The sequence below is a fragment of the Eubalaena glacialis genome, chromosome 13 (assembly GCF_028564815.1).
Source record: "Eubalaena glacialis isolate mEubGla1 chromosome 13, mEubGla1.1.hap2.+ XY, whole genome shotgun sequence".
In the NCBI taxonomy this organism is placed as follows: Eukaryota; Metazoa; Chordata; class Mammalia; order Artiodactyla; family Balaenidae; genus Eubalaena; species Eubalaena glacialis.
In genome coordinates, this window is record NC_083728.1 from 85123620 (window position 1) to 85193019 (window position 69400).

Consider the following 69400-nt stretch of genomic DNA (forward strand, 5'->3'; position numbering starts at 1 on the left):
CCGAGTAGCAAGATGCTGGTCAAACAGCTGGTCAGAACAGCTGGTCCAACTCAGGTAGGTGCTCCTCGGCCATTGAAAGGCCTCTGGCTTGGGCCCCGAATGAGACGGGAGCCACAGCAGGATTTTGAGCAGATGTGTGACCTGAGCTGACTTATGTTTTAAAAGGATTGTTTTGGCTGCTCTGTGGAGAGAAGGCTGAAGGGGAGCCAGGGCAGAATCAGGGAGCCGAGTCTGGAAGCTGTGTCAGTCACCCGGGCAAGAACTGCTGGTGGACCAGGGCATGGGGTTGGGAGGGGTGGTTGAACTCTGGTTATCTTCTGAAGGCAGTGACCCAGGATTGGCTGGTGAATCTAGTGTGGGCAGTGGGAGGAGAAGAAGCCTCCAAATCTGCTGGCCTGAACCACTGGAGCTGCTGTTTACTGAGATGGGGAAGGTGGGGAGGAGAGCAGGTTTTGGTGGGGGTGGGCGGACCCATGCTACCCAGGATTATGAGACTTCCAGGTGGAGATGTTAAGAACTGGCCTTGAACGTGCAAGTCCAGAGTTCAGGGGAGAGGTCTGCGCTGGGGGTGTCAGTTTGGGAACTGCCAACGCATATGTGGTATTTAAAGCCATGAATTATGAGAAATCGAAGCAGGGAGGCGCCAGGGCTGAATGCTGGGGCTGGCCAACTTTCAGAGGCTGGAGAGCTGCAGAGGGATGAGCAAGGGATCTTTTGTTTTGTTTTGTGTTTTGATTTATCTTTTCTATTTTCGGGACTTTCTCCCATAGACCTGTATCATCCAATACTGTGGCTATTTACACTTAAAAATTTAAATTAAAAAACAAAATTAAAAATTCAATTCCTCAGTCTCACTAGTCATATTTTTAGAGCTCAAGAGCCCACGGAGCTAGTGGTTATACACTGGACACAGCAGATAGAGGACATTTCCGTCATCACAGAAAGTTCTCTGGACGGTGCTGCTATAGACCAACTCACACTGACATGTAGGAAAGATACGTACACACAAATGTCCAGGACAGCATTGGTCATAATAGCAAAGTGATTAAATAAATACAACAGATATAGTTACTGGTATATTAACTCCATGAGGAAAGGGATTTTTGCCCATTTTGTTTACTACTGTATATTCAACTTCTAAAACAGTACCTAGTGCATGGTAGGTAACTCCATAAGTATTTGTTAAATGAATATACAGCTGATAAGGAATGATCTTTGAAACATAGTTTTGATTAAAATAACACCAAGATGCTGAGTAATGCAACTAATATGTGTATATGTTTGTGCATGATGAATAGATGTCTCTAGAAGGGAGGGTGACCAACTATCCCAATTTGCCTGGGGCTGAGGGGTTTCCCAGGATGAGCAAGGGATCTTTTTGCTGAACAAGTGAACGAATGAATGAATCTGGTTCGCCACTACTCTTGGGCAGGCTGTCTCTCCTCACTGACTGTCACAGCAGCCCTCCACCCCGTGGTCTCCTTTAACCTACCCCCTACCCGCTTCTGATCCATCCTTCGCCTTTCCTCGGCTCTGCTCCCTCCCACCAGGCACTCGGAACCATCACAGGGCTGCCCTTCCTGCTTGAAAGGCCTGACCCTCCCTACTCTCTGCTCTATTCTCTGCCTAGTAGATTGCTTCCTGTGCTCTGCTGTCCTCTGGGAAGCTGTCCCTGAACATCGCCCCACCCCCTTGCTCTTTCCACAGGGTCCTTGTGCGCAGGTGCATGGATACCCATACTGCCGTCTGCACGGCAGACTCCACCCACACTCCCAACAAACAGCTTCCTCGCCATCCTTCTGGCCTCCACGAGTGCCCACTGGCCATGGGGTTCGCTCTCAGGGGGACGGATGCACACATGAGGCCATGTGGGCCCTGGAAGTGGACTTGGTGGTCTGCGGAGGAAATTCCAGAATCTGGTACCCAAGAGTGTGCTCTAGAAGGGAGCTGTGGGCTCCAGGGGGGCACATCCCCATGCTCTGTGGATTTGTAGCCCTGAGGGGAGGGGGACGACCCTGGGGAATTGGTGCATCCAAGGGTAGTACTGAGCCTCCTGTTGCCACCTGCAGGGTGTCATTTGTTATGTTTTGTAAAGAAGTAAAGTGGTGCCCTAGTGGCCATGTGTGACAGTGAGTCTTCCTTAGAGGGGATGTTTAGAGGGAAACATCCATCTGTTTTTCTGAGGTCAGGCCATTTCTTTTTTTTTTTTTCTAATTTAATTTATTTATTTATGGCTGTGTTGGGTCTCAGTTTCTGTGCGAGGGCTTTCTCCAGTTGCGGCAAGCGGGGGCCCCTCTTCATTGCGGTGCGCGGGCCTCTCACTATCGCGGCCTCTCTTGTTGCGGAGCTCAGGCTCCATATGCGCAGGCTCAGTAGTTGTGGCTCACGGGCCTAGTTGCTCCGTGGCATGTGGGATCTTCCCAGACCAGGGCTCGAACCCGTGTCCCCTGCATTGGCAGGCAGATTCTCAACCACTGCGCCACCAGGGAAGCCCCGGGCCATTTCTTTTCTCTCTGCAAGGCTGTTCACCAAGGCCAAGGGTTTGGTCTGGACAGAAGGGTCATTTTTGTTTCCTCCATCTGTACTCTCAGCATCTAGAGGCCAAGGATTTGGACCTAAGGGGTGAGGGCTGGGGAAGGAGTGTCTGGGTGGGTGAACCCACATCCTCAGAGGAATGAGACCCACTGTGGGTGGGCATGTGTAGGGCTGGCTGCTCTGCTTCCCCTACAAAGGGATTATCATTATTAAAGGACACGCTGAACTAGGAGACGGATCAATTCACCAGAAGCCAATGGCAGGTGATTGGCAGCCCCCTAAATACATTTTGAACAGGTTCCCCAAGGCCGAACCCTGTTCCCTACCCGGACCAGGAGCTGAAGGCAGATGAGGGATTACGAAGGAGGCCAAGACGTAGTTTCCTTTAAAAGGTTTTCATTTATTAGTCCTTTCTGAAGCAGTTAATTCTCTTTTCTTATTTAAAAAAAAAAAATGTGTGTCTCACTCAGAGTTATACCAAAGTGATTAAAATGAATCTTCTACTGGGGATGTAGCTCCCAAGATCAGGGGAAAAAAAAAAAAAAAAAAAAGTTTTTTTTCCCCATAAACCACAAAAATAAAACCAAAGGAGAACATCAACAATCAAAAATAATCCCCAAATATCCAGGACAAAAAATAAAATATTTATTGATCTATCACAGCGAGACACAAAGAGATGGGCGGGGCAGGGGGGGAAATGCTCTGAAGTACAGTGGCTCCAGGGGGGGGACCGGGGATACAGTACTGCGTGGGGGGAGACCCAGTTTTGGGGGGAGATTCCTGCTGCCCCAGTCGGCACAGCCCCTCACAACCTGGGCTCAGGTCCCCTACGTAGGGGTGTGTGTGGTGGGGCAGAGGCAGGGCACAGGCTGCCATGACAGGTTAATCGAGTTGATGGTAGGGGCGCCCAGCCAGCTAGCGGTGCCGGGCAGCCAAATGGGGGCCAGGACAGATGGACGGATGGGCAGATGGGCGGATGAATTCCACAAGAGCAAGAGGGCTATTCCCAATGGGGGGAATCTTCCGAACTGAAGGTGCCCCAGACATGGGGAATAGCGACTGGTAGGGGAGAGTGGGCCAAGGGGGCCAAGAGATCGTGTGACCGAATCCAGCTTGAGGGTTTCGATGCTTGGGTACCAACTGGACCGCAGCCAGAGGTGGGTCCTGGTGGGCAGGGGGAGGTGAGACTGCCCAGGAAATGTCTGCACCATCTTCAGAGGAGCCCCAAGGAAGGGGTTCCCTAAGGGGCTGCCCTTCCCTCCTCCCTCCCCGCAGGAAGAATGAGAGCACCAGTACGTAGCACCAAGTTCCCTTGGAGATGGAGTGTGTGGAGGGGGAGCTCCTGGGTGGGAAGGGGGTGGGGGCAGGGGCCAAGCCCACCCACCTCTTGCCTCTGAAGCAGGGGGCTTCCAGGGGCCCACTTGGCCACCACTCTCTTGTTTCCTTGCCCTGTGGATTTCCAAGGCCACCCTGCCTGCCCTGTTCCCTCCTGGGGTGGGAACTTAGGAGGGGGCATGGGATGGGGGGGGTCACAAAGGGTTTACATTCTCCACCAAGCAGTAGCACCAACGTTGATGAGGTCGTGAGTCAGGGGTCCTGGGAAGCTCACTTTCTCTTCCGGCCACAGGCTTTCCCCAGGCAGGCCCCAGCTGGGTGCGGGGAGGCACATGCAAGGGTCAGTCTTGGTTGCTTCTCAAGCCCTTGCCCACTCCCCCCAACTCCAAGCTGTTCTTAGCACCCACATCATCACAGCGGGGAACAGAGGCTCCAAGAAGCCATGGGAAGCCTGGACACGACCCCAGGCCACTCTCTGAACTCTTCCGCTGTACAAACTCCCACTGGGCAGGTGGGTGGTAGCAGGACTCCTGCCCTCTCGTGCGGAGGGTCTGATTGGTTAACCTTATTTCAAATCATCAAGGCATCGAAGTCTGGTAGTAGGGCCTGGGGTAGCGCCTACCCTTGGGGGAGCTAGATGTGGCTCATTACTGCCACCTGGTGGCAGCGAGCACCATCTTTCTCTCTCTCTGTGAAGCTCATCCAGGGTGTTTGTTGGGAAAGAAAGCCAACAAAAAGAAAGCTTGTGTAACAGGGCCACAGGCACCAGCTGGTGCCTGACTGAGAGCTGGGCGTCCTGGACGAGGTCAGGCTGCTCTTGCCTCTGCCTCTCCCTGCCCTGGCCTGGGCTGTCTCATCTGCTCAATGGGAAGCAGGTGGCGGGGGGAAGGGGATCCGCAGCCTGAGCTGGGCACAGGGGCGGAGCTGGGGCTTCTCTGGGTCTCTTTTGGGCATCGTTGGGAGATGCCTGGGGGGGTGGTGATCAGACCCCCCCACACACACTGCCAGAGGCACATCTGCATCTTGGAGCAAGGGTGTGGCTCTGGGCCGCCTCTGCCCACCCTGCCGGGTCCACCCCTCCGATCCCCTGACTCCAGGGCTCCCTTTGTTGTCGCCTCCATTCTCTCTCTCCTTCTCTGCCCCTCCCAGCCCCTCCCTCTTCATCATCCCTTCTCTTTCTCTCGGCTCCTCCCTGCAGGGGCGGGTGTGGGTACCAGGGAGGGAGGGGCTGCCAGGCCTGGCCTGGATGAGCCTGGAGGGTCCTGGGCCCACTCTCAGCTCTGCGTGTCTATGTCGCAGGTAGAAGAACGGGTGGGTAAGGTGTCCAGCTCTGCCCCAGCCTCCCCACTCCCTGCCAGGCCTCGTCTGACGTGCTGCCCTCTCTCCCAGGCTGACGGGTCCCATCACTCCGCCTCTGCCCGACACCCACCCTCCCACCCCATGCCCACTTCCAGGGGGTGAGTCTCTACTCACCTTGGTATCCCAGGGCTCCCAGAGCCCCTCCGTAGAGCTTGGGAGGTTTGCCTGTGGAGGGAAGGCCGGGATTGGGGAGGAGTCCAGGCCTTCCCGCCTCTCCCAGACACCCCGCCCCCCCCACCCCTCCACACGCCTCCATCTTGTAGCAGCGGGTTCCAAAGGCCTCTCTGACCCCGGCCCTACCCTCCTGTCCAACCTCGCTCCTTGCAGATGGCCTGCTGCCTGTGGAGGACTGAGCAGCTCGGCGGCGCCTTCTCCCACCACAGTCAGACCCTGGCCACGTTTCCCAGGGGCAGCCTTACCCACCACTGACAGGCTCCAGGCTCAGCCTCCCTTACCACCTGCTTGAACAGGCCTTGTTCTTCCCCTACAGTTTCTTTCCTTTTCTATGGGACCTTGTCAACCTCTCTGGTTAGACCCTAAGACCCGGGCTGACCCAGGTCCCTGCCTCACTCCTGGTGCCCAGTCGAGTGCCCGGCTGGGAGCCCCAGGAATCGGGGTCCCCATATCCTCACATCCCAGGGCTGACTTTAGCTTGTGTGATTCCCCGTGGGGCTCCCTCGGGTCCCCACGCCAGAGGGCCAGCCCAGGGCCGTGGCTGCACTAGCTGCTCCCTCAGCAGGATCGACCCCCGCCCTGCGAAGGAGCTCAGGGCCCTGCTTGAACTGGGGCCCCTTGTTCTTATGATAGACTCACCACCAACTCCCAGGCCCCCGGCTCCGACACCTACAAGGCAAGGAGAGGGGTCGTGAGTGTGCCCACCTCTGGGGTGCCCGCCAAGCCCTCCCGGGCAGCCTGGGCCTCGTCTGAGAGGGGCCAAGTTCTGGGCTTGGGTGTTGGAAGCCCTTGGCTTTGCCTCTATCAGTGACTGTGTGACCTTGAGCATGTCCCTGGCACTCTCTGAACCTCAGTTTGCCTCATATGAACGTGGTGTGTTGGAAAAGCTGATGCTCCCTGGCCTGGCACGGGAGGGAGAGGAGACGGGGAAACCCAACTCTGTGCCATCTGAGGGCGTGGGGTACCCTTCGGGTCCTGGCTCAGCCCTTCTGAGCAGGAGATGAACCAGGGAAGGAGGAAGGATGGGGCCCAGGGCGGGGGAGCCTGGTCATACCTGGGAAAATAGGAGACAGTCCGAAGCCAGGCCTTGCTGCGACACCTGCAGGAGGGGTTTGGGGTTGGTGGGGGGCAGGGCCCACCCCAGCCTTGCCACCTATTGCCTCTCCGACTAGGACCACCTCCTCCCACTGCCCCCTCCCCACTGCCAAAGCAGCTTTCTTAACAAAGCTGGTCCCCTCCTGGCATCCTGGGATGCGGCTCCATAGCCTCAGCTCGTTGGCCTGGTGTCTGAGGCACATGTGTCCACCTGACCCTGAGGCCTGCCCCTCTGCCCAGGATGCCTCCTTTCCTGGACTGTCCCCTCCACCCTCTCTCTGTGTCCCTGTGCCAGATGCAGCTTCAGAGTCCCAGCTGCTAGGCAGCCAGGCCTCCTCCAGGGCCGGGCCGAGCTGAGGATTTCACAGCAGAGGTGGTCCCTACCTCCAAGTGGGAATGGCCTGGCGGCGCCTAGGAAACCTCCAAGGCCAGCGGCACCTGAGAAGAGGGCAGATGGGGGTCAGGACGAGCCACAGTTTACGGGACCCTGAGCATCCCCTCTGGGGTCTGGGGTCAGGGATCTCCCAGATGTGCCTTCAGGGGTATTGTGAGCAGGACTGAGGCCTGCGCCGGGGCGGGGACAGGGCAGTGGGAGTGGGGCATAAGCAGCCTGCAGGCCTGGGCAGAGGGAGGCATCGGGAGCAACTCACCATATTTGGCTGCTTTAGCGGCTGCAGCTGGGGACACACCTGGGGAGATGGGGAGCATGAGGGCTCAGGAATATCTCCTCCCTCCCCAAGTCATGTCCCCCTCCTGACCTGCTCACCGATCTGCCATCTGCCTACTGACTCATCCTTCCACCATCCCTCCACCCCGCCTTCATCCGTCCATCTTTCCAGAAGTCTTTATTAAGCTCCTACTGTGTGGCCAGCCTTGTGGAGTACACGGGGTAAGAGACTTCAGGCCAGGTCAGGTAGGGAGACACAATGATGACCCAAGAGAGAGAGAAATGTTAACATAAGGTCCACCATGATGGCAGAGACTTTGGGAAAGTAATTTCCCTCCAAGCTTTGCTTTTCTTCTCTGGAAAATGGGCATAACCATCTCTATCCTAATGAACTCCCACTTGAGGTGGTTGGGTGAATTGAAAGAGAGGGAGAGGACTGGGACACCCAGCTGCAAGGGGCAGCCCTCGCTAAGCCTGCTCAGGCCCCTCCAAATGCTGCAGGAGCCCAGAGAAGGGGGTGGTCATGCACTCACTGATTCCAGAGTACCCCTTACCTCCAAGGCCCACAGCCCCTGGGACAACTCCAAGCCCTCCAACTCCCAGTCCTCCAACTCCGAGCCCACCGACTCCGAGCCCGGGTGCCCCCAGCCCTGAGGAGAGAGCTGTGCATTAATCCCCGCACGTGAGAGCAGCTGGTCTGTCCGCGGTGGGGTGCGGGAGGAGGTGGGGGGTGGGGAGATCATCCCAGGACCCAGGTGGAGCCTGAGCCCCCAGGGCCTTGGAGGGCTAGTGGGGCCAGGAGGTGGGCTGGGCCCCTGGGAGACGATGCCCCTGAGGGCCTCAGGAACAGGTCAGGGAATGTGTGCTCCTTGGTGCGTGGTCAGAACCCCTCCCCTCCTGTCAAACCCTAGAAGCCTGGCGGAAGCCCCCGCCTCAAGCCTGTGCTCACCAAATTGGGCGGCTTTGGCAGCAGCTTTGGCGGCAGCAGCCACAGCATCAGGTACGGCTCCTGGGGACACAGAGGGGGCTCAGGGAGGGACTCTCCATGGGTCAGTCTCCCTCAATGCCCAGCCTGTTCTGGGGTTTCAACTCACCTACCACACCACCTGGGACACCGACTCCGCCAAGACCTCCAACGTCTCCAAGGGCCCCAGGCACTCCTGCTCCTGTGGAGAGAGGACAAAAAGTCAATCCTCCCCTTTCTGAAGGACGGGGTCTCCCAGCCCCAGGGCTACTAGGCAAGTAGACAGGTGGCTGAGGCCATGTGACCTAGTGGAAGGAGCATTGGACAGAAGTCCATAACCAGACACCCGGGTCTGAGGTCCAGCTCTGCCCTGACCCATCGGGCAAGGGCACACCCCCTTGAGCCTCAGCCTGCCCGTCTCCTCTCCTTCCTCCCGGGCTGGTGCTGGGACCTGCAGGTGGTCACAGTGGTGGCTGTGGCCACAGGCTGCCAAGGGTGGAGGACTAGTCTCAGGTCCTGACAGCCCTGGGTTTGAATCTGGTTTCTCCACTCATCATAGCTGTCACCTCTCTGAGCCGCAGAGTTGCATCTCTATAAAGGAGATGATGATCCTTACGCCTGCTCACCTATAGGTGTTTGAAGAGTGAAAGGACCTCTGAGTGTGAACCACTGTCCAGTACAGAGCTGCCAGGAGTGGCAGCAGCTGGAGTTACAGCTAGCGCTTTAGGGGGACACTCATGGTCCGTGTGTCACACTTATCAGACTGCTCCGGGCAGCAGGAAAGGTAGGTACTATTAGCCCCATTTCGCAGATGAGAAAATTGAGGCACAGCAGTGGTTAAGCAATGTGTTCAAGGTTTCATGGGCAGGAAATGACTTCGGAGCCAGAGCCCTTAACTGCTCTGTTTCCCTGGCAATGGCTGCCGAACTCAGGCCAGCAGAGCCGCCAGCGAGGAACAGGAGAGGGGCCTGTGGGTCATCAGGCCCGCCGTGGGCGGGGGCTGAGGAAGCTGGGATTTTCCGAGGTGGAAACTGGCCCCACGTGGACCGGCCAGGCCTGGTTGGCAGTTCCCTGGCGGAGGCCCCAGCCCAGATCCCAGGAGGCCGGGAATGCAGGGGGACATAGACAGTGTGGATCTGGCCAGGCGGGGCTGCCCGAGTGCCAAGTGTGGGGGGAGGGCAGGTCTGCCACGTCCTCGTGGCTCGTGGCGGGTGCAGTCATGCTGACAGGGAGGCAGGGGCCCAGATGAGGAGTCCTGGCTTTGCTGGGAGAGCAGCCCTGGCCCCTCCCTGGCCTTGGGCCCCATGAAACTGTCAGGGTCTGAGGTGTCTTAGGGACCATGGTCCTCACCAAAGTGAAACTGCCCCCATGGGGGCTGGAAATGTGAAGAGCGGTTTTGGTTGTCCTGGGGCTGGAGGCACTCTAGGCATTTAGTGGGCAGGAGCCAGCGTCTGCTGAACCATCATTAATGCTTCCTAGAAACTGCCTTTTTCCATCCTGACCATCCCAGCCCTGCGCTGTAGGCTCCAGGCACTGGGCCCTGGCCCAGGGGGAGGGGAGCTGGGTGACCAGGTGCTCTCAGGGATGGTGTGTGGGGTGCACTCACCATACTTGGCCGCTTTAGCTGCAGCCAGGGCTCCAGGTACTGGGGAAAAGGGCAAAAGGAAGAGTGGGGTGGTCAGCAGCTGAGCTCTGTGCCTGGGGATTCTGCTTCCTCCAGGGAGCCCTCCTTGACTTCCTCAGCCTTCTTTGCTTCTCTCAAAGCCCTGAAGCTGTGGCTCTGCAGCCAGGAGCTCACCCAGCCAAGTACAGAGCTTCAGTGTCTAACTGTGCCTCTACCAGTCTGGTCTGGGGGTGCTTGAGGGCTGAACTGTGCCTCCTCCTTCCATCTGTCCCCTCCCGTCTCCTCTAGGCCCAGCGTGGTCTGCCTGAGGCTGGACATAGAGCAGGCTCAGTAACTAGTAGATGAAGAGCTAGAGTTCCTAGTGGCCCCCTTGCCACAGCGCATCGCTGAAGGGGCGCCAGGCTAGCCCACCCACACCACTGACCCCAGGGACCTCCAGCCTCCTTCCTTGGGTGGTGGGCTTCTTCTCAGTTTGGAGCCCTGGCACCCTTCCACTGAGGAGACAGAAACTCTGAAATCCGGCAGAAGAGGACCCTTCGCCTGGCCTGCCCACATCTGTTACCCCAGTTGTCTCTAACTGCTCAGGAGAACCTAATGGGGAATTTATTGCACACCTCTGAGTGGAGGGGACGTGCTGGGAGGAGAGGTCTCCCTCCTCTGAGGTCAGGGGTGTTTCTGTTCAGCCCCTAGAAGGCCCCTCACCTGCACCTGCCCCAAATCCAGGAACACCAACACCAACTCCAAGTCCAGGAACTCCAACACCAGCTCCAAATCCGGGAACGCCGGCAGGAAGCCCAGCGGCAGCCCCTGGGGGAGATGGGGAGTGGGGTGGTGGCAGCAGGCAGGGAACAGGCCTTTTTTGGGGTGTACAGCTCAGGGAGCTGAGTCAGGCCCCAAGGGAAGGGGTCCAGACCCCCTTAATCTGCCCTCTACGCTGCCACCAGAATGGTCTTCCTAAAACTCTCATTGACCACCAAGTCCAGCCCTTCCCCAGGCTGGCATTCAGGGACACACACTCTGGACACCACTGCCCTTTTCAGCCTAACCTCCTGTTCCTCCCTTTTGGATGAATTCATGTGATTCTCCTAACAAGCCTCTGTGACAGATGCCATCGGTACCCACACGAGAGGACAGGAAACTCAGAGGTCACTCAGCTAGTGTGTGGCTCAGGACTCGGACCCAGGTCTCCCTCAGGCCAAATCTGCACTTCCAATCCCTCTGTCTGCCGCCTTGTGGGCCTCATGAGGCTGCAGGGCGGGCCTGAGATATGGCATGTCCTGGGGTCCAGTTTAGGCTTGGGTCACGCTGGGCCAGGCCTGGGCTTGTGGGGTGAGGAGAGAAGGCAGGCAGGGCACTCACGGAACTGGGCTTTGGCGGCCGCCTTAGCAGCGGATTTGGCTGCAGCTGGGGCCCCTATTCCTGGGAGGAGAGAGAGGGGGTTCAAGGATGGCGCCCATGGAGCATTCAGAGGCCCCTCAGGCCCACTTGCTCGCACTGCTTACCTATGACACCACCGGGGCCAATGCCAACACCGGGACCCAGACCGACACCGGGGCCTAACCCTGCAAGACAGAGAAGAGCTCATCCTTAACCAAGTCCTGATCAAGGAGGGCAGAAGCTAATGGAAAGAGCAGCGGGCTGGAGGTCAGGAGCCCTGGGTCCTTAGCCGGGCACAGACTTGCTGTGTGACCTTGGACAAGTTACTTTCCCTTGATGGGCCTCAGCTTCTTCATCCCTAATATGAGGTCTGGGCAGGATCAGGAGTTCTTAAACTTTGGAGTTACAAGGGCCCCTTTGAGACTCCTGAGGGTGATGGAGGCAGACTTATGTAGTAAAGGGAGCTCTGCAAGACAGGCAGGACTGGCTTCCAAGCTCAGCTCGGCCACCATTTAGCTGTGTGACTATGGGCAAGTCTCTTAGGCTCTTGGAGCCTCAGTTTCCACATCTGTGAAATGGGCATAAGAGTACCAATTTCATAAGGCTGGTGTAATGATTACCTCAGCAAATGATAGTTTCACAAAAAAGAGTTGTTTGTCATATGTGAGTTTGGGGGTCAGCAGACCTGAAGTTAAGATTTCTCTGGCTCTAAAGTGAGCTGTTTCGCTATGCCATATTCAGGAAGGTATGGGAACCTGGGGCTGCCAGGGTGGCCCTCAGATGAAGCAGGACATGGAGAACCTTGTCAGGGAGCAAGAACATGGCTGTGCTTTGGGGTAGGTGGGAGCCCAGAGGAGCCCAGCATTTGTTCCAGAAGCAGGGCAAGGACCCAGCTGGACTGGGAGGCAGCAGTGGCTTTGGGAAGGGTAGGGGGTGTGTTCTGGAGGGCTCTCCAGCACCTGTTCTCACTTTGCCTTCCTAATCAGAAACTTCATCCACACCCCTCAAAGTGGTCAGATGGGCCAAAAGCTGTGAGGAAGGCCCACGCCCAGAACATGAGAGCCTAAGGAGGGGGGTCTGCCAGACCCCAAAGCAGGGACACAAGAGAGCAGTGCTCTAGGCTGAGGGTCGAAGACAGGACTGGCAGGGGGCTCACTTACCAAACTGGGCTGCTTTGGCGGCTGCTTTGGCGGCTGCAGCTGCCTGGATCCCTGCCCCTGGAGATGTGAAGAGTGTGGAGTGGTCCTCAGCACCCCTTCCCCCTCTTACCCACCCTCCACAGTGGAAAGGCTTCTCAGAGACCACCTCTAGGGAACTGTCCCCTCACCCAGGAAACCCAGCGTGAGGCAGGCCCGCTCTCAGATGGCCCACCAGCCGCCCTGGGCACGTCCCTTCCCTGAGAAGCAGCTCTGAGACTGTGGCCTTCCAGCTCTGCCCATGGTGGAGGGCAGCCCAAAGCTGTCTCTCCTAAACCTCAGTCTAAAAGATTTCTGGAGCTTTCTGCTGAAGGTGATGTTAGTTTTTAAAAATCCTAATCACGTCTGTATCCAAAACTATTAGAGGAAGCGCCACATTTCTTGGGGGGAAACTCAAAAGGGGAATTTCCTCCCAGAAAGAAGAAGAAATGCAGAAGAGAAATCTTCTGGTGGGAAAAAAACAACCAAGGAAGGCTGTAAATTAATCTCATTGTAATTCTTAATCTCCTCCCCTTGGAGAAAGAGTGCCAGGAAAACAAAGGCTGACACAGGCCCTCCCACCTGATCAGAAACCAGAAAGGCCCCGTGAGGGGTGAATGAGGCTCCCCAACCCTGGTAGAGCAGAGTTCCACTGCCTATTGGGCTGACATCCTGAGCGTCCCCGGGGTAGGTAGGGGACTTGCCAGGTTCACTCAGCAATCTGGAATCCCATGGGGGCTCTTCCCTCCAAACTAAGGGAAATTGCTTTGTCTCTACCCTTGTCTCTGGGCTCAGTCTTGTCATCTGTAAAATGGTACACTTGACATAGGCCACCTCCAGGGCCCCTTCCATGAGATAAGCCAAACCCATGTCTGGGTTGGGGACACAGCTCACCTGGTACCCCTACAGCGCCTGGCACACCTGGTATTTCTCCTCCGGCACCTGGCACCAGCCCTCCCAGGGCTCCTGCAGCACCTGGAGGGGTGAAGAGCATCCAGCTCTGCCCTTGAAGTGCCCCCTTCTTGGGGGAGCAGAGGGTGGAGGTAGGCGTTGCATAATGGCATAATGGTTGTGTATGGACGGGCACCTTTAACTCGCTGGTCTGGGGGTGATAAGCCAGGCACCAATGATCCTAATGGTGCGCAATTGAAAAGCGCAGAAAACTTCACTGTGGCTTTGGAAGATGGGTCCAGGGGCTTCCGACCTTGACCCAGGCCATTTCAGCCCTGGAGGCCCTAGTGTGAGGTTGCTCTGCCCTCGTGTTGGAGAATTGCTCTGAGCTTTGAGCCTGGGCCCTGCAGGAGAGCAGGGCTGCAGTGGGGAGGAGGGGAGGGCATGGCCCTGGGCGTGAGGACAGGCAGGGCTGGGGCACTTACCGATCTTGGCTGCCTTGGCGGCGGCTGCCTGGGCGGCGGCTGCCTGGGCTGCAGCTATGAGGAACCGAGAAAGAAAGAGACTCAGAAACCTTGCTGGATCTCAGCCAGGCTGTGCTGACAGAGCTCCTGCCCCAAAGGCACTGGAGACCCTCCCTGCGCTCTCCCCCAACTCCTCCCTGAGCTCAGCGAAGCCCAGTCTACCCTCCCCCACCCCCACCCCCATCCGCCAAGCCCCCACCCCTTCCCTGTTTCCCCCGCATGGAACTAAGGCTCACGGGAAAGGCCAACTCCAGGAACACCTCCGACTCCGACACCGTAGCCAGGAAAGCCCCCAGCACCAACGCCGAAAGTGGGAATACCTCCAACTCCCACTCCACCTCTGGCCCCTGCAGAGAGAAGAGAACCAAGTGGAAAACGATCTCAATGAGAGAGGCTGGGAAGGGCTCTGGGGGACGCTGGACTGGAGAAGAGGATGCGAGCTTCCCCTAAGTCTGGTCCATGAAGGACAGGAAACCATGGGACACCTGGGCCCCCCACCAACTTCCTCTCTACTGACACCCCCCAGTGTGTCTCCAGCCCCTCTCTTCTCTGAGCGCTTGGGGAAGAGCCTCTTTGTTGAAGATGGAAAGACTGTGCACAGGTCCCCTATCCCCAGCCAGTCTTGGGCTCCTCTGAGAGGGTCCTGGCCAGAGCAGGGAGGGTCAGGGACACTGTCTCCACTGGGAATGCCGTACTGGGACTCTCCTATCACCCAGTCCCTTGGCCTCATGGTGGGAGACAACTGGGGGAGACATAGTCCTGGGGCCCAACAGGGCCAAGTCCCAGCTCTGCCAGTGACTTGCTGTGTGACCCTGGGCAAGTCACTCCCCTTCTCTGGGCTGTACAACGGGGACTAGAAGATGACGGTCCTTTAGTTCTGGCAAGTAAAGGTCAGAATAGGGTGGGGCGGAGCTATCAGCACAGGACTCACCGAATTTGGCTGCTTTGGCTGCTGCTTTAGCAGCTGCAGCTGGTGACACAGCCCCTGTAGGGACCAAGGGAAACACAAATGCTCAGGAGAGAATGGAGCAGAGATGCGCTATATATATCCCTCTGTCCACCCATCTGTCTTTCAGTCCATCTTCTTTCTATCTGTTGAGCCAACACAGAGTTGTCCATCCATTTACCCACACATATATCTCCATCAGCCCATCTGTCCATCTGTCTATCCAGCCACCCGTTCATCCATCTGCTGACCTTCCCGTATGGCTGTCCATTTGTCTATCTTTGGACCTCAATCTACCCACTCAACCACTTATCTCTCTGTCCACCCACACACGCATTTATCCATCCATCTGTCTGTCTATCCATTCATCTAAATATCTAACCAACCAACCATTTTGATTTTCTTTTTCTCATGGCGCCCCGAGGCACGTGGGATCTTTGTTCCCCGACCAGGGATCAAACCCTCACCCCCTGCATTGGGAGCGCAGAGTCTTAACCACTGGACTGCCAGGGAAGTCCCCCATCCATTTTGTATTTGCCTTCTACCCACCCATTCATCTGCTCATCTACCCACGTGCTTATCCATCCATCCATCCATCCATCCATCCATCCATCCATCCATCCATCCATCCTTCTAACCACTTATCTTGTCCCCCACCTGCCTATTCATCTCTCTTTTCATTTACCCATTTATCTCTCCATCCACCATTTTACCTATATCTATCTATCCATCCATGTAACCACCCATCCTTGTATCTGTCCCTTCATCCACCCACCACCCACTCTCTCATCCATCAATTTGCCTACTCATCCACATGGCCATTCACCTACCTCCCTAGCTGTCCCTCTGCCCATCCACCCCCCCATCCATCTATCCACCCATCTACCTACCCACCCATCTATCCACCATTTACTGAGCACATATTCAGCTAAGGGCTGGGGACACAGAGATGAAAAAGACATGGTTCCTGCCCCCAGGAGCACACTGACAGCCAAAAGGTGAATTCAAGATGATGCTGGCCGTAGTTAATTAGGAGGTGGTTATATCCCAAGGGAGAGAAGATGACCAAGGGTGTGGAGAGAAGAGGATAGAGTGGGGAGGTGTCGGGGAGAATACAAAAGTCTTGGCAATAATTTCAACATCTCTCTCTTACACACACACATACATACACACACACACACACACACACACACACACACTCACACAGAGCCAAGCTCACCTGGTCCACCCATGATGCCCGGGCCCCCAATACCTGGGATTCCAACACCTGGGACTCCAACACCTGGGACTCCAACACCAGGGACTCCAACACCTGGGACTCCAACTCCTGGGACCCCAACACCTGGGACTCCAACTCCTGGGACCCCAACACCTGGGACTCCAACACCTGGGACTCCAACACCTGGGACTCCAACTCCTGGGACTCCAACTCCTGGGATGCCGACTACTCCTGGGCCAAAGCCTGGCACACCAGGCACTAAGCCTCCAGCAGCTCCTGTGGAAGGAAAAGATTGTTCCCCTGGCCTGGACCCTGTGGGAACCTCAGAGGGCCTCCAGGGGCATGACTCTGGGGAGCTACAGGAGTGGCAGGTCCTGAGTGCAGGATCCCAGGTGAGCGGGCATCGCATCTGCATGGATCCAGGTCATCCGAGAGAAGGGGAGGGAAATGAGGGAACCCCGACAGAGCTCTAAGGGTTTGCATCTATGGTTGGGAAGAGCACAATCTAGCTCTAAAGCAGAGTCAGAACGCTCCTCTGGGCACCCAGGCAGTTGGTGCAGCAGCTCTGGGTGGCCCTGGGGGAAAGTGGGAGGAGACAGATGCTCCACAGGGTCCCTGCCCTCTGCTGAGTCAGTCAGTGGAGAGCACTGGAGAGAGTCTCCCAGGCAGAGTGGCCAGAATGGGCAGAAGCAAGGAGGCATGACAATGACGCTTGGCGAGGGACGGTGCCCCGGATGGACAAAGGCAAAGTCCATCCAGCCTTATAGGACTAGGGTCTCCAAGGCCCATGCAGAGGCCAGGGCTGGCCGGAGCCCTGGTCCTGCCCCCTGTGGGGACACTCACCATATTTGGCTGCCTTAGCGGCAGCAGCAGCAGCTGCGTCTGGTGCCCCGACCCCTGGAGAGAGAGCCACAGAGGGTGAGGCCCTTCCCCTACAGCGCTCTCAAGGAGACCCTCCACCCCCTGCTGGAGCGGACACGACCTGCGATGCCTCCGATGCCAGGAATCACGCCGGCCCCGCCAGGAATGCCAGCACCTCCAACACCAATGCCAGGGAGAACGCCGGCTCCTCCAGCACCTGTTAGGAGGGGGATAGTGCAAATGTGGCTCCCAGGGGCCCCTCCTGAAGCCAGGCAGGAGGCTACTTGGATGCTGGTGTTTTCACAGTGCAATCTCCTCTGGGAATGAGGCCCAGGCATCTCCAGCTGGGCCTGCTTGGGAAGGCCCCCACCCCACTGTTCCTTGACTCACCCCCAAAGTGTCCATTTCAACACCCTCATTAAGGGACTTGTATGTTTTCAGACAAATCCCATTCTAATCACTGCCACATACTGAGAAACCACAAGCGGCCGCTCCCCGGGCCAGAGGGGCCCCTGCAAGAATGTTCAAGACTTCCTCTCCCTGTGTTCCGAAGACGCGGCCAAGTTTGCAATCCAAGCGCCTGGCTGCCTGGCTCTGGCAGCCCCTTGCCGTCCCACTCTCCTGCTCCCACATTCCAGCCATCCCCTCCAGCCTTGGGGGCTTGGAGGGAGGGCTTGTGGGGCCTCCGTGGGGCAGGCCTCCAGCTCAGTGCTACAGGCTACAGGAAGGGCTCCCCTGGGACTGGGGTAGAGGTGAAGACTTCACCCCCCATGATCTGACTCTGAACTGGGGAGTCACCCGGGACAGGGGGACAGATGCCCACTTTGCTCCCCACGTGGGCATAGAGAAGGCCATGCCACATCTACTAGCCAAGGGATCATGGGCTTGAGGAGCTAGTTAAAAGTTTTATAGTACATATTAAATTGATACTAAACTATTAAATTGTTTAAATGCTCATATAGGTACCACCTAAAATTATCATTCTAACCACGCTTTTACCCATTCCCTCTGCCTGCTCCCTCCTATTTTAACCACATGGCAAACTCCACCTATATTTTAAGGCCTGGATCAAATATTTTCTCTGAGAACGCTTCCTGATTATCCCCAGGTAGAAACAACGTCTCCCTCTTGACTCCCACAGCAGTGCCAACATTCTCCAGCAGAGCTCTTATCTTTCCCTGGTCTCTGAAATGGATGGGTGGAGGGAGGGAGGGACAGAAGGAGGGAGGGATGGATGAATGGATGGATGGGTAGATGGATGGATGGATGGAGAGATAAGTGGGGGATAGATGGATGGAAGGATGGATGGATGGAGGGAGGGATGGATTCATGGATGGATGGATGGAGGGAGGGACAGAAGGAGGGAAGGATGGATGAATGGATGGATGGAGGGATGGGTGGATGGATGGAGAGATGGATGGAGGGATGGAGGAATGGAGGATTGGAGGGTGGAGTGAATGGACGGATGGAAAAAAGAATGAATGAATGGATGGATGGAAGGAGAGAGGAACGGGTGGTGTTGCAAAAGTTGGATAAATGGGGGTGGAGTGGGGAGGGGCCACCTTAGTTAGTTATCTGTGAGGAAGGCTCTCAGTGGTAATAGGGATGGAGAGGTTGGGGGGCTGGCAGCTAGCAGGCAGGGACTCCAGGCGTACTCACCAAGCTTTGCTGCTGCTTTAGCTGCTGCTGCTGCTGCTGCAGCCTGTGTGCCAACCCCTGGGAGAGAGGAAGGAGAGAGACTCTGGAAAGTGTGCCCCTGCATCTCCAGAGCCCACCTATTCCAGTCCCAAGAAAACCAACTGGTTCGGGGCTTCCCTGGTGGCGCAGTGGTTAAGAATCCGCCTGCCAATGCAGGAGACACGGGTTCAAGCCCTGGTCCGGGAGGATCCCACATACCGCAGAGCAGCTAAGCCCGTGCACCACAACTGCTGAGCCTACGTGCCACAACTACTGAAGCCCGCACACCTAGAGCCTGTGCTCCACAACAAGAGAAGCCACCGCAATGAGAAGCCCTTGCACCGCAATGAAGAGTAGCCCCCGCTCGCCGCAATTAGAGAAAGCCGCGCACAGCAACAGAGACCCAATGCAACAAAAATAAATAAATAAATAGATTTATGGAAAAAAAAAGAAAACCAACTGGTTCACATCTGGGTGTGGATGTGGGGTTTCATAGCATGCAGAGGTTGAGGATCCTTCTCCAGGCTCAGACCGGGGTCTGGATGTAGGGTGGGCTGGCCTGCTTTATGGAGCCTCGGTGATTAGTGCCCCCTTTGGCTGGCAGTGGGGTGAGGCTCTCCTTACCTGTCCCCGTTGGGTACCCGGCCTTGCCCGCGGCACCAGCTACTGCTCCAGGCCCATAGCCTGCAAAACGAGAGCCTCTGGGCATCCACGTGGACCTCACCGTGGCTGCCCCCTACCCTGCCCTTCAAGGGCCAGGCCACCCAGAGTCTCCACCTGCCCCCCCCACAGCCAGAGTTAAATACAAATGTGTATGGGATGGTTATTCCCATTTTACAGACAAAGACACTGAGGCTCAGAGAAGAAACTGGTTCTCCCAAGACCTGGTGATAAGTGCGAGGGCCAGGACTGAGAATGAGGCTGTCTGAGTCCAAGTTCCATGTCCCCTCCTTCGGGGACTCCCATTCCGAGACTCCACACCACCCCCCTCCCTCCAGCTGGTGCTCTCTTAGCCCTGAGCTGGGGCCACAGCTCCCTTGCCAGAACCCTGCAGCTGGAGAGAGCCAGAAGCCCGCCAGTCTAAGAGGGCCTTACCAAAAGGCAGTTTCCCAGTGCTGTAGGGCAGTCCGTAGCCACCTGAGGAGACGGAGTGTGGGATCAGGGGCTGCCCCATGGCAGCCCCATACCTCACTGGGCCCCCACTACCTGGGTAGACAGACCTATTCCCATAGGTACTGAAGCCCGAGACCGCGCCGCCCCCACCAGGGCTGTGAGCTCCTTTCAGAGGCTCTCGGGAGAGCAGAGGCCTTGGTGGAGGAGGGAGAGGACACCCCTGCCCCAGGGCATGATGGGACACCCGTTCTTCTACCAACCCAGGCCCTGCCATGGCCCTAGAGTCTGAGTATCTTCCTTACTCTCCTCCCCATCAGGAAACAGCTCATGATGTGAGCTGATTGCTGGGGTGGAGGTGGGTCGACATCAGAGGGGTCTTTCCAGTGAATGGTGTTTCTTACCATCAACGCAAGTGGTTTCCCATCAGGGCTACAGGTCTCTGTGCATGTGTGTGCATGTGTGTGCACACTTGTGCATGTGTGTGCATGGGAGTGAGACCAACACCTGCAGGATGGCTTCCCCCTGCTTTCCTTTGCTGGCGACCAGAAATGGGCTTTAATACCAGGTTTCCTGACTACCCCCATCCACCCCAAGACACAGGTGGCCAAACAAGTCCCCTCTCAAGCTGGCTTCCCAGTAGGGAGGCCCAGCGAGTGGTGTCTCTCGAATCCCCCTTCTGCCTTACTTGGCAGCTTGGGTGCCTTGATGGGGTACCCCAGAGGGACTCCAGGCTGCTGACCTCCAAAGGGTCCAACTCCTGTGGGAACAAGGAGAGCAAAATCAGGTCCCAGCCACTCGGGCCAGCAGCCCCTGCGAAGCCCCCAGCCTCACGCTCCACTTTCTGCTCAGACAGAATGAGCTCCCACGGCATCCGGAATCCGGAAACCATCCTAGTGCCTAGAGGGCCTTCCTGCCTCTTTCTCATCGGCCAGCAGAGCAACCCCCAGTGATGGGCCACTTCCTTCTGGAAGCTGCAGGACACTCTCCCTCCTGGGGCTTGGGCCACACTTAGGGCCTGTAGCCCTTGTGGCATTTGGCACAGACTGCTGGGTTTTCTGGGCTCATCTGGGCTCCCAGACAGAGGGTTGGGACGGGGGAAGCAGGCCTGTGATTGATGCCACCTTGTGCTGAAGCCAGTCTGAGGCCTGGAGCAGTAGGCACGCCCAGCCCCTCCCAGGGGAGGATCTCCTGCCCGGCTGGTCGACCCATTGGCCTGCCCACCCTCACTGGCGTGGGGGACCCAGCCTTGCCTTACCTGGGATTCCAGCAAAAGCTCCGCCTCCACCTGCAGTGACAAGGAGCCATCACTGCAGCCCTGCCACCACGGGCACAGGGCACCCACGCACCAATGGCAGCGCTGAGGGGCGGGCTGACCCGAGCCGTGGCCACTTCTGCCCAGACCTCCCAGCTCATGCTGCCTCGCACACTCTCGGGGATTTCTGACAGATGTGCCGCCCATCTCAGCCAGCTGAGCCCAGGGTCCCCGCCCCTCACCCCGGGACGGAGGGGACTGAGGGCGAACGGAGATTCCCACCACGGGTCACCAGCCCAGCTGGCAACATACCTGGGGCCTTGGCCTTGACTCCTGCTCCAGTGGGAACCCCAGGGAGCACCCCTACACCCGGGAACCGAGCTCCTGAAGGGGCAAAGAGGGGGCTCGCAGTGGGCATGGGAAGGCCGGCCTGGAACGTCCAGCCCGGCACCACACCCCCGTCAGTGACACAGCTGGCCTCCTTCTGCACTGACTGTCAGCTACTGGCATGGCTCACAGGGTCGGGGGAGGGCCTCTTTGGTGGTGACTTTTCTTCCCCATCTGACCCAAGGTCAGAAGTTTTAATCCTATTTCCTAGCCATGTGCTGCTGTGTTTCTGTTGGCCTGTCTCTAAACTGGAGTTAATTTCCCGCCGCCCTGCCCACCCTCATCAGAGAAGGCAGACAGCAGAAGCCTGCCAGAAATGGGAAGAGCCTGCAGGTTGGGGAGGCCTGTGACCTTGGGGGGCTCTCACTGGATGTGATTCACAAGCAAACACAAAGCAGTCATCTGCTCTGGCTGGGTGACACTCCATTTGCCAGTGTCCAGGGCTGCCACCTCTCCTGTCTCCCCTGGGGCTGGGCCACCGTGGCAGGGAGGGGCCGAGGGAGGGACACTCTGCCAGCAAATCCCGCAGAGCAGCCCGAGTCTGGGCTTTTGGGGGAATTCAAGAGGTCACACGTTGGGTGGGGTGGCCGGGCCCTGGTGGGGAAAGGAGGTTGAGAGGGCAGCTCTGAGGGTCTCCTGCAGGGCAGATGCACTGGGTGGGCCCCCTGGTGACTTATGGCTTTTGGGAAAGAGCTGGCCACACTGGGGACTTGGTCTGTCCTTGGGGGCCCACTGCAGGCTGCGATGATGTCTGGGTCTGGGCCTGGGCTCAGGGCTCTGGGGGGCCAGGGGAAGCTTGTTGATCTTCGTAGGGGAAAGACAACCAGAGATCTTATGTCTGTAGCCTGAGCTTTGATGCTTAGGGAGAAAATGCTGGTCAGGACCCAAGGTCTCTGGTGGCCTCGGCTTCGGGGGAGGTGGGGGGCCACTGGGGAGGCTGCCAGGGTCTGCTCTCCTTGCTATAGGGTCCCCTTTCCCTCCTTGCTCTCACCTGTGCCAGGGAGCACTCCGCCTGGGAATACACCTGGGAGCCCCACACCTGTGGCCAAAGAAGGAGCGTGAGCAACAGCCTGGCCTCCAGGGGCCCCTCCTGGCCCGTCCCGCCGTGGCAGCTCCGGGGCTCCCGAGCCAGCCACCTGGGTGCCCGGCGGGAACAGCGAGGGACACACATGCGCTGGCTGCAGCCCTCCTCCCGAAAGTTCCGGAAGTCATCTGCAAACCCTTCTGTGCGTGGATTTGTCCCATCTCCTGGAGCCTGTTTACATGGCCGGCCCAGCCCACCTCTAGGTTAACAGCTTCCAGATGTTCCCTCCCTGCTGTGTGGACTCAGGCAGCCTTTTGTTTAACCTGAAGTCACTTCCTCAAAGGCTTGGTGCAGACGAACAAGCACCGGATGGGGAGTTGGCGCACCTCGGGCTCACCCCAGCTCCGCAGTGGCGGGGCGGGCCCTTCTGCGCTGACTCCCCATCTGTCGCCTGAATGTGGGTGCCACAGAGTCTGTCTCTGAGGTCTGCTCCAAGGTCCTGGAAGAAGGGCCCGGAAGGTAGACCAGGGCCCCTCGCCCCTATCTGGGACACGGTACCGTGCTCTGGGCCTGGCTATGCCCCCTGCCCTGCTGCAGCCAGGCCCTGTCCTTCCTGCCCCGTGGGCCTTAGAAGCTCTCGCTCCTCCCTGACCTCTGCCCTCCACCCCCAGGGACTCCGTCCACACTGACCTGGCACCTTCCCGGGCTTCCCTCCAACTCCAACTCCTGCTCCGAGCTGAGGTACCACCGCACCTGGTAGGGAAGGGGCCACGTCAGAGTGGGCTCCACCCCCGACCCTGCGGCCTTCACCGGGGCCACCCAGGTCTCGCCTCCATACCTGCAGGCACTCCTAAGCCGCCGACCCCACCAAGCCCCGCAGCACCTACAGAGCCAGGAGTGGGAGAGGAGAGAGGTCACACCAGGAACAGTCAAAGGCAGGAGGGCCTGGGGCTGAGGTCTGGCCCTGCCACCACCTCTGAGACTCCGGCACAGCTGGTTGCCTCCCCACACCCCCAGGAGTTGGAGCTGAGGCTCCCGTCTGCCTGCCCCTCAGGAAAGGTTCTTTGCAAAGTGGAGAGCCTGCGGGGGCCAGAGGGCTTATGGCACGTCCCAAAGGGTAACACTCACCGGCCTTGGCAGCGGCTTTATAGGCTGCAGCAGCGCCAACGGGGCCACCGGGCACCAGAGCTCCTGGGTAGGCCCCTGCAGGAAAGGCCCCGAGCCCTGCGGAGAGGAGGACGGGGTGAGGTCCTGCCCGCAGCCCTTCCCCGGCCCGCCCTGCCCACGAGGTACATTTGAGGCTCTTCTGCTCAATGCAAAGCTGTGACGGCTGCTCCCAGGACTGTGTGCGGTGTCGGCGGGCAGTATGGACCAGGCTGCTCCGCTCGGCCTGACAAACTGCAGGGATCTTTCAGGGTCAAACCTCCACACCTCCCTCCTCCAAAAAGCCTTCCTGAAGCCCCGCCGAGGTGGGCGACTCCTTTGGGATCCTGGGGCTGCTTCCCTCCAGCTCTCGTGACTAGGTTATAACAGCACCCAGGACCTAGCTGTGATTCCCTTGTGCCCTGGACAGCTGCTCAGGGCAGGTGGTCTCAGCACCACCCCCTACACCAGTGCCCAGGACAGGCCCGGTCTGCATCCTTGTACCCCCAACTGCCCTCCATACCGGGCAGATGCCCTGGGCTTGGCTCTGGCCCCCAGAGGGGCATCTTGCCTGGGTGTCAACACTAACCTGCCCCAAGACCAGCGCCTACGAGCCCTCCAGCACCTTCAGGGAGAAGACGACAGAGCCAGGTGAGGGGCTGGTGTGGGGCATCGTTCCTGGGCCCAGGGTGGAAAGGGTCTCGTGGAGTAGGGGCAGGAACCTGGCGATGCTGTGGTCGGCGTGTGGCCGCTCAGGGCCCTAAGCTGGACTCAAACCTTTGGTACTCAAGGGACAATCTGATAAAATAGCAGCAGCTGGTTAGCAACCAACTGCTATGTGCCATGTGGACTGACTGTGTTGACTCCCTACAACACGCCCTGACCGGACCTCACTTCCCTTAGAAGGCCCGCCACCTAACGAGGGACCCAGAAGGGCTTTCTGTGAGGGCTGGAGCTGAGCAGGAGCTGCCAGCAAGGCCTCACCGAGGCCAGGCCCTGCTCTGGTCCCACGTTAGCCGCCCCACCCCAGGCTTCTCATTGGCTTCCTTGCAGGGGTCCCCTGCCTCAGGCCACGCCCTCTCCCCTGTATCTGGAGCCCCTTTTGTCCATCCGTCTAGCCTGCCCTGCAGTCCGGGAGCCTCCCTGCCTGCAGACAGATGCTAAAATGTTTATGAAAAGCCAAATGTGTCCCTCTGGCTCTCTCTTTCCCACATCTGGGCTCAATCTCTCCTTTTCCCCCTCCAGGAGACATTCCATGGCTTTGGCCAGGACGGATGGGCAATCAGGTTGGAGTTCACAACCGTGCCGGGTTTGTTTCCAATTATGTGAGAATCTCTCCCACAAGCACCGGTCCTGGCCACCAGGGTTCCAAGCTCAGGGGCGGCCTCTCTGGGGACCGACCTCAAACACGCAGGACTGCTGAGCCCTGGAGAGTCCACCTGGCTTTCACTGGGTGTGGTCCCCCGACCCCATTTCCTACTTTTGTGAGCTGGCCCGTCTGAAACCCCGCCAGCCCCTCTGTAAGATGGGCCTCTGACTCTGGCCAGTCTCCCTTCCGGGCAGGTGTGGTGTGGTCTAGCTGGGCATGGGGCGTGCCTGGGTCCACTTCCCAGGACTGCAGGCCCTGCCCCTCCCCAGCTCTGGCAGGGGTTTCTCTCAAGCCAGGCCTGTATCCTGAGCTCCAACAGGGCAGCGGACACGCTCAGGCCTTTCCTGACCACAGAGGGGCTGGGAGGAGAGGATGGGGACCGAACAGGAAGTGAGAAGAGGCTGGGTGCGTGGGGTGGGGCACGCAGCCCCTGTGCAGCCATCTACTCTCGTCCCGTGCTCCCCCAGAGTTGTCTGGTCCCAGGGGCACCCCGTAGCATGACCAGCTACATGCCCTCCTTCCTGTGGACTCTCCTGGCCCAAATGCCCCAAGGAGTCCAGCCCCTAGAAAGGAGGAGAGAGGGGTGAGGAGGAGAGAGGGGCGAGGACTTGACCACGGTTGGTTGCCCAGGGGCCTGGCTTACCCAACCGTCTCTCTCCCCTGGAGTCAGAGAGCCCTGGATTCAAATCCTGCTGTCCCAAGCTACTCCTTGCATGAAAGAGCAAGTCACTTCACCTCTCTGAGACTCAGTTTCCCCACTTACAAAAGGGCCAGTGTGTTCCTGACCTTCCTGGGACCAGAGGGCTTGTGGGCAGAGGGCACAGAGTGTCTGCAGCCTGCCAGGGTGACCGGTGGGTGGCCCCCCTGCTCCTTCCCGTCCTCTCGCGTGGGTGACTGGCCTCCAGCCGGTGCTGGGGGTGTCGGTGGGGCTGGCTCCCAGCTGCCTGGTCCCCCACTGAGAGCCCAGGCAGGGCCACCCGCCGAGGCCCACGCGGAGCAGCTGCCAGGCCACCCACCCTCTACTCGCCAACGGATTAGTTGTTCCCAAGCATGACATGCATTGTCTGTGCCCAGTTCCATCCCATCTGGGCAGGCCCAGACGTCCCTGCTGCCCGGATGTGGGGAGCTGCCCTTTGTGGGGGGGGCCACTGTGGCCCTGTCCAGGCCTTTGTAGTCCAGAGTCCTAAGGCTGAAAGATGACCTCAGGGAGGTCATGGAGTCCAGCCCCTTTTCATCAGCAGATGCTCTGACTCTCCTCTTGGTCTATGCCTTCACCCCGAGCCAGAAGTTCTTTTGGAAGTCTAAACTAAATCTTTCATTAATAAAAGCTTCACTTTATCAACTGCAGCTGAATGCAGTTTTCGCAGTCTTCTCTTCGGTGTTTCATCACAACCTGCCATGTGTCCCCTGCTGCCAATGGGATCAATCAATCCCCGTTCTAGCTCTGCAGTCACGACTGCTACCATTTGGGTCTTCGCAGCTAAGCACGATCCTAATTCCACACCTTTGTTTATCTAGCCTTTCCCTGTTCTCTCTCTACCGTCAAAGACTCTGTTAAGATCACTCACCCCTCCGAGAAGATAGGAAACAGGTTCAGGTGGGATAAGCAGTGAATCCCGAGGGCTCCAGCCTTGCAGACCCCAACAGACCCCAGCAAACCCCTTGCCCAGGCCTCCTGCCCTCCTGCATCTCTCTCGCCTGGCCCCAGCCCTGTAGTTTCATAACCCAGATGGGCTTGCAGGGAAGGGGAAGCTGGGTCTTGTAGATTCACTTGCACTTGAATCATCGAACATGTGGATTTCATAAGAGCTGTTGGACATGCAAACTGTCCTGCAGTCCCAGGCTTCAGAGCCAGGGAGACACGGATCAGGGTGGGGGGTGCCAGGGCTGCATGTGAAGCATCTCATGCTGTTAGGGCCATAAATCCGGACAGAGACGCCCCTTCCTCCACCTGCTCCTTACCCACCAGGGCCTCCTGGAGGAGGAACCCGCCCTCCCTCTTTCCTGGGGGTGTGTTCTCTGGAGCTGATGGTGGACCCTAGTGGCAGATCCAAGCCCCATGGGCAAGGCCGGGATAGATCTGGCCACATCTTCATACTGGAAGACTCCTTGGTCTGGACACAGCTGGAAGGGGCCTGGGAAGGAAGCTCATCTGGGGCCAGGGTCAGGGTGCAGCCTAGGGTTAGGTTCAGGGCTTGGTCTGGGGTCAAGATTCAGCCTGGGGTCAGGATAAGGGCTCAGATTGTCATTAAGTTCAGGGATATCTAGGATCTTGGCCTGGAGTAAGAGAGGGCTTGGTTTGTGGTCAGGGACCATTCAGGCAGAGTATGGGGCCCACCATCTGTGTCTGAGCCCACAGGCTTGGTGGCCACTGGAACATCAATTCCTACCTTTGACTCCAGCACCAGGGCTGTTTCTGGGACCCTGTGCACAGGGGACAGTCAGGGCAGCTGGGCACATAGGCACTGGCAGGGTAGGTGCCAGACACCCCTCACACATGGAGGACAGCAAGCTGCCCCCAGCCTCCTGACCCTGGATGCCCTGGAGCTTGGCCCTAGCCAGGTCATAGGTGGGGTTGACTAGGGGGCAGAGGGGCTGTTGCCGCCCACCACTTCCCTCCCTCCTCCGTCCATAGGCTGGGTTCACAGCTCTGCGGACCCTTCCCTCCCCTGCCCCGCCGGCACTCACTCAGTGCTCTGAGGCCACGGGTCTTACCTGGCTTGAGTGGTTTGCCTCCAGGGCCCAGTGCTGCAGAGGGAAGAGATGGTGGTAAATGGGGAGTCCCAGCCCACCTGACCTACCACGATCCCCCAGGGCACTGCGGGGTCTCACTGTGGGGTGAGGAATGGTCCTCCCCTCTGCACAGGGAGCTGCTGGGAGCCCAGTGTCCACATGCCTGGGTGGGAAGCCCAGCTCTGGCCCTGATTTGGGGTTACCCTCTCTCACACTGTTTCCCAGCCTCTGAAGGGGATGATGCTTCCCGCACAGTTGGCTTTGCAGGGATATTACTGAGGATCAAAAGAAATATGAAAGAGGGACTTCCCTGGTGGCGCAGCAGTTAAGAATCTGCCTGCCAGTGCAGGGGACACAGGTTAGAGCCCTGGTCCGGGAAGATCCCACATGCTGCAGAGCAACTAAGCCCGTGCGCCACAACTACTGAGCCTGCTCTCTAGAGCCCGCGAGCCACAACTACTGAGTCCGTGTGCCTAGAGTCCATGCTCCACAACAAAAGAAGCCACTGCAATGAGAAGCCCACGCACCACAATGCAGAGTAGCCCCCGCCTGCAGCAACTAGAGAAAAGCCCCCGCACACAGCAACGAAGACCCAACACAGCCAAAAATAAATAAATTAATTAATTTGAAAAAAAAAAGAAAGAAATATGAAAGAAGGCAGGGCCCCCAGGGAAAGAGGCCAGGGGGAGGGGCTTAGGGGGCTCGTGAGTTCTAGTTCTTAGACAAATCCCTCCCCACTGGATGCTCGGTCTGTGAAATGAGGGGTCCCTTAATGTCTGGGCCTTCTGAGGTTCTGAGGTCTGAGCACGTATGTGGACTAGAGTGAGACCCAGACCCCGTCGCTGAGGAACCAAGTTTGGTGTCTGAGCTCACCTCCTACTCCCAGGCCTCCGAGACCAGCCCCTGTGTTGAGGGGAGAGAGAGAGAGAAAGAGAGAGAGAGAGAGAAAGAGAGAGAGAGAGAGAGGACCATCAGGGCCCCTGCCAGGAAGCCATCCATCGACCCTGGTCAAATCCACTGCTGCCTAGCCATGTGACCTCGGGCAAGCCTTGACCTCTGTGAGCCTCCGTTTCCTCATCCGTCTCATCGGGGAAACAGCTGTGTGCCCGTGTGTACCTGGGAGTGTGCTGGTAGCTGCCCTCACTTCCACGTTGGTTCTGAACACTCAGACACTTTGTAAGTATTGAAAATATTAGTTTTGATGTTTCAATCTACTTTAAAACATTATGCTTTTTTCTAAATTAAAAGAAAAATTGTAAAGCAATTATACTCCAATAAAGATGTTAAAAAAAAAGAAAATACGCACCCACCCCCCCCTCCCATGCCATTGAGTTAATATTCTGCCCATTTTCTTTTTTTGGAGGGGGGCCCAATCTCCATCTGCACCTAGTCCTTGCTTTTATATTGTTTTTACTTGAAAATCACTTTACCATGTTACCCGACAGATAGCATGTTCATAATTTTTAGTAGCTGCATCATATAAGTTTACTTAATCACACCCTCCAGTCAGGTGGGTTTCTTGTTTGCATTTTTGCAAGGAACATTCCTATGAACCTTGGGGCAGATGGTTCTTTTTCTCTTCTTTTCAATTATTTCCTTTGAATGGGTTTCCAAGAGTGAGGTGAATGGTTCGAAGACTAAACAGCAGGGATCGGTGAGGCGGCCACTTTCCGACAGTCTCACAAGCATTGCGTTTCATCTTTCAGAAAATTTATGCTCTTAATAGTTGTAAAATAGCATCATATAACTGCCTTTTAAAATAGGAGTAACTTATGGGTCCTCTGGGGTAGGTGTGCCAATGTTCTTCCCTTCTGCAGCGTCACGCATCTCTTGCAAATGTAATCACCATCTGTCTTTCCTGGGAGTGTGACAATTTCATGTACATTACCTGGGTAGAAGACGCCTCCAGGCACTCCACCAGGAACAGCCCCTGGGACCCCTGGAATGAAGTAGGTAGAGTCCCCCATTAGCCAGAATGAATAAAAGCACGCTAACGATAAAGATAATGATGATAATAATACTGCGTGTCTCCAAAGCAATTTAGGTTGACTAAGCAAATAATGTTTACAAAGCATTTTCTCATTCATGCTCCTCAAAATGGCCTGGTGAGGTTGGAAGGGCAGGGATTATTACCTTCATGTTAACAGATGTGAAGTCAGGCTCAGAGAGGTTAAGGGATGTGCGGGGGGTCCCACAGGTGGAAAGAGATGGAGCCTGGATTCAAAGCCAGGCCACTCCTCTGAGCATAACGGTTTGCACTGGGTTACCTGGAGAGAGCCTGGCATGGGGCTGGGTCTGAGCACCTTTTGCTGGGCAGCCAAGCCTCTCCAGCCCTGAGCGGCACGGGCGGGGGCCAGAGTTGTGTGAGGGCAGGCCAGACTGTGACAGTGAGCGGTAAGGAACTGTGGCTGCTGCCGACAGAAGTGCAGCCATTCCCACGCTGAGAGGACCGCGTGAGGTTCGCGTCCTCAGCCACCGGGCAGCAGTGGTTGGGTGGTGCTCTGGCTGTCTGACACAGAGCTGCCTAAGGAGGCGCCGAGGCCCAGAGGAGGACACCATGAATGAGCAAAGTGAATAGTTTCCTAAGGAAAAGCTAATTCACTGGCCAGTCCAGGGGCTGTCTGCCCAGCCCAGATCACGAGTTCAGTCCCCACGGACCAGAGAAGCTCTCACCGGGGAATACTGTGATGCAGGCGCCCCAGACCCAGCCTGCACGTAGTCATGGCAACAGACAATCCTGGTGCAGACCAGGCCCCGACTCCACCGCCACAGAACGGCCCCAGCCTTGACAAGCCGCCTTGCCGTTGCCCCAGCCCGGGCCCCAGCACCACCCTGCTGAATGGGGCGCGGACTGGGTTGGGGGACAGTGTCGGGCAGCTCCGCAGTATGCCCAGCAGACATCTGGCCTGCTGGCCCCAGGGCCTTGTCAGCCTAAGCCACGGCCCAGCAGGGTGGAGGATGCCAAGCTGTCATGGCCACCCCGTGCCAAAGCCCCGGCGCCACCCCCCTACCTCCCCCGCCCAGGCACTGCAATCCAGGCCTGGAGTGTCTAAGCAGTCTGCTCAGAGCCTCGGGGGCTCAGGGCAGTGGCCCCAGGAGGCTGGGCCTGCTGGGAATGAGCGCCTGGGTCCTGTCATCGGCTGCCAAGTGCACACATGGTCCGCCCCAGGCCTTTGATGCCTTCTCTGGCTCCAGCCTCCGGCTCCGAGCTCTGAGCTCTGTCTCTTATGTGCCTTTCCCTGTTGTGCTCCAGGCCTTTCTCTGCCTCGGCCTCTCTCCCTCTTCCCCTTCCTCCCTCTCTAACCCTCTGCTCCAGGGCAGACAGCAGGAACGACATGGTGGGTGGAGGGAGCAAGGGGCTCAGGATAGACCCATCTAGCCTCTAATCTTAGCTGTGCCACTTCTTACCATCTGTGTGAACTCAGGCAAGTCACTTAACCTCTCTGAACCTCAGTTTCCTTTGTAGCAACGTGGGGCTGATAACTGCTGCCTTGCCAGGTTGTTGCGAGTTGTCAAAGAGTTCAAGAGACCTGTCCTACCCTGGGCCTGGCACTTGGTATCGCTTAAAAAAAAAGGTGACACTTTGTTTCTACTTCACTGCACAGTACATGGCCTGAGGCCAGGTATACAGTAGGTGTTCAATAAAGGATGGGTGAGTTAGGTGGAGGGGAGGCTAGGAGGTTGCCTGTGGGTCTGGTCTGACCTGTTCCATCCCCAACCAGCCTAAGGGTCTCCCCACCTTGGGGTCTCCCCACCTCGGGCTGGCCTGGCTGAAGCCCCACTTCCTCTCCTGGGGTTCTGTTCCCCGACCAGGGGCCAGGCTCCTCCTGGGCCTGCCAGCTCCTTCTCTGCTTCTTCTGTCCCCAGCTCTTTCTTCTCCCTACTCTCCACCCCCATGATTCAGATCTCAACAGTGTTTGCCAGACTCCGTGCCTGAACCATGACGGCCTGGGGAGCCAGAGGTTTTGATCCCCATTTTGCACTGAGGAAATAGGGAAGGCTTAGTGGGTGTAAAGGATCCCCGCCCGGCCTCTCTTCAAGTGCAGGAGAGGTGAGAATAGAATAAGACAGTAGTTGATCAAAGGCCTTCGAAGGGCAGCAGCCTCCTCTCCTGCCCCATCATGGGAAGGGGCATCCTCCTTCCCACCTCCCCTCCTTGGCCTGAGCAGTTCCTCCTGCCAGGAATGCCCTCTCCTCTATCCAAGTCCTACCCTTCCACCAAGACTGGGCTCAGCTTCTCCCCCCTGCCGTGTCTGAGCCTGTGGTTCTCACTGCTCATCTGGCCCAAAGCAGTTGGCCTGGAGCATACTTGTCTTGTTTTATGTGGGTTTGGCTTGTTTCACCGGCTAGCCCAGGGTGGAACTTGTCTCTTGCATCTTAGAATCGTGATCCTAGACTCTCAGGGATCATGACTGTCTCCTGGCCTGGGCTGAAATTCCTTCTGCAAACATCCTACTGTGTTCCTGCTTGCACGCCTCCAGTGACAGGCAAATTCCCACCTCCCGATGCTGTCCGCTCTACCTGCAGAGAGATCTTCCTCTTACTGAGATAGAATCTGCCCCTCTGTCTCGCTAGTTCTGCCTCCCAGAGCCCCAAAGACTGAGGCCCACCTCTCATCCACAGAAGCTCCTCGAACATTTACCTTTTTTCAAGGTCTAACTCAAATGTCACTTCTTCCGTGAAGCCTTTCTGGATTTCCTGGGACTCCTCTAGGCCACCCCCTCTCCCAGTCTTGTCAGCTTCCTCCATTACTGCATCTCTGTTTACACACGGGCTGCCTCCCCACTGGACAAAACGTGGCATGAGTAGCAAGAGGGAAAATTAAACCTCATAAACGTGCACGAATTACAAGGGTGGATCAGTCCAAGATAGCAAATTCTGAATAAGAGAATATACAGTTTTTAAAATTTGCATTCCCACAGTCCTCTTACTTGATGCTTTTTTTTTTTTTTTTTTTTTTTTTTTTGCAATGTTACATTGCTGGAGCCTCCCACCGGCCCTAGGCAGTAAGTAGGGCAGGGATGTTTCTCCCCATTTTACAGCCAGGGAAACCAAGAGTCAGAGAAATGAAGTGCCTGGCCCAGGAACCACATCTGACCCCAATCACACGCAGGGCATTCTGCGTTCCAGATTCTTTGATCTAGGTTCAAAGATCTGGGAGATGTCTGTTTGGGAGCGAGCAGCAGGCCAGCAGGCCTTGGCAGGGGGCTTTGCCAGTTCCAAGTCCAGGGGGCCGGCCTGGGGTGCAGATAAGACCACGCGAAGCTGTTTGTCGTTTGCATGGAGAAAGGCCGCCAAGGGTTTTTCGAAAACAATCCTCCAGTGACTGACTCTGTCCCCTCCCTCCCTCCCCCGGACATGTCTGTCCTCCTGCCTTGGCCCCAGCAGACTTGGAGCAGGATCAACCCCTAATCCCAAGGTCCCAGGTCCTGGAGGCTCCTCAGAGTCACCTGGGCAGCTTTTTACAAGACCTACAGGTCTGGGTCCCTCCCCAGACCACCAAATAAAGCAAGAATTCTTGGGTGAGACCCCACATCAGAATTGTTTCAAGTTCCCGGGTAACTCCAATTATGCAGCCAGGGCTGAAAATCCCTGTTGCAAACCGTCTTCAGTTCCGAAATAAGAAAACAAACAAACAAACAAACAAGAAAACACCCAAAACCAAAATGATAAAATTTCTGGGGGTTTGGGGCAGTTGGTCCCAATTATAACTGATTTAATTTCTCTCTCTCTTTTTAAATGGTGTGGGAGTTTGGGGCAGCTGATCTTCAAAGCTACTTTTGACCCATCTTAAATGGGTCTAAACAACTTTTACCATCACAGAGTCTTCCCAGGATGCCCCTTTCTTGTCTCCCCTGGCAACACGGTTCTTTGGAACTGGGGAACGCATGAGGGTAATCTCTTCTTGGGGTGGGGGGATGCTGGGTTCGCTCAGGACAGTCAGGCAGGTGTGTGCGTGTGTGCGCACATGCGTTTGGGTGGGGACCCCTCCCACGTCCCATCTCTCTAGACTTCCTTTGGGAGGCTCTGGGCACAAACCCCAGAAGACCTCATCAATTCACACACCCCTTATTTGGACCCAGCTACTCTACCACCTGGGACGGAGCTGAGATTTATGTTTGCAAAGAAAGAACAGGACCAGCAGAGCATTTAGCCCAGTCATCGAGGATGCATTCTTCTTAGGGCAGGCCCACCCCAGAGTACTTGGCCCCCAGCCTGCCCCTCCCCAAATGTTGCTCAGAACCTGGATCTTTGGCCACCTCATCTTTGGCCCAGGGCAGAGAGCTGGCTGGTACTAATCCCCCTGGGGCTGCCTTAGCCTGTCTGAGCCTCAATCTCCCCATTTGAAAAGCGTAGATAAAAATCCTCTACTCCCAGGGTTCCTGTGGGGACTAACCATCATGCTCTAGGTGGGAGCTCTCTCTGGGAAGGCAGATGTTCGGGGGCCAAACTCCGGGGAGGAGGATCAGGCAGGACCAGAGCTGCTACTCTCGGGCATGGGGGTGGCTGCTCCTCTGGGACTGTCTCGCTGCCGCCCCTGGGCCCCACCTGAGGGTGCACACCATCCCTTGGCCTCGTCCAGACCCAGGAGTTGACCTCTGCAGGAAGTCCCTGCTCCCAGCGGTCCTGCCCAGCTGGTCAATCTCACGGAAAGAGCTGTTGCTCCAGCCCTCCAGCCGGTGCACCTCCCCACGCTGGCCGCCACCAAAGGGCCGGTTCTCATGGCGAGGAAGACTCTCCCGGAAACCAGACCCCACCCAGGCTACCCGACCAAAGGCTCGTGGGGCTGCCTGCGCCTCTCTTTTCCCGTGGCCAGGAGCACTGTCAGGGACCCCTGGTAGGCCACTCCCAGGGTCCCCCAAGGTGCTAGCAGCCCCCAGGGGGGGGCGCCCTCGGGACCCAAGGCAGGGAACATGCCAGGTGGTCCAGGAGTGCCCCGAAGTCCACTCAAGCCCCTGCCACTCACCACTCTCCCTCCGCCAGGAGACGGATACCTTCCCCAGCTTCCTTGTCCTCGCTTGTGTTCCATACCACACATACACACACACACTCACATGCACAGTGACAAACCACACCCAGTGACACACCTGGACACCAGATCTCCCACGTATACATGCCTGTTGGGTGGCAGACTTTTACACATGCTAACAGGCACTTTCACGTACCTACAACACCCCTCCTCACACACACACACACACACACCCCTGTCCAAGGATGAACCTGTGAGCATTCATCCCCTCGCAGAAAACTCCTCCTCTATTTGGTGACATGTCTGGGCATATACACAACATGCACACCTGTGCAATAGCATGTAACACACTCACACACACACACACTCACACACGTACACACATGCTCCCAGCCCTCCTCACCAGGGACAGACCACAGCGGCAGCTTTCCAACTCGCAACCCTATAATCAACTTAACCCTGACTTTGCTCCGAGCGGGTCCTGACTTCCCAGGGGACGAGGAACCTGTGGAGGTCAGAGAGCTCACTGCCGCTGAGCTGGCCCCCAGCCCAGATCCCCTGCCCCCAGGGCACACGTGCACACCCGGCAGGTCCACAGGTGTGCAAACTGCCGGTGCCCACAGACCTGGCGGGACCTCATCGGCCCTTCCCCAGCATGCTGGCGACCCCCATACCGGGAGATCCCCCAGGACAGAGCAGGGCCCATCAGCCCTCTTGGGGCAGCAGAAGCCGGTGTTGGTTTGGGACCACCCTGAGTCGTGGGGCGATCGTGGGACAGGTTTCTGCTCAGCACGGCTGGCTCCTGGGAGGGGCAGTTCCAAGGATCCAGTGGCTGAGGGCCTCCTGCCTGGGACCCCCTGGAGGATGCTGGGGGTGAAGAGCGTCCTCTCGGCCGTCCGTCGGTCCAGCCACCTGAGCGGGAGGCCCGAGGGCTGCGGGCACATCAGGGAACAGGGTGAGGCCTACCTCCGGGCTGCGAGGGGTGGAAGATGCACAGCAGGAGCAGGAGGGCTCCGGGCCGCAGGGCTGCCGCTGTCAGACCCGCCATCTCGGGGAGAAATGCCCCAGCCCGCTCTCTGCGCCTCGTTTTATCCCCAAAGCGTAATTGCTGCCTTGTTGGGCTGCGAGGGAAAGAGGGAGGGAGAGAGGGCGGGCGGGAGGGCGGGAGAAGGGGGAGGCCTCGGGGAGGGGGCCGCGGGGAGGGGGCAATTACGAAAGGCCGGCTCACAAGCCTCCCAGGCTGGGTCTGACTGGACTGGACTGTGGGCTTTTTTTCTTAAAACACACGCGCGTGCACACACACACACACACACACGCACACACACACACACACAGTTTCCCCCATCTCTCTCCTGCTTTCCCTCTGTGGCTGTTCTTTCACTGCTGGCCCCGTTCCCCGCCAGAAAGTGCGAGGGGGGCCCCTGCCAGGACAGCCCTCGGGAGAGGAAGCAGGAGGGAGGGCCCTGCAGGCCGGCCAAAGATCCGGCCCCAGCCAAGGCCTGAGTGGCCAGGCCCCCGCCCCTGCGGCTGGGCCCCGGGCCCAGTGTGGGGAGACAGGCCAGCTGTCCCGTGCCTCTGCCCTCACCCCAGCCTTCCAGACTCCCTCAGAACTCCCAGACCTGGCAAGAGACAACCCTGCCCAAAGCTGGGGACGGGGGTGTTGGTGGATCTGGGGTCCAGGGCCCAGGCCAGTATCCATAGAGGTCGAGGGCCTGTGGGCAGAATGGCTGGGAAGGCGAGATCATGTTGGCGCTGCCCCCGTGGGGCACCTGGGGAAAGCAAGGGGGACCCTGAGCCACTGCAGGGCTCCATTCTTTGTGGGCTAAGGTCACAGCCTCCTGCCTGAAGCTGTGGAGGGTGTGATGGGTCAGTCTGGGATCCATGTCTGCGGAGGCCAAGGGGCTGCGGGCAGAATAGCCTGGGAGTTAAGACTCTGTTGGTGTCATTCCCCGGGATATCTGGGGACATGTGGGAGACTCTGACACATCACAGGGGTTCCATCTGTCATGGATCCAGGTGCAGCCCCATGCAGGCCTGTGGAGGCCACAGTGTGTGGTGAAGGTCAGGCTGGATCCCCAGGTGCCCTGCAGAGAACCAGGGGGCTGGGGAGCCCATCCAGACTGATAGGTGGCCCAGCCCCCCTTTATCACTTGGCCCCCACCTGTCCCAATGCTGAGCATCCCTAGAACCCAGACCAGACTCAGGAGCCCCCAGACTGCCGGTTCTCTCCCTGCCCCAGAGGAACACCCCGGGCTGACATTCCTTTGGTGGCCAGGAGGGGGCGGCCCTGAGCTAAAACAGCAAGGACCAGCATTTCCAGAAGGACTCGGGCTGTTCCCGCCTGACTGTGCGGCATGGGGACCCTGGGGATTTTGGGGATGGGGTGGGGTGGGAAACAAGGGGGTCACGCCGCCTCACCCAAGTGGGGAAGAAATTTGGGAGCCAGAGGATAGGAGAGGGAAACTGGTACCTGCCCTCATCACAGCCTGTGAGGTGGAAAAGTCGAGGCCACGAGTTCTGAGAGCTTTTCCCTACACCCAGATGGAGAATGAGAGGAGGACACAGCCACAAGTCAGAGGAAAGGGGTTAAAGGACCCCTCCTCCAGCCAGGAGCACTGAGGCAGTCTGCAGGGCCTGCAGGGGCAGCCAGGAGTGCAGATGCCAAAGGCCAGGCACTGGACTCGGTAGGACCTAGGACTAAATTCTGGTTCTAGCACTTTCTAGCAGGTTAACCTCTCCAGAGAACTTCAGCTTCCTCATCTGTCAAATGGTGATGAATATTCCCGCCTAGGAGGTTATTGCAAAGATGGATAAGATGTGGTCATATATTTCTGTACTGTGTCTGCAGATCCAAAATGCTCTGTACACTAGTCCTGGTCCTATAGTGCTACTGTAACTACATTAGTTCTGCAAGAACCACTCCTGTGTAAGTATTAGGCTTGGCTCTATGCTGGGTCACCCTGGGACCCTGGGCCATCCCTTCCTCTCCCTAGTCTCAGGCGGCAGCTCCTCCAAGAGTTTGGAAGGGGGTGGGCATGCATGCTAGCAGAACTGTCTGGAAGCTGTGCGTGCACAGCAAGTGTACAGCTCTTACTTCCTATGTGTGTTATTTGGTGGTGATCTGGGGGTAGCTCATGGAGATTATGAGCCCAAGCCAGCCCTTGTTGGTGCGGGGAGCGGTGCTCAGGGTTCGGGTCTGAGGCTCAGGGCCTGACTTGCGCCTGCTGGGGGAAGGGAGGGGAGGCGGAGGGGTGGGGTGCATCTGCGTGCCTGCCCCCTCCCGGGGAGGGGGGAGGAAGGGGGTGCTGGGGAGAAGCTGGGCCCCATTTCTCTCGGAGCAGTGACGTGGGCAGGAACCGGCTTTCAGACTTTCAAACCGCAGTCTGCTCAGAGTCTTTATTAATTCCAGGACTGGGAGAGAGGCTGATGCCAGAGGGAGAGGGCTTGCTGTGGGGATCCAGGAGAGGTGTGGAGGGGCGCTTGCAGGGATAGACTTGAGGCTGCTGGGCCAGGCCGCTCCCTACAGGGCCAGGGCCCCGTGTCCTGTCCCCCAGCTGCGTTCCCCCTTCTCCTTAGCATCCTGTATTACAGGAGCTCCATGAACTCATATCCGACAAGGCTTCTGTACACCTCAAGAGGGGGCCTCAATTCAGAATCAAACCCAGTAGACTGATTATTCAGTGCAATTTAGCCCAATGCATTCAATGCATAATGTAAGGACTGGGGGTTAGAGTTTAGACCAACATTCATTCATTCAAGAAACGCAACCGTCCTCAACTGCTCAGTGCTCACCTTCCTGCATAGCTAGACAGATTAAATAAGGTCATTAATGTCGAACTGCCTGGTGCACCAAGTGCTGGAGGAGCTTGGCTTTACTTGTTGTCACTGACAAGCATTACACACCCACTTGCTCCCGGGCATCCAGGTGAGTCACTGACAGGCCATCCCTGTCCACCAGCATCTCCAGGTGTAGCCGTTTAGAAAAAAAAGAACCCCGGCCTCCACTCGACTCTCAGCATGTCATTGCTTTGCTCAGAAACCCTCAGTTGCCTCTCAGATAAAGTCCAGACTTCTGAGTACGGCCTTCAAGGCCTTGCCTGACCCAACTCCACTGCTCTGCTGCCCTCCTTCCTTCTGGCTGGTGGAGCTGCTCCCCAGCAGCCTGGACTTGTCCTGGAGGGCTGGGTGCTAGACCTTTGTTGCTGAGGTTCCCTGGTCTCAGCTTCCTCCAGGTCTGTGCCCCTCAGCATCCCTGCCCCTGGAACCTCTCTGAGGGTTCTTGGGTTGAACTTGGTGCTTCATCTTATCCCCCACTGACTGGCCTGGCCATCACTGAAGGCAGTTTGAGGACAGACCCATTTCTGTCTCCCTCGCTGTCCAAGAGTATGGGATGACAAACACAGATGTGCACGCCAGGAGATGTGGGCAGAGTTCTGGTGGTATGGACAGAGCTCCAGAATCCCGGGACATGTGGTTTCTGTTTGCTTCCTTGTCTTCACATGGTCCTTTTATCCGTTGAATGCAGGATGCGCTGTCTGCATGGGACCTTGGACCAGAGAGAGTAAGCGTGCACTGCTGGGCTAGGCTGGGAAGAGCTGGGTGTCATCCAGACCTGGGACCCCTACTGGGGTCCCTCCCAGTGAGGGGGCCACTGTTGTCAGTCATTTACACCTCTGTGTGGGTGAGTGTCCCTCCAGGTGGTCCCACAGGAAATAAGGTCCAGGTTATACCAATAGGGGAAACATGAATTTCTCATATGGACCCAAGTGAGATTTGGGAAGGAAATGCATGCTGGTTGGGTAGCGTAGGTTCCAGTGTAGACGCTCCAAGAGAGAATTAGCAGGAAGGCAGAGTGAAGGACCTCTGGCCCATCCCCTCTCATCCATGAGACACAGCCGTGGACATTAAGTCCAAGCTTTCCCCTCCTCTGATTTTAAACTTTCTAGTAGCCACATAAAACGAAAGAAAACATAAGCAAAACTAATGTGAATAATAAGCTATATTTAACCCAATATATCTAAAAGATTATCACTTGAACAGATAACAGAAATAAAAAATTATTCATGATGTATTTTGCATTCTTTTTTCATTAAGTCTTAAAACTGGAGTGTAGGTTACACTCAGAGCACATCTCGATTAGAATTAGTCACATTTCAAGTGCTCAGTAAGCACATGTGGCCAGTGGCTGCAGGGTGGACGGTGCAGGGCGAGACCACAAGGGGTCTGGTGGGGATGAGCCCGACTTGGGACAAGCGAGGAGGGAACATCGAGGGTGGTTCCTGCTACTGAAAGGTTACAGGTGGGATGGGGCATGAGGGTGAGAGACAGAGGGAAGAAGGGAAGTCCTTGAGGGCCCGCAGGGGGAGGCCTGAGGCGCACACACCACAGGGGAGAGGCCATCGTGCTGATGACTGAGCCAGAGGGGGCGGCCTCCTACTGAGGGGTACCAGGCAGCCTCGGCCCAGAGCCAACATTTCAGACAGGAGAGGAGAAAGGCCTTCTGCAGCTCGGCCTCCCCAGAGGCGACTGGGCCCTCCTCAGGGGACCTCACTGGACGTAAAGTGTCTGTAGCTGAAAGAGATAGGACGCTACAGATCTGGGCTACTCATGGCATCTCATTTCATCACACGGGATCAGCCCAAGGGAAGTACAGGCTGTGCTCAGAGCGGGGTTTGGAAGTTGGGGAGGCGGGCTAGAATTTCTGCAACCCCCAGGCTGGGGTGCCGGGAGCAGGCTGGGGGTGCAAAGGGGCCAGTGGTCATCATTGTGACATGGATTAATGCTGATTAGTGTGTGAGCTTGGACGGATCACCTAGTAATTAATACCTGATAATGGTGACATTAATAGTAATTAACCCTCAGCAGCCCTCACTTTCTCTTATGGAGACAGGGGTCTTCACAAGCCTTTAAGATGGATGACTCGTGTCCGTAAGAGTCTGGTATACAGCAAGCGCTCAAAAGTGGGACGGGGTCCGTGACACCATTTCAGGCAACTGAAGCAGATGTTTGAGGCTGGGGGAGCGGGAGGCCCAGGGGGAAGCCCCCTCCCCACAAGCGCCAGCTCCACCGCCGGCCCAGGGTGTCCCAGCTCCCGAGGCACGCATCTCTGATCCAGCCACCTCTGCCCAGGCCTGGGTGTTTGTGTGTCTGAGTCATTCGTCAGTCTGGGTCCTTGGCGCGTGCGAGCTGGGGGGTGGGTGTCCCGGACGGGCCGTTCTGCCCCGTGCTGTTCCCACATTGCCTCACGGGCTGTCTGCTGCGGTCTGGGGAGAAAATTGTGAGCCAGGTGCTTTGCGCACCCCGCCCCGGGGGACCCAGGACAGAGGAGTGCAGAACACGCCTCTCATTGCTTTCACACTTGACAGTTTACAAAGCACATCTCCATTTTCAATCAGAGATATTATTAGCCAAGTTTATAAACACAGGGGTTAGGAGCCCTGTCTACGAACTCGGGCCACCAGAAAGAGCACTCCTATCTCCTTTAGATCTATTTAATTTTAACTCGGAGCCCCTGTCACATGGGCGGGGGCAGTAAATTCCATCCCAGTTACTGGGTCTCTCGGCCTCCACCCTCCATCCCCAACCAAAATCCCGGAGTCTCCTCTAAGGCCTGGTCTCAATCACTCCCTTGTGGGAGCCTCTATGCCTTTGTGCACCCTGACACTGTGCTGAAGCTGGGGAGCCTGGGGCCTGGGCCGCCTCTGGGGATGCTTGCAAGGGGTGATCCACTCATGGGACTCACAGGGGACTGTCCCAATCCCAGAGCGGGACATCTTTCCTCTGGGCCTCCTGCTCCTCTGGGATTCTGACTCAAAGAGAAGATGACTTCAGTCTGCCTTGGCTGGCAGCCTGGTGAGCTGCAGGAGGGGAGGGATACAGGACTGACACACCCAGGTATTCACGACCGAATAAACTATCCTGCTCCCCAGATGAGGAAACTGAGTCTTGAGGAAGCACACCCCCGGCCCAAGGTCGCTCCAAGGCATTGTGGCCTGGGGCTGAGGCCTTCGGGGTATTTCACTCCACCAGCCACACCATTCTCTGATGGGGTGATGGCCGCAGCTTTGGGGTAAACTCAGCAACTGGAGAGCAGGGCCTTCTCTTTCCTGGGCTGGGCACAGAGTAGGGCCTGGGGCCGAGCTGCCTGCCCCCAGGGGTTCCCACGGGGCTCTGGGAGCTGGTGCGCCGAGCTGTCTGGGCACCCCCCGTCCTCCCCCGTGCTCCCTCTGCCTGGCTCACAGTGGTGCTCGCTCCTGCACGCGCCCTGATCGCCCTTATTGCCTCACCTCCCCCAGCCCGCCATGCCCAGAAGCCCTTCCAAGAGCCTGACCCAGGAACGCTGCCGGACAGGGAGTTCTCTTCCTCCTGGGCTCTGCCAGTCTCCATCCCCCGTTTGGCCACTCCCTGCCCTAGGCAGACCCCTCCAACCATGCCCAGAACCCTCAGCTGGCCTGATCCCTGTGGCTCCGGGCGGGTCCCAAGGGGCGGCCAGGGCAGCTGCCAGGACGCAGGGTAGGAGGCAGGTGAGACCAGGTCAGGGGCTCCTGCTGGGCCTGGGTTATCTACTCCCTCGCTCATTCTGTCCTCCACATTCCTGAGCTGCCTGCTCTGGCTGAGCATCAAGCCTCAGGAGTGGGGGACACACAGGACACCAGCACCAGGAATCCTGGGAAAGAGGAGCGATCAGGAAAACTTCCTGGAGGAGATGACGCCAGAGCTGCATCCTGTACCCTTCTCTCAAAGGGAGATGCGCTCTGGGTGGCACCTGCAAAAGCAGGAAGGCTGAAAGCTCTGACCAAGGCCTGTACCCTTCAGCGCACCCACAGGCCGCCTGCCTGCCTGCTTGCCTGCAGTGGGGGCATGGGGAGGAGAGCTTCCGAAAGCACAGATCCCAGCTGGCCCTGCCCTGATTCAAGCCACCAGTAACTGACTCCGTGAGGAAGCTGTCCCTTCCTGCTCAGCCTTTCACGCTCTACCAGCACTTTTCAAATTGCAGGCTGTGACCCGTTGGTGGGGTATAAAATTGATTCAGTGGGTCAGGAACAGCATTTTAAAATGAGAGAATAGAATAGATGCAAGTGTAATACATGTGACCAAATCAGCCTTGTGTCTTAAATCTTTTGTCTGAGTTTCACGTGTTTGCATGGGAGTACTAGATGAAGATGAACTTTTTTTCCTGCACGTCAGTCAGAAAGTCTGAGAGACACTGTTACCATGAGTGTTTACAAATTGTCCTTACGCTCTGCGCTGGGGGCCGTCCTCCTGCTCTTGGGAAGAAGGCACCCACGATGTGGCTGAGTGATGTCCGGGTAGACAAGTGAACGGTGGGGAGGAAGACCCCCATTCCTACACACCTCCCTGACCACCTTGTCTAGCCACAGGTTAGGCTCCTGCTAAGCTGACAAGAACTGAGGTCTTGGGACTCCCCTGGTGGCACAGTGGTTAAGAATCCGCCCGCCAATGCAGGGGACACGGGTTTGATCCCTGGTCCGGGAAGATCCCACATGCCACGGAGCAACTAAGCCCGTGCGCCACAGCTACCAAGCCTGAGCTCTAGAGTCCGTGAGCCACAACTACTGAGCCTGCGTGCCACAACTACTGAAGCCCGTGCGCCTAGAGCCCGTGCTCTGCAACAAGAGAAGCCACTGCAATGAGAAGCCCGCGCACCGCAATGAAGAGTAGCCCCCGCTCGCCGCAACTAGAGAAAGCCCGCGCGCAGCAACAAAGACCCAACGCAGCCAAAAGTTAATTAATTAATTAATTAAATTTTTAAAAAAGACCTGAGGTCTTGGCCCCCAAGCTTGGGTCACCATTGTTCTCAGGGGGGCGCTATGCCTGCTTCTGGCACCAAAGCCCTCCAGACTCCCCAGAGGCCCCCAAGAGGACATCTTGCAGAGCTCAGCGATCTTAGGGTGTGCTCTTCAGAACCCTGAGGACAGAGGTGGGGCTGCTGGGGGTTGGGGAGGGCAGGGCTCCAGGCCCCACCCAGCTGGTACCAACCAAGGCAGACCTAGTTGTGTTTGGTTTATATACTAAGGTTCTGAGTAACATTTCATTTGAAGAAAGGCTTCTGGGGCTTGAAAAATCATGAAAGCCACCACTCTGGTGGGAAGGCAGGGTCCCCAGGAGACTGGCGTTCCACTCTCTGACCTGCCCCAATCGCTGTGTGATCCTGGGTGACTTCTCCCTGCTCTGGGCCTGAGGGTACAGGGGGTGCCGAACAATGGGCGTGTAGACTGGAGCAGTGCCTCTCAACCCTGGCCGCGCATTAGAATCCTGGGAGTTTCTAAATTCCACTGCCCAGGCTGTACCCCAGACTGGAATCTCTGGGGGAGGGTGCAGGTGTTGGTATTTTTAAAACCTCTCAGGTGTTTCCAATGCACAGCAGACTTCGAGAAACACTGGGTTAAATGGCCCATCTCTAAAAGTGACCCTCCCACAGGGGACTCCGGCTGTCAGGCCAGTGGTTCTTAGAGTTTAATGAGCATCATAATCATTGGTCCTCAAAGTGTGGTCCCTGGGACTTCCCTGGTGGTCCAGTGGATAAGACTCCGCGCTCCCAAGGCAGGGGCCCGGGTTCAATCCCTGGTCAGGGAACTAGATCTCACATGCCGCAACTAGGAGTCCGCACGCTGCAACTAAAAGATCCCGCATGCCACAAATAAGACACGGCGCAGCTGGATAGATAGATAGGTAGATAGATAGATAGATAGATAGATAAATTAAAAAACAAAAACAAGAAAAAAGTGTGGTCCCTGAACCAGCAGCACCACATGAGCACCACATGAGAACAAACTTGTTAGAAATGCAGATTCTCAGGCACCACCCCAGATCTACCGACTCAGAAACTCTGTGGGTGGGACCAGTGATCTGAGCTTTACCAAGCCCACAAGGTGATGCTGATGCACATTCAAGTGTGAGAACCACTGGCCTAACCTTGACCATGAGAGTCCTCTGCAAAAAGGGTCACCTGCCTCCCAACCACAGCTTCTGCTTCTGGAAAGAACGCAGAGCCACCAGAGGTTTCTAGAGGGTGTATGGGTTTTCTCAGGCTACCCTGACAAAGTACCACAGACCAGATGACTTCAACAAAAGGGATTTATTTTCTCACATTTCTGGAGGCTGGAAGTCCATGATCAAGGTGTGGGCAGAGTTGGTTTTTCCTCTTTCCTTGGTTTGTAGGCCGTCTTCTCCCTGTGTCCTCGCGTGGTCTTTCCTCTGTGTGTCTGTGTCCTAATCTCCTCTTCATATAAGGACACCAGTCATACTGGTTTAGGGCCCACCCTAATGACCTCATTTTAACTTAATTACCTCTTTAAAGACCCTGTCTCCAAATACAGTCACCTTCTGAGGTCCTGGGGATCAGAGTTTCATCATAAGACTTTGGGGTTGGGGACACAGATCAGTTCATAACAAAGGACTTGTGGGAGCCGGTGAGGGGGCCACCTTCTTCCTCCCAGGCCCCAAGTACCGTGAAGGAACATTCTGGATCTAAGCCCTCCAGATGCTCACTGCATCAACATGTTCATTGCACCCTCTCCTGAGAGCAGAACTTCTGGTTCTGATTCTTGCCTGGGTTTGAGGAAGTGTGTGTACCTCCTGACACAACATTCAAAATGTCCCATATAGGAGGGAAGTCCCCTCCCCTGTACTGACTTCTCCAAAGGGTCTTTCCTGGTCACACTGTGTTACCAGATGGTAGAGTATCCAGGCGGGTGTATGATTCTTCTCATCTATTTCTTTTAAAATATCCTTGGATTCAGGCTGAGCTGCCCACTCTTTCCCCATCAACCCAGACTGGTGAGAACCCTGGTCCCCCAGAACCATGTGTGTGTAGAATTCACTGGTATAGAAAAAAAAAATCTGATGGCACTAATGGGGAACTGGGGGCCATCAAGCAGAAGAGATGCCAGGTGTGGTCAGCTCTGGAAGGCTTCTCAGAGGAGGAGGGACGTGGCTTTGGATTCCAGCCTGTACTGTGTTCCTGTCACCTGTCAGGCACTATGCTGGGAGCTTCAACAACAGTAACTCGTTTAATCTCCAAATGAATGAGGAGCTGCTGTTATTTCCCTGTATTAATCACATCTTTTTATTCTGTATTTTTGATGCTTTGCCATCTTGGGACCTTGCTGAGTCTGGAGGGACCACCCCTCCCAGGGTTAGCCAATTTCTAGAGGTAATAAACAAGTTGCCTGGGAGAGGGCCTTTCATATAAACCAACCAATCCAGAGTTCACACCTCAACCACCTCCCTTATGGAGCTTTCACACTCAGGGCTACTACCCACCGACCCTCATCACCCCACGCCAGGTATCAGACAACCGGGGACAGTCCTATGCCCCAGAGCCTGCTGAAATTATTCAAAGTAGCCAACCCTAACCCTGTTCACCCTGCCTCCCCTCTTCCTTCCCACAAAAACCACAACAAAGGCTATTGCTCATGTGTCCCCCTCCCTCTGCCCACTGACTGGCCCTGCTGCTTCCCTGTGTGGCCCTGAATGGCATGTCTTCTTCTCTTGGGATCTCTGAGTATTACAAACTACCTTTTCTTTCTTTTTTTTTTTATATCTTCATTGGAGTATAATTGCTTTACAGTGTCGTGTTACTGTCTGCTGTACAACAAAGTGAATCAGCTCTATGTATACATATATCCTCATATCCCCTCTCTCTTGAACCTCCCTCCCACCCTCCCTTTCCCACCCCTCTAGGTCATCACAAAGCATCGAGCTGATCTCCCGGTGCTATGCAGCTGCTTCCCATTAGCCATCCATTTCAAAATACCTCTTCAATGGCAGTGGTCTCCTGATCTGTTGGCCTCACCGTATCTGAATAATAACAAAACTTATATTTTAAAACATTCTCTTCCCATTTTTCAAATGACTAAACTGAAGCCCAGAGAAATTAAGTGACTCACCCAAGGTCCCAAAGCCAATAATAGCAGTTAGGCTTTGAACCTTATTTCAAGCCCAGCATCTGTCCCTGGCCCCTGTCCTTAGACAGAGCAGGCCTGGGAGGAAGTGGGGAAGAAGAAGAGTGGAGATGCAGAGGGGGTTGAGACACATCTCCTGGAGCTGGCCCTTTGCAGAGGGGGTCCATCCCTGCTGAGTCTGTGGCCCTCTCCAAGCTGGCCCATCACTTCCACTGCTCTCTGGGCTCCGTCCCCTCTCTGGACTCTTGAAGAAGGGGTGGAGGGAGGGGGATGGGACACAAACTCCCTTGGGAAAAGAAGGAGGCAGACCTGCCCTAAAGCCTTCCCCACTCCCTTTGGTCAGCTGGAGTCTCTATTTCACAGCCAGGAGCTCCTTGCAGGTAGTGCTATGTCTTGCCCTCTGTGTCCCCAGCAACCATCATGGCCTGGCCCAGAACACATGCTGGGGGTGGCTGGGTGGGAAAGAAGTGAATGGATGAATGTCCCCTTCTCTCCATCCCGCTCCTTCTGTGTCTCTGTCTCACTCTCTCTGTGTGTCTCCGCCTCTTTCTCCGTGTGTCTCGCTCTTTCTCCTGCTGGTTTCTACGTGTTCCTGCCTGCATCTTTCTCTGCCTCTCAGGGGTTTACTCCTACAGGACCTGAGGCTCTCAGGTCTCTGGGTTTGCATTAAGTTGTTTATCCTGAGCAGACCTGGCTGCCTGAACTCACCTTCCAGGCCCCAGAATGATGCCTGGTGGGGTGGTCTCCGTGACCCCCAGAATGGGTTTTGGCTTTCAGCTCTGGGGGAGAAGCATCCTCCTCCGCCTTGGGCTCCACACCCCTGCCAACCCCTGCTGATGACAGACGAGGAGACTGAGGCCTTGGGGGAGGTATCAGTGAGGATGAGTGGGTCTGTATGTGTGTCTCTGTGTCTGCCTGTCTGTGGTTGTGTAGCGTTGTGTGTGCATGTGTGTGTGTGTGTGTTGTCATACTAACCTACATAATGACATCCGCTCACTCACCCAACAGTTAATTCAGCTCCACAAAGGCATTTTAAAGTGAGAATAACACATACAGAGTCAAGTGCACAGAGGGTAGGTGGGTAGCTTGGGTACATAACCATGTCACCACCACCCACATCAACATGTAGAACACTTCCAGCCCAGCAGCTTCCTCTGTGTCCCTTCCCAGTCAGTACCCGCTAGAGATAACCACTTGGCTGATGTCTCTCACCACAGATTAGTTTTGCCTGTTCTTGAACTTTGCAGTGGGCTGAAGTGTGTCCCCCAAAAGATATGTTCAAGCCCTAATCCCTGGTACCTGTGAGCATGACCTTATTTGGTAATAGAGTCTTTGCAGATGTAATCAAATTAAGATGAAGTCCTATTGGATTAGGGTGGGTCCTACATCCAATGACCAGTGTCTTCATAAGAAGGTCACATGAAGATGCAGGGACACAGAGACCCACAGGGAGAAGATGGCCATGTGAAGACAGAGGCAGAGATCAGAATGAATCACCTACAAGCCAAGGAACTCCAAGGATGGCGTCAACCATCAGAAACTAGAAAGAGGCATGGAAGCATTCTTCCCTAGAGCCTTCAGAAGGAGCATGACCCTTTCAACACCTTGAGTTTGGACTTCTAGCCTCCAGAATTGTGAGAGAATAAATTTCTGTTGTTTTCATACCAAGTGTGTGACAATTTATTACGGCAGTCTCAGGAAGCTAATACAAACTTCATATAAATGGAATCCCACAGTGTGTACCTTTTTGCATTTGGTTTCTTTTGCTCATATTGTGACTATGAGATTTATCCTTGTTGTTGTGTATAGCTAGGGCTCATTCTTTTTCATTGTTATGTAGTATTCCATTTGAGAAATATACCACAGTGTATTCACCTATTGTAATGTTAATGTACTTTCAGGTTGTTTCCATTTTTTTGGTATTATGAATAATGCTGCTAGGAACATTCCCATCTTTTGTAGAAATATGTGCTCATTTCTCATGGGTATAGAGCCAGGAGTGGAATTGCTGGCTTCTACAGTAAGTATACGTTTAATTATTTGAAGAACTTCTGGACAATTTTTTAAAGTAGGACCATTTTACATTCCTACCAGCAGTCTAGGAGAATTCCAGTTGCTCCTCATCCTGTCAACACTTAGAATTGTCAGTCTTTAAATTTTAGCCATTCTGGTGGGTGTATAGGGGTATCTCATTATGGTTTTAACTTTCATCTCCCTGATGAGTAATGATGGTGAGCACTTTATCATATGACTTTTGGGCCTTTGAATATCCTTGCTTGTGAAGTGCCTATTCAAGACTTCTGTTCACTTTTTAAAATTGAGTTGTTTGATATTTTCCTATTGATTTGTAGGAATTCTTTATATATGCTGATACAGTTCTGTGGTTAGTTATATGTATTAGAAAGATCTTCTCCCACTCTGTAGCTTGCCTTTCTTTTAATGTTGTCTTTTGATGAACAGAAGTCCTTGATTTTAGTGAAAGCACATTTATCAATCTTTTCTCTAGTGATCAGTGCTTTTGCTGTCCTGTTTAAGAAACCTTTGCCTACTCAAAAGTCTTAAAGATATTCTCCTATGTTTTCTCTTAGAAACTTTATACTTTTACCTTTCACTTTTAGGTCTCTGATCTACTTTGACACAGAGCATTTTAAATCTCAGCAGGGCCAGGCCTCAGCCTGCCCACCCAATCCCTCCCCAAGCTTGGTGGCCCCAGCATTTGGGAGAACTCCTTCCCTCCTGAATTGCCCGCTGCACTGCCTTTTTCACTAGTCCCTGCCCTTCCCCCAGGCCCTGGATTTAATAAAAGCTCTGAGCTGCCTGTGGTTTTCAGGCTGAAGGCTGCTTCCAATCTCTGTCAGGATTCAGGCAGCAAGTGGGGTCCCCCATCCCCTCTCCATGTGCATGTCTATTTCTACCTGGTGTGTGATAAGCTCACCAGTTTCTACAACTCTGGGAGTCCCCAGACTGGGATAAGGAATCTCCAGGGAGGAGCCTCCTTACCTGATCCTTCCTTACTCTTCCCTAAACCCACCCCACAGCCTGGGCTTTCCCAGAAGCTTCTCTCCACTTGTTCATAGATTTACAGGCTGGAGGAGCTTGTCCTGTCCCAGGATAGCAAATAGGTTCCATCGCCAACCGCATTTGACAGGCAATGGCTGCCTGAAATGGTGTTAAAAAGGATTCTGAGGATATCCAGTTTCAGCAGGTGAGAATAATACATTTGCTTGGTAACGTCTGCCTGGGAGCGAGAGAAGGGAGCTGTGCCCTACATGTTGTGTCTTTAATGCCTCTGATCTAGTCTAAGGCTCTAACTAGGATTAGTCAAAAGTAGAGTTCAAATGACTCATTCAGGGGCACTGAACTCTTAATTAATAGAGATGGTTTGGAAGCTCATGTATTATCCATTCAGCAAAGAGGCCTTTACTCATTTATTTAGCAAATATTGATTGAGCACCTACTATATTTCAGGTCCTGTACTGGGCATTGAGGATATAATGACGAATAAGCCCTAGTCTGGTATATCCCTAGTTCCATGATTTCCTGGATGCCAATATTCAACATACAGAATTAATGAATCAGGGGTCTCATGTGATGGTCATCTGCCATCCAGCGAGCCCACAATTGCTCACTCTTTCACCCTCCAGCCCCGGTCCCCAGGGTGGGATTACAGTACAATTTTTTAAAAAATGGAACTTGGTGGATACCTGGGGTTCCACAGTTGAAGTGCTTCTCTCCAGATAACTTTCAGGAAAGTGAGCCACAGACAAGACCTGTAACAAAACGATGTGAAATTGCTAACAAAATGGACCAGGGGGACTTTGGGGTTTCTAAAACGGTCCTCAGGGACTGCCTGGGCACCATTCTGTGACAAATACCCTAGTCCTTCCCTGCTGGACCACCTTTCTCCCTCTGAGCCAGCCTCAGGGCTCTCCACTCTTCCACAGATGTACACACACACACCTAGACATGTACGCAGACACACACACAACAAAAGGACACACACACACACACACACACACACAGAGGGACACACAGACACACACGGGGACATATATATAAATGTATGCATAGACACACATTCTCTGCCCCACAAGGTTCTGGGCTCACATATCTCAGGTTCAAGTTCCCATTATCCCACTTTGAACTATTTGACCTTGGGCAGGTTAGCCTCCGGAGCCTCAGTGTCCCCATCTATTAGAGAGGGTGGTGGTGAGATGTCAAGGAGCGCATTGCACATGTCAGGCATTGGGTAGCTGTTCAGCAAATGTTCGCTGGAGCGCTGCCCCAAGCCCCGCTCAGATCCCTGGCTCAGGGCTATTCCAAGAAACTGGGGCAGTGAGGAGGGGCGTGGTCCAGCCCTCGGGGCTCTGTAGCAAATTCATCTCTGTGCCCCCCACGCAGAGTTTGGCACTGAGCTGGGAACATGGTAGAGCTGCAATCAAGGCCAGTTACAGGAGGGAGGGAGGAAGGGAAGATTAGGGTTTTGCTCTCCATCTTCTGGTTCTTTCCCTCTGGGGAAGCTCTAATTTGTTTCAGAGGCATGAAGGAACAGGGTCTGTCTGTCTTCTGTACCAGGTAAGCTGGGAAATGACCACTGCAGCCTCCACCGGACGAGAGGGGTCCCAGGAGGTGAGACCCAACCCTGCGGCGGAGCTGCTGACCAGAGCCCAGCTGGGCCCCTGCCGCCCGCCCGGGCCCCATGTTCTGTGCTTTCATCATGTCCACCGCCCTGGCTGGGCCCCCGCCAAGCCCTCACTCGCTGGTGAGGGCCAAGCCGGGGCCGTGCCAGGCTCAGCAGAGGCCCTTGGCCAAGAACAGCAGAGCTGTTCTCAGGAAAGCTGGGGGACTAAGCTGCAGGCCAGCGGGGACTCAGGTATCCGCCTCTTGTCCCGGCTTGGAGATGAGGGGCAGGATGACCTCACAGCTGCCACCCTCCCAGGGACATGGGGACAGAATACCCCCTAGACCGGCTTCCTCGGGAACCACCTTCAAAGAGGAGCCAAGGCCAGATGTCTCCTGCCCCTCTGCCCCCAACAGGCCCAGGTCTCAAACCTGGAGCCTCTCTCCTCCAGCCCGGGCTGAGGCCTGACCCCTCGCCAGGCTGGACCCTGGATGACAGTGGCCTATCTCCTGTCCCCGATCCCAGGCTGGACCCTACCCCGGACTTGGGATCTCACCTCTTCTAAGTCTCCTGGGGTTGGGGCCCAGCTGGAGGAAGGAGTAGGAGGATGTGGGCGGCTCAGGGCAGACAGTCCCTTCTGCTGGGGCCACCTTTGTGCTCGGCCGGGATAGTGTGGGATCGACGGCCCTGCCGCGCCTGCTGGGTCACGGTGTGAGGGGCAGATTCTGGTTAGAGGGCCGGGGCAGGAGTTTTCTTGGGGGGCCTGCGTCTGCCTGCTGAGGGGTGGAGGTACCCCACTTGCTCTGAGATGAGTCCCCCAGTGCCCGGGGCTTCCGCTCATTTTACCCCCCTGTCTGCAGTGTGTTTCCCCCCTTCCTGTCCTGTCCAGATCCAACTCATCCCTCAGGGCTTGCTTGCCTCTGGGAGCCTTCTCTGACCCTAGGCTGGGTTGAGGGCTCCCTTCTGTTTCCTCAACCCCCTACTTCTCCCTCTTCTGGGAGCATGACCACACTGGACTGCCATCCTCTGCAGACACTCTGTCTCCCTCAGACAGGAGCCCCAGGGCAGGGCCCCCTCTCCCTTCTACTCCCCAGCCTCTCTCTCTTGACCCTAATGGTCTTGCTGCCCTCTGGGCTGTGCCTGTCACTGGCTGGGTCCCCACTGGAGCAGGTGGCCGCTTGACCTGGCTCAGTCCCCTGTCTGGGCAGCCTCCCTGTGGGCCCAGGTGGGTGGGGGCGTCTGCAGGGACTCTGACTCAGATGTTATTTTGGGCTCCCCTTGGGCCCGGCGGGCTCTGGGGCCTCAGACCTGTTTAGACGGCTGGGCCGGATGTGACCGAACTCCAGGCACTTGGGCCTCCCTGGGGCTGGTGAGAGGCACGCCAAGGCAAACGCCAGCTGGGCAGGGGGCAGGCAGGGAGGACAGGCCTGGCAGGTAAAGGGATCCAAAGGTTGACCTAGGCCTGGTTCTCAGTTCCAGGGGTCCCAGCTGAGGCCCTGAGCTGCAGGGTTGGTCACTCGGCCTGGAAAGGTCATTTTACACACCCAGAATCCCCCAAATCAGAACGCCAGTCAGAGAGGGCCAGGCCTCCTAGGGCATAGCCTTGACACCCCTCACGTGGACATACACCTGTACCCCCCATGCAAGGGCCTGAGGCCCAGTTCAGATGGAGAGGCCCTTCCAACCTGGGTCTCTGGGTCCCAGAAGACACCCCGCTTTAGAGCTGCCACCTCAGAGGCTGTTTAGCCAAAGGCTGAGGGGGCAGATGCCCCGGGCTCCGTGCCTGTGCCCTGCGGGCCTCAGCTTCCTCGTCCATCACCCATGGGACCCCAGTGCCCTGTGAGCCCGTGGGCCAGGACAACATCAGGTCTGCTGTGCTGTTGTGGCCTTCCAGGAGGGGACAGGTAGTGCCTATCGCTTCTCCCTGAAGTCTCTGTCCTCAGTCCCTGCCCTGGGCCCCAGCTCAGAAATGTTTAAGGAAACATGAAAATCCTTAAGCTCTGTCCACCACATCCGAATTGAAAGCAGAAGGGGCTGGAGCTCCGCTGTTAACTCCAGCAGAGCCGGTGATGGGCCTGGGGCTGTGGGCTGGGGTCCAGGTGCACATCTCTGCCGCAGGCTCCATCGCTGGCACATTCAGGACTCGCTGGCAGGTGGCTGCTCCGTGCCAGCCAACCTCACGCTCTGGGCCCAGTGACCCGCTGGACCCGCTGCCTCAGTGGGAGGCCTTTCTGAGGGAAGGCGGGGGCGAGGGAGGGAAAGGCTGGCTGCTGGAGGACTTCTGGGTCCCTGACACTTTCTCCTGCCACCTTGGGTTCCCCAGGGTAGCGTACCTACCCCAGAGATGTTTCAGAGCCACCTGAGGGCTGGGCCTGGGTTCTCCATTCGAGAGGGGAGGAAGGCAGACAGCACGCCCCCGTCACCCCCCCTTTGCTTTGTCACTCGCAGCACAAGGGCAGGGACCAGTGTGAGACTAGAGGACCCTGTGGCTGGCTGGCCTCTGTGCTCAAAGCAGGAAGAGGGAGGGATGCTTCTGCAGGTAGGATGCCCGCAGGACCAAAGGCTGGTATGTCCCTGCTGTCGTGGGGTGTGGGGATTCTAGTGAGCCCCTTTCTATCCTCTTGGTGTGAGCTGTCCAGGCCAAGACCCAGGTTCTAACTTCAGACCCCTCAGAGTTGAGAGGGCCTTGAGGGAGCCCACTGTCTGGAGGGTAAGACTGAGGCTCAGAGAGGGGTGTGGCTTGTCCAAAGTCACATGGTTGTGGCAGTAAGGGAACTGGCATCCACGTTTATGTCTCCCAGACTCAAAGACAGTGCTTGGCCAGCAGGGCCCAGGGCCTGGGTGGGGGGCAGTAGACCTCCGTTCCCTGCCAACTCCCCTTCCTCCCCCCGGACCCAGATCCCAGCCCCAGGGATATTCCCACCTGGTTTCCAGGCAGGTGCGGGGTAGGGGTGGCCTCTCAGGGTCCCATCCTCTTGGGACTGAGGACAGAGCTGGCCCCGGGCAGCCCAGCTTTCCGGCAGCTGCCCAAGTATGTGGACGGCAGTGTGGACAGCCGTTCTTGCCACGTTCCCAGAGCACACACCAAGGAAAACATGGAATGTTTCTTGGATGACATAGTCTCCATTCAAAGTCACGCATTCCTGTGGGAGGGCTGTGAGGAGGGGTCTCGGCTGGCGGCAGGAGTGGGGCCTCTGCTGAGGCACGCAGTCCTGTCTGCAGACGTGGGTCCCAGGGCCGTGCCCACAGCCAAGGGAGTCTGCGCTGGGTGCACCGCCGGGTGGCTGAGCTGTGGGCAGGCACCTGTGGCCCTGCTCGTGCGGGCAGCCAGAGGACACCAGCCGTGTCACGCAGCTCACGCCCTGTTATGTGTCCTGCCCCCGGCACTCAGCAGGTACATCTCCCTGCCCCACGTGGGTAACCAATATGACCCTGCCCACGTGAGTCCTCAGCCCCGAGCCAGCAGCCGGGGCAGCCTCTGCCCTCGCACCCACTGGCCTTTCCCCATCTGTGTGGTCCTGCCCGAGTACCAGCTGTGTGTCCCCTGCCCTGTACCTGGAGTGGGTGTGTCTTCAACCTGCTCTGGACAAACGGCCATTTCAGTCAACCTGCTTGGGCTGGTTCAAGTGCGGCTTGGATAAGGATGTGCCCCCAGCCCCTAGCCTCAGTTTCCCCCTCTTTAAGGGGATCTCATCATTCCCTTCACATGACCGCTGTGATCAGGATAAGGGGCAATGGCCAGAACACTCTTGGTCTCTGGCCCAGGACTGGGTTGGGGGGAATAACAGAGAGAGTGTGGGTGTGTATGAGGGGGGATTATGCTGGGGACCTCATCCTTTTGGCCTCTTTACAACAGGAGGGAGCCTCTAGCCTTGAACTTGGAGATTCTGAGTCCTCAGCAGCCCAAGATGGAGGTCGGGGACCCAGAGAGGGCATGCATGAGGCCTCTGCCTTAGAGAGCACCATCAAAGGAAGAGCAGGTTGGCAAGAGTACTGAGTACTGTGACCAAGAGGACTGGGATGGGGCTGGGGGTTGTGGAAGCTGAGGGCAGCCCCTATCCTACCTTAGGGAGGCAAGAATGACTCTGAAGAAGGGGAACTATGGGATTGGTTTTGAAGGTTGAGTAAGAGTTTGCCAGCAGATCAGCATGGAGGACTTTATAGTCAAGGCATCATGTGTGCAAAGGTGCCAAGGTGGCAAGAAGTGTGAGGCACACTCAGGAAGTGCAGGAAGTCGGGAAGGTTGAGTTTGAAAAGGGCCATGATGAGCCATGAAGGAGGAGAGACTGACCTGACCAGGGGACAGTGATGAAAGAAAGCCTGGAGAAATCAGGGAAAATTCTGGAGCAGGTTTGCTTTGAGAGAGAATAAAGTGATGTGTGGAGCCACGAAGAATGAGAGGTCCAGGCGGGCTCGTGGGGAAAGGTGGGCCCAGCCCTGGAAGGTCCTGATGCCTCCTTCCATCCAAGATGACCTTGACCTGCCCCAGTCTCCGTGTCTCCGGCTGGTACGGGGGAACTGGGGTGCCCTCACCCCACTGTCTACCTTGCTGACATACTTCTGGGCTCTTATCTCCAAGGGTCTGTCGTGCATGCCCACCTCGCCAAGTGGTCCCATCGCTGCTTGCCTCATAAATCAGGCCTGCTTCTCCCTGCTCCTGCCACACCCTCCCCTGCTGCCTGCCCTACCCTGAGTCCCACCCAGCAGGGGAGGCAGAGGAGGGCCCAGAGGTGAGCCTAGGACCTGCCCAGAGCTCCCAGCTCTGCGGAACAGATGTCCTGCTGACCTGGTTCTCAGTAAGCATCCCCAAAGGTCTCCAAAGACTGCTCCAGGGGACCCCCGTTTTCCTGGCTCCTGGAGGGCTGGTCAAGCCCGCTGCTCCCTGCAGGGGACTGATCTGGGGTGGGATGGGGAGCAGGCAGATCCTAGATGCTGGAAACCAGCCCACACCCTCTTAGAAACTCAGAGGCCGGGACTTCCCTGGTGGTCCAGTGGGTAAGACTCTGTGCTCCCAATGCAGGGGGCCTGGGTTCGATCCCTGGTCGGGGAACTAGCTCCCACATGTCACAACTAAAATATCCCACATGCCTCAACGAAGATCCTGTGTGCCGCAACTAAGACCCAGCGCAGCCTAAATAAATAATAAATTAAATAAATTAAAAAAAAAAAAAGAAACTCAGAGGCCTGTGTCTGCATGCCACAATGCATCAGAGCCCCTGTCACTGCTCTACCGGGCTTCAAGCCCCTTGTCTATAAAATGGGTGCATTCACTCCTTCATTCGACAAACATTTACTGCATGCCAGGCCCCAGGCATGGAGATGCACCAAGCAGCGCCTTGGCCCCAAGGCTACAGTCTAGAGGGGACGATAGACAAATACAGAGGAGTTCCCCAAAGTGCCTCAAGGTCTAGAACAGACGGTATGTGGGGCGTAGGGAGAAAAAGGCAGAGTGGTCAGTCCTCTCTGGAAAGAGCAGGATCCATTTATAGAATACCTGGGGCCAGGATGGGGTGTGGAAAGAGTGCTCCGGGCAGAGGCAGTGTGGTGGGCAAAGGCTTGGGGGAAGAGTTTGGGGACCTGCCCATGGTCTAGCTGATGGAGTGAAGTGCTGGGGATGAGGTGTGGGTGACAGACCATGGGAATCAGGCCAAGACTTCACTAAGGCACTGGGGAGTCATGGAGGGTTTGAGACATGGAGCATCATGGTCAGATCTGGATGTGGGCAGGTGCCCTTTGGCTGCCATGTGGAGAACTAGCTGGGGCAGGTGGAGAGTCCTGTTAGGGGACTGTGGGATCCTGGGGGGCCATTGGGGGAGTCACAAGAGGCCTAAATCAGAGGTGCTGTCCAAGACTGGCTTCTGTGACCAAAGGGTCACACCGCCTTCTCTGCTGCCGAGCCAGCTTGGAGGAGAGGCCAGCTCATCCCTGGGGAGATGTTTCTCACTTGGGCTACCTGGCCAGGACCCCCTGACATCTTCCTATGGCCAGATGCACCAAGTCATGTGGACTGATAATATTGCATCGGAGGAATGGGATACTCTGAGGGGAGCATGAGGCTGTGGGAGCCCAGAGGAGGCACTGACCCTGCCTCAGCAGTCAGAGAGGGCTTCCTGGAGGAGGGGATATTTCAGCCAAGTCTTCCAGGACAAGGAGAAGTTTGCTAGTTTAAAGGGAGACAGGGGCATTGCAATTAGGGTAACCACAATTCAGAAAGCACACAAGCCAGAAATCCAAGGCTGGGTTTTGAGTAGGGTGCTTGGGAGTGGACAGTGGAAAGAAAAAGGTGGGGAGTCCAGTGGGGCTGGATCTCTCCAGGCATGAAATGCCTGATGGAGGAGTTTGAACGCTTTTATACAGGTAAGTGGGAGCCATAGGATGCTCAAAGCAGAAGGGCCACATGACCAGATTTGCATCCTAGAATGACCCTCAGGGCATCGCATCCTATGTGCAGAACACCACCCATTGGTACCAAGGAAAGCGGTGTGGGGTCCAGGAGGGGCCCCAACAGTGAGTCGTGACTGGAAGGGGGTGTAAGGCGGCTTTTAGGGGACCCAGAAAAGGTCTATATATTGATCTGGTCAATCTGCTGTCAACACAAAGGTGTTCAGTTTGTGAAAATTCACATTTGATTTGATGAGAGTTCACATATGATTTTTGTGCTTTTCTATATAAATAATATAATACTGTGATTAAAGAGTTCAAAAATTAGTCACAGTATTTTAATATACATGTATGTATATATGTGTGTGTACATACAAATCTAATGTCTGTTTATCTATCTACTATTTATCATCTATCTATTTATCTATCTATCATTGTTTAGCTATGTGTATTTGGGAAAACTTGGATAATACTTTTTCTCTATGCACATTGGGTTCCCTGCAGGGGGGTGGGTGGAGGGAGGTAAGGACTGTGGACCAGGTCCCCCCTCCCCTGCTCACCCTGGACAGAGACCCCCAGATCTGGCATCCCTCCCCCAGAAGGGGAAGGGGTCCCGGGGGGCCCTCGAGCTGCAGAGACAAACAGCAGTGCTGGCCAGAACAGACGACTACATCCCCCTTCCAGTCCCTGCAAGCTGGCAGGCGGAGGCAGACCAAGCTGTAAGCCCCTCATGTCTGACCTATACACCCCTGAATAAATATTTGTTGATCCACTGACTGCCCAGCTTGCAGACTGCTGCGCAGTAATGGTCAGGATGCCCAGAGGCAGGTGGAGGACACACCATCTTGTCTCACTTATCAGGGACCTTCTGGGAAAAAGAGTGGTCGACACAGCCGGCATAGACTCACGGACAAAGGAAGGGGGAAAGACGGCTGGACATTTGCTCACACATGGTCACAGACACACGTGGACCCGCACGCACAGGCTTGGACACGGGCACCAAGATGTATGTTTATCCTGCTGCTGAGAGGGACTCAGCCCACCCTGGACTCAGAGTGCCTTGGGGACAGGGCTGGTGCTGGTGCTGGTGCTGGAAGACCAGAGGGTGAGACACAGATACACAGAGTGCGCCAGGAAGATGCCCAGGTGGAGCACAGACACACATGGAAGGAGGGAGACACACCCTTGCTTGTTCTCAGTCTGGCTGAGTCTTGGCTGGAAGAGCTGGTCCCAGAGAGCCATTGGAGAAACCGGAGAAGATGCTAGGAGGTGAGGGTGGTGGTGCAGAGAGATTCCCAGATTGGGGATCCGAATCTAGGGCCCTCTGCTCCACTAGGCTGCCCCATGTGTCCCTGTTCCCCTCACCCCTGCCACCCCCTGATGACATGAGCCTTGCACTGTCCCTAGCCCCAGAGGCTGTCGGGGTCCCTCAGGCCTACTTTGTTTTCCACTCACACCTTAAAACGGCAGTGGCAGCTTTGCCAGCGACCCCTGACCTCTCCCTGTCCCCCCGCTGTCTCCTGCCCACCACCCCACCCCCCCCAATCACATCCCCGGCCCTGACCTCATGTCTGCAGGGCCTGGGCGAGGGCGAGATAAGACAGGCATTGCACACTGCTCCCTCCTGGGGACCGACGGGAAGGGCGGGCCAGGCTGCCAGCCTCGAGAGAGCCCATGACTCACTAGGTGGGCAGGGCCGAGGCTGGCATCCGGGAGGAAATGCCACTTCCTCTGGATAAGGCGGCAGGCCCGCCGTTTTTGCCTTCTGGTTTGTGCTTTGGGGGTTTTGTTTTAAGTCCTTCCCCACTCCTCTTTTACAAAGCTATTCTCCAACAGTTCATTCTAGCAAATTCAGCCTTGCTTTTCACGTTGAGGTCTTTAATCCATCTGGAGTCACCTTTTTACGAGATATTAAGTAGGGATCCGGTTGTAATTTTTCTCTGTAAAGTGAGCCCATTTCCTCAACCCTATTAAGCGCTCCATCCTTTCCCGGTGGACTTGTGGTGGGTTAACCTCTGTCCTTGAGTTTGCTGATCTGTTCCGCCCCCCATGTGTTTGTCCTTGCACCCACACCATATTGTTTTCCTCCCAATGGCTTTGTTGTATGTGCTAATATCGGGCAGGCAAGTGCCCCCTTTTGCTCTCTTTTTCAAAGTCACCTAGCCATTCATGAATCTGTTTTCTATATAAATTTTAGAGTAAGTTTATCGAGTTCCTCAAAAATATCCAGCTGGAATTAGGGATTTTGGTTCAGTGAAGGATCCCATGGACAAAGTGACAGACAGGAGGATGATGACATATTGTGGTTTTTAAGCCACAAGGAACTGTGACCTGGAATATACAAGGAATGCCTACAGAGCAAGGAGAAAAAGACTGCAGCCCCAGTAGAAAAATGGGCTCAGGGTATGAACTGCAATTTGCAGAGGAAACATAAACAACTAGAGAACATAGGAAAAGAGACTCAAACTCACTTATAATCAGAGAAATGCTAATTAAAACAATCATGAGATATTTCTCAACACCCATCAGACTGCCGGGTGTTAGAGAGCCAAGTAATGCCAAATATTGGCAGAGGGCAGGGATGTGGGCAGGAGCGGCCGCCCTGCTGGAGGGCCATCTAGCAGGGCTTCGTTAAATTAAGTGCACATGTGGGCTTCCCTGGTGGCGCAGTGGTTAAGAATAGCCTGCCAATGCAGGGGACATGGGTTCGAGCCCTGGTCCGGGAAGACCCCACATGCCGCGGAGCAACTAAGCCCGCGTGCCACAACTACTGAGCCCACGTGCCACAACTAATGAAGCCCGCCTGCCTAGAGCCCGTGCTCCGCAACAAGAGAAGCCACCACAATAAACCCGTGCACCACAACGAAGAGTAGTCCCTGCTCGCCGCAACTAGAGAAAGCCCGCACGCAACAACGAAGACCCAACACAGCCAAAAATAAAATAAATAAATTTATAAAAAAAAAAAAATTAAGTGCACATGTACCTTCAGACCTCACAATCCTCCCAGCTATATCATCAAGACAGTGCCACCCAGGCCCACAAAGGGACATCCATGGCAGTATTGCTCGTGGTGGCAGGGAGAGGGGCCCCCTCAGTGCCCATCACTGGGGTGTGGGTATATAATGTGGTCACCGCCCACCCCCCGGGGGGCACCAGGTAACCGTGCAAAGCGACCAGCCCAATGGAGACAGGACTATGCTATTAGATCTTAAAAACAGAGCCCTGAGTAGAAAAAGTAGGAAAGAAATGTAGCCCGTAGCCCAATTCCACTCATGTAAATAAAGATCCCTTCAAATAGTGATACACATTTTAAAAAGATCGAGCTGAAATTCACGTAACATTAACCATTTACCATTTTAAAGTGTGCAATCCAGTGGCGTTTTGTCCATTCCCGATGTTGTGCAATGAACCATCCCCTCTATCTAGTTCCGAGACATGTCATCCCCCCGAAAGGAAGCCCCGGACCCATCAAGCAGTCACTAGTAGTCCACGTTTTACAAGAACACACATGAATAAAAGGACATTCGTTATAAAGATGACTGTAGGGGTAGGGCCATAGGGCTGAAAGGGACAATGTAAATGAAACTTCTATGCCTGAAGGCCAAAAAGAGATTTAAAAAATAAAATATAAGCTGGAGGTTCAGATTCCCTCTACTCTAGGGACCCGGGGAGCAGAGACCCCAGAAGAGAGAGAGAGACTCTGCGGTCCCAGGTGAGTGTCCGCCATCCCTTCCTCGCTCCTGGCACACGTGGAGAACAGGCTGAAGGTGGTACGTGGGCTTGGGAAGGAGATGGTGGGGAGGAAGCAGGCCGTGTGAGGCCGGAGCTAAGGGCATGGACGGACCCCTTGGGGGTGCAGGGCTGGTGCTGTTGAGGTGGTGGCCGGTAGGGAGAGCGGGACCCTGAGGGTTGTGTCGGGCCACACGCTCTACTCGTCCCCGGGGTTCCAGGGCAGCGCAAGGCCTCATTCTCCGAGCAAGAAACCCAGACATGTGGTTTGCCAGAGGTCTGGGTTTGTTTGCTTATTTGTTTTGGATTTAAGAAGGTATTTATATGAAAAGTCTTACCAAGGTATAAACATTCTGGGCCTTTGCACATGCTGCAGACTTAGCTGGAATGTTCCCCCCAAGCCCCCCTCCTGCTCCGTGTCTGCCTGGTGAACTCCAGCCACCTCCTTCAGGAAGCTTTCTCTGACCGATGTCCTTCCCCCCGCCTCCCTCCGGCCCCCCGCCCCGTGCGGTCACTCTCTCCTGGGAGGCCCACAGCCCCTCACGTGCCGGTCACCCTCTATTTCCACGTCAGCCTTCCCTCCACCCTCACTTGGAGGCATTTCTCTGGGGCAGGAGGCTGCCCTGTTCTTTCCCAGGTCCTGGCCGCCCCCCTCCACGTGGCTCAGTGAGTGCCAAGTGCATGGGTGACTCGTGGATGTTTAGTTATACTTTCAGGGGCTCACAGCCGGGGTGAGGGCAGCACCGAGTCATCGGGTTTGCATCAAGGTGGTCTCCAGGCCTCTCCTCACTTCCCCTCGGCTATCCCGGGAGGCTGGAATGAGCCTGTTGTCTGCCAGAGGCTCCGGGGTCAGGGCCTGTGACAGGGAGCCCTGGCCCTGGGGAAGGCGGCGGGGGGGGGGGGGTCACTGTGGGTAAGCAGTCAAGACCCCAGACCCCAGAAGGCAGAGGGGAGATTGGGCAAATCAGGCTCCCGCCTCAGGGGGCTTTGTGACAGGGCCCAGGGCACCTCTGTCCATCTCAGCGGCCCTTGGTTGGCCAGAAGGAGGGGGCACCATGGGCAGCCAGTCTTCCACCCCCTAGGACCAGATGGGGGCTCCCGTGCTTGGGGCTCAGCGATAGGGCTACTTCCACACCCTCCATGGGCCCAAGAGACCCCCTGCCCCGCAGCTTTGCAGGCCCTGTCTCTGAGTGGGGCTCATCTGGGCCAGTCTGGGAGACCTTGTTTGAGCCCTCCCTTTGGGAACGTGAGGGAGAGAAGGGAATTTTTTAAATGCATGTACTTTGATTTTCTGGGCTCCCCTCCTTGCTTGGCAGTGCTGCCCGCCTCGTGCTGTTGACCTTGGCTGTGGGTTTGTGGGGGCTGGAGCTCTCACACCATAAATTCCTGTCTTCTAGGAATCCAGCCTGGGAAAGAAAGGAAACACGGAGGAGAATATTTGATTAACATTTTTCCAACCTGACCACATCACAGGGACGTGTGGCCGGAATTCTCACCCTGGCCTGGGCAGGGTGGGACTCGGTTCATGCCCAGCTGTGGGAAGGGTGAGCTGAGTTGGGGGACCCTGGAGGGTGAGCTGGAGTGGGGTCTGGGCTGGCATCGCCCCTCGGGGTGGAGGGTTCTTGGATGGGGGCCAGGCCAGATCAGACAGACACCTGGAGATTGAACGTCTGGGAGAGGTCACCTTTGACCTCAGTGGCTCCTGGGCTGCACCCTGAGCTTGGGATGAACCCCAGGGGTGCGGGGCTCTGACTGTGTTTTAACCATCTGCCTCCCACTCTGGATAGAGCCCTGTCTGCCCCTGGATTGAATCTTGACTCTAACTCCAGACTCAGACCTGGAGTCCAGGTCAAGGTCCACCATGACTTCTGACCTCAGCCCCAGGCTGATTCTGGGCTTTCCTCTGTCACTGAGCTCTTACACAGAAATCCTCCACGTCCCCTTCACGGTCCCCCAACTCCGAGCCTTTATCCACAGCCTGAGGCTAGTTCTGTGGGACCGTCTGCAACCTGCTGTCTCCAAGCTTCTGGCTGTCTGTCCGCCCTCCTCCTGCCAGTCCAAGCAGAAGAGACGCCATTTCTACCAGCGTGCCCCCACCTGTGCCTGGCTCCCCTCCCCCCCCCCCCCCCCCCCCGCCCCGCTCAGCATCTCAGCCCATCCACCACCCTTAGGTTTCCAGCACTTCCCTTTTTGTCAGTACCTTCTCAATGGCATGTAGAGATTCCATTAGCAAAATAAAAAGAAAACCTTCCTTGAACCCCACATCCACCTCTGGCTGCCCCCTATCTCTCGCCTCCCTGTCACAGCCAAGCTCTCCAAAAAGCTGTCTGCACAGTTGTTTCCACTCCTCAGCCCACTCCTGTCTGGCTCCTGCCCGCACCGCGCCGCCCAGACGGCCCTCACCGGCCCTCACCGAGGTCAGCGGTGACCCCATGGAGCCCAGCCCCACATGCATCAGCGCGGCTTTTTAACTTGCCATCTCGGCAGCATTCAACACTGCGGACTACCCGCTCCCCAAGACCCTCTCTTTCCCTGCTCCTAGGACCCTCCTCTGTCCTCCTTGGTCGAGACAGGCAGCGTCACCTCTGCCGGCTGTCCCTCGGCCCCTGAATCTCAGTCGTCCAAACCTAGACTGCTCGTCTTTCCCCAAACTGCTCCCCCTGCAGTGCTCATGTCCCAGCCGCTCAAACCCGAGTCATTTCCCACACTTGCCGCTTCCTCCCCGCCCCAGGTCCAAACCAGGACGGTGCCCTGGAAACCCGACCTCGTGAGTACCTCTGGTATGTGTCTACTCGTCTGTTTCTACCCTATGCTCACTCCATCACCACCCCAGCACTGTCTTGTTACCCCTGCTCACCCTCGCCCCACCACTGCCACCACTCCCACCCCCATCTACACCCCCTCGGCATCCTCACCACATCTCATCACCTTCCCCCAAACCATCCCCATCACCCCACCCCTACCGTCTTCCCATCACCACTGCTCCTTCACTGCTACTCCCATCGCCCCCCACGCCTTCCTTTCCTCACCTCCCCATCACCACCACCCTCCTCTATCATCATCCCTTCCCTCTCCCAGACCCAGCTGCCATCACTTTCACCCGCCTTACTGGGATAGCTTTCCAATTCCCCTAATGTCATCCACTCCTGCCCCCTTCTAATCCAGCTTGATCTTTAAAAAATGCCAATCTTATCACGCCACTTGCCTTAAACCCACCAATAACGTCCCACCACCAGTAGGATAACCTAAGAAATTCTTTCCATGCCCACAAGGCCCTGTGTTATCTGGCCCAAGCCTACTGCACCAATCTTGCCCTGGACTCTCTTGTTCCAGCTCTACCCCAGCCATCGTGGATGCACCCGAGTGTACCATGCTCCCCTCTCAGCCAGAACTTGACGACCCTCTCCCTGGAGCCCTCTGTGCCTTGTCTCCCTCCAGCTGTACCTGAATGCCATGCTTCCCATCCTTGCTGCCCACCCCTGCCCACCCCTAGATTAAGCCTCCCCACCCGAGAGTCATTTATATGTTGATATAGCAACTATTGAAATGGTGGGGGTGGGGCAAGGGTTGGAGAGAGGTGTTTTGTTTTTTTTTTTTCCCTTAAAATACCATCAAGGCATCCTATGTTTCATCTGGAAAAATACATGGGTGACAATTTTTTTAGAAATTCAAGACAAGAAGAAAGAGACTTCCCCGGTGGTCCAGTGGTTAAGACTCTGAGCTTCCACTGCGGGGGGGCACGGATTCAATCCCTGGTCAGGGAAGTTCCATGTGCTATGCGGTATGGCCAAAAAAAAAAAAAAAAGACAGGAGGAGAAATGAAATGGAACAAGACCCCATGCATATTCATAATACAAGCAGCATTTACTGTGTGTCAGGCACTGTGCTAAGTGCCTCATGGGCATTATCTTACTGCATAATCACTAGGGCCCATGTGAGGTTGTCACTGGGGGAGTCTCCACTGCCACCCCACCTCACATTTCTATGTGAAGGGAGTTCAGCTAGAGGACATTCCAGTCCCCTTTCCATTCTTGTTTTTCCTCCACCAGGACACTTGTATTTTCTGCTGAGCTCCGTAGTAACTTTATGAGGGAAGGCTCTGCCTGGCAGGGGTGGAAGAAAGATCTACGGTGTCTGGCACTACCTGTGACTGGGGTTCAAGTCTATCCAAGTCAGGGATGAAGGGTTAGGATGCCCACTGAGCCTTTGTTTGGGGCTTATTTTTCTAATCATCATACCTTTTATTTCTTTTTCTTGCCTTATTGCAGTGGCTAGGCCCTCCTGTATAATGTTGAATGCAAGTGGTGACAATGGACAGCAATCCACAGTAATAAGGCTAATGCTGTCTCTCTGACTGATTCCTGTAGCTCTCAGTTTTTTCAGAACTTGTGAAGGAGATGTTATTTATAGGCCTCCTAATACTTCATTTTACTGAGGAGGAACTGTGAGGTAACTTGCCCGAGGTCACACATCTATTAAGTGGCAAAGTTCCTATATAAATCCCAGTCAGTTTGACTTCAAAGGCCATAATCTTAATTACTATGCTATAAAGTCTTCAATAAAACATGTCCTATAAGAACAATAATTTAACAGTGTGGTACTGGCATAAGATCAGAAACATGCAACATTGGAACAGAATACAGAGCAGCAATTATATATAAGAACCAATTATATATAAAAATGCAATGCATGGTAAAGCAAGGACTATCAAATGAATTGAAGGGTCAGCAACTCGGGGTGAGAGGCAATTAGCTAACACTTTCTATTTAACAGTAAAATCATCTCCAGGCAGAGGACAGAGTTAAAACTTATATAAATAAGTAATACAATTCTACAGTAGCTAGTAGGAAATATTGAAGACTTTCTTACCCTCTGGAAAAGCATTTATACATATTCCTTAAATTCTTTAACTTTTCTTAAACTTCCTGAGGGGTTTGTAAGTTTCCAAGCAATAGAAGAAATCACAAGGAAAAAGATGAACCCTTCTGGTTACAGGATGGGTGGTGTAGGGGGAAGGAGCAGAGGGCATTCCCCTGCGAGTGACCATGGGGGACGAAGGCACAGTGACCATCAGTGTAAATCATCTGTGAAGACCGAGAATTAGACCAACATACGGCTGCCATTTTGCCGGTAACTGGAATCGCCTGGCTGCCTTTGGATGTTCACAAAGGCCATACCCTCAGGGCACACTCACACCCGTGGTCGTGTACTACATCCCTGGCTGCACTCTCACACCCTTAGATTTCCACAGATGCATCTTCTCTTGGCTTCATGCATCCCATTTGTGTCCCACAAAAGTGCTCCCTTGGGGAGTTGCTTTGAGATGTACGGGCACGTGCACACCCACTGGGGAGATGCAGCTGTGGCTGAGCACAGACCAGGGCCCCATCTACCTGCACAGCCTGGGCCTCCCTGGGTGGCCACCTCACTCCAGAGCGTGGTACCTGAGTGCCCAGCCAGACCCCCACCAGGCAGGGAGGCCTGAGGCCCACCCAGACTGGACCACTGGGAGCCTGGGGCTAGCTCACCCCTCTGCTGTGCTCCAGTTCCTACTGCCCCACCCCCATACTCCCACCTTGGACCCCTCTCCAGCCCAAGAAGTACGGTGCATCTGTGCCTGCTCTAGTCCCTGTCTGTAGGCCTTGAAAGACAAGCGCCATGTTCCAGGCAAGGTCACAGGATCCCCTTCACCTGCAGGCTCAGTTCTGTTCTTTAAGCACTCCTACCTACCCAGGCTAGGAGGAGGCACTACCACCTGCTTGCGGGGGGAGTGGGGGGTCTCCAAGGGAGCAGTGCTGACCTCCACCTTGTCCTTCCCAGGTCTGCTCCTGCCCAGCAAGCCCCACTACCCTTTACCCCCGTCCAGTCGGTCCAGCCCAACCCCCAGTGCCTGCCTGGGCTTAACCCCCAGACTCAGAACTTCCCCTTAGAACTTGAGTTCTGCCCTGAGCTCTGTCTGGAGCTTGGCTGAGCCCTCATCCCATCTCCAAGCCCTTGGGAGCCCCTTCCCTAGAAGGTCAGACCCCCTGCCCGCCTCCTTGCCCAGGGATTCCAGACTGGCACATATTAGGTCCTCAATAAAGATTTGCCAAATGAGTCAATTCCTCAACGACCCGTCGAAAATTCTAGTGATCTCCTTGACCCCTCCCCTCAGCCCGGACCCTAGGGGTGGGCTGCTTTGGGTCAGGAGACGAGGCCATGCTCGATGCAACTCTGTTCATGCCCCCCACATGCACCCTGTTTGCCTCTCCCTTCCCTGGGGAGGGTACGTCCTTCCTGATTCGGAGCGCCTTCCCCTGGGCACACAGAGCAGGGCCCCAGCACCACAGGGTTCCCTGGACATCACCCTTTCTGTTGCCTCGAGGTTTTCTGGAGCCCTGGCTCACCCCGGGCTATAGCCACCGTTCCATTTGGAGGCCCAGGCCTCTCACCCTGTGCCTCCTGTGGTGGGTGTCCTCAGAGCCCTCTGAGTACGAATATTTCACTCTCAGAGCTTGACCAAGGGTTTCTAGGCTGCCCCAAGCCCTTAGCACTGACGGCCTCTCTGTGCAGAGGGACGGGTACCAATGCTGCAGGGCACCTGAGTGCCTCCCCTTCTCAGGCAGACCTTCATCCGCCCCTGCCTGTGACCCTGCAACCCTGTGGTTAGAGGCAATGAGGTGAGGAGGCGGAGGGTTCATCTTGGGGGTCAGTGCTGCTCTGAGATTTTCAAAAGTGTAGGGTGGAGAGGACCCCACCTTCAGAGGCACCGCTGAGGGCCTCCCAGCCTCACTCTTCCATGACCCCAACGGGCCCCCCGTCTAGCCTTGAACAGCTGTGCCCTCAGCCCCGACATGTGACACCCTGCTCAGCGTGCCCGCAGCTCTGGGGGAGCAGCCCGGTGTTGGGAGATGCCTCTACTCCCTGGCCGCACCCCTGACACCTAGCTGGCTGTGTGTCCCCAAATTGGATGGTTAATGCATTCCCTCACCCAGGGCCAAAGCTGCAAGTGGGGTTCAGGATTTTTCTGGGCTTCAAATACATGGATCTTCCCAGAGACTTGCGCTGAAACTTCAATCTCATGAGCCTCTGCTCTGGCCCGACTGGACAAGTAGCCAGCTCTTGGGCATCCAGTCTCGTTGCTGCCCAATTGAAGTCTTCGCCGAGGGAAGAACATGTTTTTAAAACACAAAAAACCCATCATGTCTGAACTGAACATTTTCTCCTGCTTGTTCAACATCACCATTTACATTCTTGGGCCGGCCCTCGGCCAAGATATTTATAGCACTGCCCTGGCACTCCATCTTGCCTAACTGGCGTGGCCTGACGGGGCCCCCATCCGTCATGGTAAGTGGGCCTTTCACCAGCCTCTAGCGGGCTCTCAGCCAGCCTGGACATTCCCAGGCCTGGGGGAGGGAGGCTGCCCCCGGCCCCAGCCTGCTCCCCGTGTCCCTCACTAGTGGATCGGGCCACGGCCAGGGGAGCCCCCAAGCGCGAGCGTCTGTACCGTCCAGCCCAAGGGTGACTGGGGATCCTTGACAGCATCTTCCCAGACGTTCCCAGGCCTCCACGCTGCCTTCAAGCCCCCTGTCGCTCCTCACTCCATCCTTCTGGCTTTTAAAGTTGGCCTTGTCACCCCACTGCCTCGTGACTTCATGGGTTCCCTGCACGGCAGCCTCAACGGCTTCATCAGCCCTGGAAGAAGCATCGCCCTTCACCCCACGTCACCTCTAGCCTGTTCTCTCTTTCTGCTCCGGCCCCAGGGAGCTACAAGCCATGTCTCATGAGGAAGGTGCGCTCCAGGCCTCTCTGGGGGCTCTTCCCGCTGCCTGGCACACTTCCCACCCCTTCTCAGCCCCTCTGCTCCTCCTCCGGGATCTGCCTTAGATGCCCCCTCCTCCGTGAAGCCTGTTTGCGCCCTTCCCCCTCCCTGCCTCCCCGGCAGGGTTGGTGTCTCCCCGTCGTCGTACTCCCAGGGAGTCCTGGGCTTCTTGGTCACTGCGCATTCAGCACGTTGGGCTGTCCTCACTTAACCTTGAACTCTCCAGGGCCAAGGGCGGGGCTTCTCCATGCTCCCGGGTAGCTACAGAACAATCCTCAGCCCAGCTAAGAAACCCGTCTATTTTTTCCCTTGGGTCCAAAGGATTGAATGGTTTTTGTTCCCAAAATACCATATTTCATCAATTCCCCAAAAATGCTGTTTTCACATTTTCACGTCTTTGAAACTGGGATGGCATGTCCTAGTTTAATTGTCAGGATTTTTAACCTTTCTTAACGGACCAGAAAACAATGGTGCATCCTTGACTCAACGGCTTCTAAGATTTGATGGAATATAGTAATGTCATTGAT

General features: G+C 56.0%; 1 protein-coding gene and 1 pseudogene across 4 annotated transcripts; both read right to left on the reverse strand.

Annotated features, from left to right (window-relative positions):
- Positions 1-3158: 3158 nt before the first annotated feature.
- Positions 3159-4107, reverse strand: LOC133103300 (uncharacterized; annotated as a pseudogene).
- Positions 3159-35776, reverse strand: ELN (elastin). Of its 4 annotated transcripts, none has more exons than XM_061208692.1 (35): positions 35381-35775; positions 29333-29383; positions 28318-28347; positions 27427-27459; positions 23328-23423; positions 23038-23082; positions 22890-22952; positions 22167-22214; positions 21101-21172; positions 20792-20821; positions 20276-20293; positions 19519-19560; positions 19048-19107; positions 18406-18462; positions 16868-16963; positions 16729-16782; positions 15919-16161; positions 14652-14705; positions 13957-14067; positions 13682-13735; positions 13200-13280; positions 12291-12347; positions 11256-11315; positions 11113-11172; positions 10456-10560; positions 9736-9774; positions 8260-8331; positions 8115-8174; positions 7720-7815; positions 7149-7187; positions 6883-6936; positions 6458-6502; positions 6043-6072; positions 5344-5394; positions 3159-4184 (listed from the first exon to the last, which is right to left on the reverse strand). In XM_061208692.1, exons 1-35 carry the CDS (start codon positions 35460-35462, stop codon positions 4141-4143), a joined length of 2232 nt encoding a protein of 743 aa, XP_061064675.1. In that variant the 5' UTR covers positions 35463-35775; the 3' UTR covers positions 3159-4140. The 4 variants fall into 4 exon arrangements, with proteins under 4 accessions (XP_061064675.1, XP_061064672.1, XP_061064674.1 ...); XM_061208689.1 differs by having other exon boundaries at positions 20222-20293; XM_061208691.1 differs by lacking the exon at positions 9736-9774 and having other exon boundaries at positions 20222-20293; positions 35381-35776.
- Between the last annotated feature and the right edge of the window lie 33624 nt (positions 35777-69400).

Excerpts from the sequence above, each read along its gene's own strand:
- ELN (XM_061208689.1), bottom strand. The coding sequence starts at position 35,462 with ATGGCGGGTCTGACAGCGGCAGCCCTGCGGCCCGGAGCCCTCCTGCTC. Across the intron at positions 23,083-23,327 it reads TAAAGCCGCTGCCAAGGCCG|GTGCTGCGGGGCTTGGTGGG; the intron begins GTGAGTGTTACC and ends CTGGCTCTGTAG. Across the intron at positions 7,188-7,719 it reads AGGGGCTGTGGGCCTTGGAG|GTGTGTCCCCAGCTGCAGCC; the intron begins GTAAGGGGTACT and ends CCATCTCCCCAG.